Source organism: Salvelinus fontinalis, chromosome 34, assembly GCF_029448725.1.
Source record: "Salvelinus fontinalis isolate EN_2023a chromosome 34, ASM2944872v1, whole genome shotgun sequence".
Taxonomy (NCBI): Eukaryota; Metazoa; Chordata; class Actinopteri; order Salmoniformes; family Salmonidae; genus Salvelinus; species Salvelinus fontinalis.
Window position 1 is genome coordinate 27,125,207 of NC_074698.1, and position 64,126 is coordinate 27,189,332.

Sequence of the window (64,126 nt, forward strand, 5' to 3'; positions counted from 1 at the left end):
GGTTCTGATAGTAAAGTGATCATTAGCTCACCATTTAGAGGGTTCTGACAATGAAGTGATCATTAGCTCACCATTTAGAGGGTTCTGATAGTGAAGTGATCATTAGCTCACCATTTAGAGGGTTCTGATAGTGAAGTGATCATTAGCTCACCATTTAGAGGGTTCTGATAGTGAAGTGATCATTAGCTCACCATTTAGAGGGTTCTGATAGTGAAGTGATCATTAGCTCACCATTTAGAGGGTTCTGATACTGCTGAGCCAGTAGGATGGCTACAGAAACTTAGGTCACTCACACGTGTGAAAACTTACAGGCACACACACACCATCTTCCCCAGAGGGCACTCTCCTCTTACTGGAGTCTGGGCCAACAACCTACAGTAATGCTCATTGGGATCAATTAACCCCCCCCCACACACACAGACACACACAAACAAACACATATTACCTAATAATGCTGTAACCCACTGAAATAATACCTTACTATACCCTATACTGCACATTACTGTACCAAGCCCCTGCTTTACTGTAAATGGTACCGCTGGTATACAGTACAACAAATAGAAACTGTGTCTATGATCTATCCCACTGAAAGTAGCAGAATTGTATAAAAGGGATAGTTCAGCGATTTGACGTATTTACATATTTGCTCCCTTACCTTGAAAGCAGTCTATGGACAAGGAGTGACTGAAATCTACACTTTGGTTTGAAGTTAAATCGCTGAACTATCCCTTTAATTGCTGAAGTAAGTTTATAATCAACCAGAAAGACTAGGGATGGATATATCTTAATCTGTAAAGGCCACATAAATCAAGCCCTGATATCATCTAGACCAGACAAATGGCAGGTCAAAGCAGAATATCCACACAGACCATGCAGTAAAGTATCTCGTTACTGAGAAGACATGGTCGTTGGTTGGCCTGGGGAGGTAGGAGGCTATGAGCTGAGAAAGAATCTATAATGAATTAGCATTGATTTGAGCTAGAATAGCTGCATTGAGCTAGCAGGCATTATTCTAAGAATAGGCATCTTGACTGCATTGCTACAGTCAGGACCCTGGGAGAAGAGAGACTAGAACACTGAATAAGAAATGAAACGTATGTAGAAAGATGATCAGACGAATGGACTCAGAGTCACAACCACCCCATACATCCACTTCTCAGGTCATTCAATTTAGCTTCATGTCAGCTCACCATCTTAATAAGCTCAGTAATGGTTACATATAGACTTGGGTTAGATAGATATATTTTCCTCTTTATTTATCTAATCCACGTATTGAGCCCCACGACTTTGTTACAGAGACTCTCCGTCAAGCTTCTAAACAGGAAACCCCTGCTCTCTGTATATCAGGTTGGTTATCTATCCATCCAGTCACTGGAACATGTTAGCCAGTGTCTGCTGAAGAGACTCTGTGTCTCTCCAGTGTCTGCTGAAGAGACTCTGTGTCTCTCCAGTGTCTGCTGAAGAGACTCTGAGACTCTCTAAACTGTGGGGTTGTGGGTTTGGTGGTACAGCAGTCATGCACCAGCAAAGACCTAATCAAGCCTATTTATCTCTTGTGGTTCAACAACTCTTTACACTGTAGTCTACATATTTAACAACTTTACACTGTAGTCTACATATTTAACAACTCTTTACACTGTAGTCTACATATTTAACAACTCTTTACACTGTAGTCTACATATTTAACAACTCTTTACACTGTAGTCTACATATTTAACAACTCTTTACACTGTAGTCTACATATTTAACAACTCTTTACACTGTGGTCTACATATTCAACAACTCTTTACACTGTAGTCTACATATTCAACAACTTTACACTGTAGTCTACATATTCAACAACTTTACACTGTAGTCTACATATTCAACAACTTTACACTGTAGTCTACATATTCAACAACTTTACACTGTAGTCTACATATTCAACAACTTTACACTGTAGTCTACATATTCAACAACTTTACACTGTAGTCTACATATTCAACAACTTTACACTGTGGTCTACATATTTAACAACTCTTTACACTGTAGTCTACATATTCAACAACTCTTTACACTGTGGTCTACATATTCAACAACTCTTTACACTGTGGTCTACATATTTAACAACTCTTTACACTGTGGTCTACATATTTAACAACTCTTTACACTGTGGTCTACATATTTAACAACTCTTTACACTGTAGTCTACATATTCAACAACTTTACACTGTGGTCTACATATTTAACAACTCTTTACACTGTAGTCTACATATTTAACAACTCTTTACACTGTGGTCTACATATTCAACAACTCTTTACACTGTGGTCTACATATTCAACAACTCTTTACACTGTGGTCTACATATTTGGTGATGCAGTACTGTCTCTCAGAGCTGCTATATCTTCAGAGCTAATACATAGCAACAGTGTTACTATTGCAGTATACTACGCATACTTTAAGCTTGGTAACAGAAATGAAGATATGGAGGAAAGGAATGCAAAACAGACTGACCACATTAGCCAGTAACATACTGCTGCAGTTTGACAAGTGTAGGAAATAACTGCTGATGCTCTTATCACTATGCTAACCTGTAACACAAATAGGCTCGCCACATACACAGGTAAATATAAACAGACATGCACTGGTGTACACACACACACAAACATAGGCTACTCACACACATACACAAGTATCCCCCCCCCCTCCCCCCCTCCACACACACACTCACGTGTAGGCCAATCACACGCATACACACAAATATATATTAAATATAAACACATACACGAGTGTGCTCAAATACACACACAAAAACACACACTTGTAGGCTACTCACACAAAACACATACACCCCCCTTCACGCAAGCACACACACACACAGTGACCTCCCATTGACTCAGGTCTGCAAACTACATTACAATCTCTGATTTACTGTATCACAGACATGATGAGTATTCCAGCAGTCTTTCACCAGACCATAGGCACAGTGGGGGAGGTGTAATACAGCTTTACCACTCTGGTGAAATAGAAAGACCCTAATTCATTCACTGGAAACAACCGTGGAACACTTTAAAAGTCTTCGCTCGGTATTATGTGAACATTTCTACAGTAAAACTAATCAAGCCTGAATGAATACTGGTATACTCATCTATGGGCCGATTGTTTTAACAATCATTTCATACCATGAATTACATTGAGACCCAATCACATATGTCTCTTAGGTACTTAATTCCTAAATTAAACTCATTTAAGCTGAATTCTTGGTGATTTAACAGTCTTTTTATACTCAAAAATAAAATGAATCACTCGCAGGCCGGTTTTGGCCCGCGGGCCGCCTGTTGCCGACCCCGACAGCAATGAACTTCTGGTGTGTTGAGTGTTAAACCCAGAACAGAATGACTAGCTTTATAACTACAGTACCAGAATGACTAGCTTTATAACTACAGTACCAGAATGACTAGCTTTATAACTACAGTACCAGAATGACTAGCTTTATAAACTACAGTACCAGAATGATTAGCTTTATAACTACAGTACCAGAATGACTAGCTTTATAAACTACAGTACCAGAATGACTAGCTTTATAAACTACAGTACCAGAATGACTAGCTTTATAAACTACAGTACCAGAATGACTAGCTTTATAACTACAGTACCAGAATGACTAGCTTTATAACTACAGTACCAGAATGACTAGCTTTATAAACTACAGTACCAGAATGACTAGCTTTATAAACTACAGTACCAGAATGACTAGCTTTATAAACTACAGTACCAGAATGACTAGCTTTATAAACTACAGTACCAGAATGACTAGCTTTATAAACTACAGTACCAGAATGACTAGCTTTATAAACTACAGTACCAGAATGACTAGCTTTATAAACTACAGTACCAGAATGACTAGCTTTATAAACTACAGTACCAGAATGACTAGCTTTATAAACTACAGTACCAGAATGACTAGCTTTATAAACTACAGTACCAGAATGACTAGCTTTATAAACTACAGTACCAGAATGACTAGCTTTATAAACTACAGTACCAAAATGACTAGCTTTATAACTACAGTACCAGAATGACTAGCTTTATAACTACAGTACCAAAATGACTAGCTTTATAACTACAGTACCAGAATGACTAGCTATATAAACTACAGTACCAGAATGACGAGCTATATAAACTACAGTACCAGAACAGAATGACTAGCTATATAAACTACAGTACCAGAATATATAGCTAGTCAAACTACAGTACCAGAACAGAATGACTAGCTATATAAACTACAGTACCAGAACAGAATGTCTAGCTATATAAACTACAGTACCAGAACAGAATGACTAGCTATATAAACTACAGTACCAGAACAGAATGTCTAGCTATATAAACTACAGTACCAGAACAGAATGACGAGCTATATAAACTACAGTACCAGAATGACGAGCTATATAAACTACAGTACCAGAATGACGAGCTATATAAACTACAGTACCAGAACAGAATGACTAGCTATATAAACTACAGTACCAGAAAAGAATGACTAGCTATATAAACTACAGTACCAGAACAGAATGACTAGCTATATAAACTACAGTACCAGAACAGAATGACTAGCTATATAAACTACAGTACCAGAACAGAATGTCTAGCCTCTCTTGTAAGGCTTATTGCACTACTATGAAGACACAGGGTTGGAAGTGAGTCTACAGTATAAATCATTATACAACCGGTGGGTCTAATCCGGGATGCTGATTGGATAAAACCGCATTCCGGCAGGTGTCTATTCCACAAATTACCATCGAATAAACTATGACGTTGAAATGCTCATTTACTCTGTTCCATCGTCAGCCCAGCCAGGCACTTTATGAACTTGATTTCCATTATAAAAAGCATCTAGATATTATCTCACATTTCTTTTAGACTAGCATTTAGTTTTCAACAGCGGAGATTTGTATCAACCTTGCTGTCTCTCTCTCCGACATTTGCAACATTATTTCAATTTTGAAATTTGATCTCCAGCTGTCCCATAGTAATGAACGTGTCGGAAGTCGGGACGAGACAGACAGGCAGACAGCTTTCCTCAGCCAGTCGAAATTATGAATCAGCTGGCATAATTTCTATGGCTATATACAAAGAAATGTCAAAAGGATACAGGTGAACAGACTAAATGTACCTAGTTTGCGATTGTGTTAGCTAGGTTGTTGGCTAGCTGCTCTGAACATCAGTGTCCTGATGAGAGAGCACATTTTCTCTGCCAGGCGAAATCGTGTATCAAATCAAATTTCATCTGTCACATGCGCCGAATACAACAGGTGTTGACCTTACCGTGAAATGCTTACTTACAAGCACTTAACCAACAATGCAGTTCAAGAAATAGAGTTAAGAAAATATTTACTAAATAAACTAAAGTAAAAAATGTAATTAAAAGTTACACAAAAAAAATAACAATACCAAGGATATATAAAGAGGGTACCGGTACAGAGTCAACGTGTGGGGGTACAGGTTAGTCAAGGTAATTTTAATTTATTCCAGAGGATGTACTACTGGAGGATATAGTGTGCAGTACTTATGCTCCATAGACTATCCTAATGGGATAATACTGTTGCTCAGTGGACATCAGCAGAGACTGAGGGACAACAGTGGTGTTAACTCAGTGGACATCAGCAGAGACTGAGGGACAACAGTGGTGATAACTCAGTGGACATCAGCAGAGACTGAGGGACAACAGTGGTGTTAACTCAGTGGACATCAGCAGAGACTGAGGGACAACAGTGGTGATAACTCAGTGGACATCAGCAGAGACTGAGGGACAACAGTGGTGTTAGCTCAGTGGACATCAGCAGAGACTGAGGGACAACAGTGGTGTTAACTCAGTGGACATCAGCAGAGACTGAGGGACAACAGTGGTGTTAACTCAGTGGACATCAGCAGAGACTGAGGGACAACAGTGGTGTTAACTCAGTGGACATCAGCAGAGACTGAGGGACAACAGTGGTGATAACTCAGTGGACATCAGCAGAGACTGAGGGACAACAGTGGTGTTAGCTCAGTGGACATCAGCAGAGACTGAGGGACAACAGTGGTGTTAACTCAGTGGACATCAGCAGAGACTGAGGGACAACAGTGGTGTTAACTCAGTGGACATCAGCAGAGACTGAGGGACAACAGTGGTGTTAACTCAGTGGACATCAGCAGAGACTGAGGGACAACAGTGGTGTTAACTCAGTGGACATCAGCAGAGACTGAGGGACAACAGTGGTGTTAGCTCAGTGGACATCAGCAGAGACTGAGGGACAACAGTGGTGTTAGCTCAGTGGACATCAGCAGAGACTGAGGGACAACAGTGGTGTTAGCTCAGTGGACATCAGCAGAGACTGAGGGACAACAGTGGTGTTAGTCTCTGCTGATGTCCACTGAGCTGAGGGACAACAGTGGTGTTAGCTCAGTGGACATCAGCAGAGACTTAGGGACAACAGTGGTGTTGAGAGCCTGAGGGCAACCCCTGTAGGGTCAGAGGGACAACAGTGGTGTTGAGCGCCTGAGGGCAACCCCTGTAGGGTCAGAGGGACAACAGTGGTGTTGAGCGCCTGAGGGCAACCCCTGTAGGGTCAGAGGGACAACAGTGGTGTTGAGCGCCTGAGGGCAACCCCTGTAGGGTCAGAGGGACAACAGTGGTGTTGAGCGCCTGAGGGCAACCGCTGTAGGGTCAGAGGGACAACAGTGGTGTTGAGCGCCTGAGGGCAACCCCTGTAGGGTCAGAGGGACAACAGTGGTGTTGAGCGCCTGAGGGCAACCCCTGTAGGGTCAGAGGGAGAGGGGGCACAGTGAGGAAGCAGTGTGGGATGGGGGCTGCACAGTGCCTGGTTGGATGGATGGGGATTCCCCCTTTACATGGGAGTTGGCTATAAACATATAACAGTCAGTGTTTTTCCATCATAGCACACTAGCTATATTCAAATCAAATACATTTTTATTGGTCACATACACATGGTTAGCAGATGTTAATGAGTGTAGAAAAATGCTTGTGCTTCTAGTTCTGACAGTGCAGTAATATCTAACAATTCCACAACAACTACCTAATACATACAAATCTAAGTAAAGGAATGGACTAAGAATATACGTATAAATATATGGATGAGCAATGGCAGAGCGGCATAGGCAAGATGCAATATATGGTATAAAATACAGTATATACATTTGAGATGAGTAATGCAAGATACGTAAACATTATTAAAGTGGCATTATTAAAGTGACTAGTGATCAATTTATTAAAGTGGCCAATGATTTCAAGTCTGTATGTAGGCAGTTAGTGATGGCTGTTTAACAATCTGTTTTCAGTCTCTCGGTCCCAGCTTTGATGAACCTGTACTGACCCCGCCTTCTGGATGGTAGCGGGGTGAACAGGCAGTGGGTCGGGTGGTTGTTGTCCTTGATGATCTTTTTGGCCTTCCTGTGACATCGGGTGGTGTAGGTGTCCTGGAGGGAAGGTAGTTTGCCCCCGGTGATGCATTGTGCAGACCGCACCACCCTCTGGAGAGCCTTACGGTTGTGGGCTGTGCAGTTGCCGTACCAGGCGGTGATACAGCCGGACAGGATGCTCTCAATTGTGCATCTGTAAAAGTTTGTGAGGGTTTGGGTGACAAGCCACATTTCTTTAGCCTCCTGAGGTTGAAGAGGCGCTGTTGCGGCTAATCAAGCCCACTACTGTTGTGTTGTCTGCAAACTTGATGATTGAGTTGTAGGTGTGCATGGCCACGCAGTCATTGGTGAACAGCGAGTACAGGAGGGGGCTGAGCACGCACCCTTGTGGGGCCCCAGTGCTGAGGATCAGCGAAGTGGAGATGTTGTTTCCTACCTTCCCCATCTGGGGGCGGCCCGTCAGGAAGTCCAGAACCCAATTGCACAGAGCGGGGTTGTCCACAATACACTAATTACATCATGGTTAGACCACCATTTGGTTAGACCACTAGTTAGACCACCATTTGGTTAGACCACTAGTTAGACCACCATTTGGTTAGACCACTAGTTAGACCACCATTTGGTTAGACCACTAGTTAGACCACCATTTGGTTAGACCACTAGTTAGACCACCATTTGGTTAGACCACTAGTTAGACCACCATTTGGTTAGACCACTAGTTAGACCACCATTTTGACTTTCTTCCCACAGCACGTGTAGGCCTAACAAATCAATCCTTGTAGGACGCATGTAGCCTACCATTAAGAAGTTAACATTTGTCAGGCAAACTATTCAGACATCATATCCACATCAGGTTGTGACTATAAGCTTTTTGATTACACGTTCATGTATTCATTATAAAAGTTATTCATTGTAAAAGTTCTTATGTTAGGCATATCTTTCTTATATTATCACATTTAATTGGTATCAACCCATTCTTGAGCACTCATATGTGGCCCAACACTTCTGACACAGCCCACTGAGATGAGATACAACTCACAGAGGCTGGCTATGGTCAGGAGAACGATTTGTGATAGGGAGATATGTATCATAACATGGTTAGTGACAGTTTGGTCATGCCATCACAATTACAACTGCCAACCTGTCTCAGCGGCTACACTGTAACTAAAAAGTTACAATGTAACTACAATGTAGCCTAACTACAATGTAACACTACCGACAAAATAAATAACAGCAATGAATGCAACCCTGCAAAAGAAAATGCAGCCTGAGTCACTAAATAATAGTAGGCTACACTTTTATTCATCCAAAATACTTTGCCTACCTTCCAACTGTTTGGTTGGCGAGCTGTTTCATGCGATTAAACTGTTTCTTCATGTTTGCGTCCTTGCTCCACCGTATCCAACAAGTTTCAAAAAGTTGCAAGGCCCCCTCTTTGATCCTTTTAGAAATCAAGTCCAAAAGTTGATCTAGGTCGCTGCCATTGTATTTCTGAAAATGTTACGTTGACTCTGCTGCTCGACGCTGAATAGGTGTTGTTGGAGCGTTCTAATAAGAATCGATTGTCATTCCCAGCAATGTTTTTTCCTCTTACAAAGCTAATAGGCAATTACAGGACACAGCCCCGTTCAGTTTTCGCTCTTTCCATTTTCACTTTGTGGGCTACTCCTATAACCCAAACGCTGTGCTGAACAGTGGTGTGTAAAAGGAGGAAGTGCAATTCACTTCCCTACTGTAGGCTAGCCGACATGGCCCGCTAGTGAGTGACATGTGATACCTTGGTAAAACAACCCTGTCGAAGTGACACACTTATAATGGGCAATTATGAGTACGAAAAAAAACGGCCAAAACAGTGTGTAAAGCGACTGGTTTGAGATGCATTAATGGCTTTCTAACTGTCACGCGGTTTACTATAGGTTTAAAAGGGCTTATCCGCCTATGTGATTCAACAGCAGCACATAATAGGCGTACAATACCTTAGCTACAGTAGGGGTCAGTGAAACTATTTCTCTATAGACATTTTTGCTTTTTGAAATTGGTAATGCCATTATGTCCACCCAGGGATGTGCTCAACATGATGAAAACAATGTTGTTTCTAATCAGTGACTAGGCAGTCAGGCTTACAAAATCATACTCAAGTCATTAAATAAAGAGCACTAAGGCCATACAATATGTTATTACAATGTTCTTATAATGATTTTAAAATGTTATGTTACAACAAATGTATTATTACAGTGCAGTGATATAAATGCCACATGATGACTGAACTTTAATTACTGTTAATAGTATGTATGTATAAGTCTAACAGATCCCTTGATGTGAACTTCATGAGGTGTTTCATATGGCCATGGATGGAATCAATGGAAATTGCCACCAGTCATTCATCAATTGTATGGATTGAGGTAGGTATGGTGAGCTGGTACTAGATCTATGCTTGGGGGGTCATACCTGGAGCCTTCAATGTCTGCTGTCATTTCCAGTGTTCTGCTGCTCCCTTGTGGCTATTTGTATGACATGCATAACATGCCCTCACAGAATGAGAGTGTTGAATGTGCATGTCTTCATTGACTTTGACAAGAAACATAGCACGCCCATATGCATACATTTGTATTTTAAAAGCATTGCAATATACAGAAAATGATATGAATCATGTATTTCCACCTTGTGGGGGACTTAGCCCCTTAGGACACTGTCACTAGCCAGCCACCACCAGGTACTCAACCCTGCACCTTAGAGCTGCCCTATACTCGTAGAGTCATTGAACACTGGTCACTTTAATAATGTTTACATACTCTTTTGCCCTTTATATATATATATATATATATATATATATATATATATATATATATATATATATATATATATATATATATATATACATATATATATATATTCTGTATTCTAGTCAAGGCTCATCCTATATAACTACTGCTGCACACACCTTTTCTATTCATATACTGTCCATACTGTCTAGTCACACCAACTATTTGTATATATATATATATTCTGTATTCTAGTCAAGGCTCATCCTATATAACTACTGCTGCACACACCTTTTCTATTCATATACTGTCCATACTGTCTAGTCACACCAACTATTTGTATTCCGGACTCTCATTGCTCGCTCTGATATTTCTAAATATCTTGTTTTCCTCCTTCTTTTTCCTTTTTAGATTATATTAGTTATTTTTTTATACTTTTAAAAAGTATTATTATTATATATTTTATTGTTAGTTATTACTGCACTGCTGGAGCTAGGAACAGAAGAATTTCGCTGCACCCACGATAACATCTGCAAATCTGTGTATGCGACCAATACATTTTGATTTGATTTAATGATTTATATTTTTAAATAAGCTGTCAATCAACAGAACCTGACCTCTCAACAAAACAACATCTGGAAGGGCATAACAAATCAAATCAAATCAAAGTTTATTTGTCACATGCGCCGAATACAACATATGTAGACCTTACTGTGAAATGCTTACTTACAAGCCCTTTACCAACAGTGGTCATTTGATTCATTGTTCAGCAGTCTTATGGCTTGGGGCTAGGAGCTGTTAAGGAGCCTTTTGGTCCTAGACTTGGCGCTCTGGTACCGCTTGCTGTGCGGTAGCAGAAAAAACTGTCTATGACTTGGTGTCTATGAGTCTCTGACAATCTTTTGGGCTTTCCTCTGACACCACCTAGTATATAGGTCCTGGATGGCAAGAAGCTTGGCCCCAGTGATGTACTGGGCCGTACGCACTACTTTCTGTAGTGCCTTACTGTCAGATGCCGAGCATTTGCCATACCAGGCGTTGATGCAACCGGTCAGGATGCTCTTGATGGTGCAGCTGTAGAACTTTTTGAGGATCTGGGGACCCATGCCAAATCTTTTCAGTCTCCTGAGGAGGAAAATATGTTGTTGTGCCCTCTTAACGACTGTCTTGGTGTGTTTAGACCATGATAGTTCATTGGTAATGTGGACACCAAGGAACTTGAAACTCTCGACCCGCTCCACTACGGCCCCGTCGATGTTAATGGGGGCCTGTTCGGCCAGCCTTTTCCTGTAGTCCACGATCAGAGACTTTGTCTTGCTCACATTGAGGGAGAGGTTTTTGTCCTGGCACCACACTACCAGATCTCTGACTTCCTCCCTATAGGCTGTCTCATCGTTGTCGGTGATCAGGCCTACCACTGTTGTGTCGTCAGCAAACTTAATGATGGTGTTGGAGTCGTGTTTGGCCACACTGTTGTGGGTGAACAGGGAGTACAGGAGGGGACTAAGTACACAGCCCTGAGTGGCCCCAGTGTTGAGGATCAGCGTGGCAGATGTGTTGTTGCCTACCCTTACCACCTGGGGGCAGCCCTTCATGAAGTCCAGGATCCAGTTGCAGAGGGAGGTGTTTAGTCTCAGGGTCCTTACCTTGTGGTAACAGCCATCATTCTATTGATATACCAAAAACTCTTTAACTCTTACATTTGTATTACATGATCTATTAAATACTTTAATTGTCTTATTAAATTGACTTCAACTCTGTTAGTTGTCGGTAATCTGCCACTGTGGCCGTGGTCACTGAGTTCAGGTCCATTTTGACGTTCAAGGTATTTCTTATAACTGACCCTATGTGGTCCTCCCCCCACTCCTCTCTTCATGATGTGGAGTGGGGGTGTGGTGTATCTCATCCACAACCTAATCTAGTAAAACAACCTACAGATTGAAACGGCCAGCACGGATAATCCACTGACAGTCCATCATCTATTTCATTTGCATTCCCTTTCAAGATTGTTTGAACAAAATTAGGTGTGTAATTGTCTGGTTTAGTCTGACACATGATTGCTGTTTTTGCCTCAGCTCTATAATTAGATGGTCATTTGATGTGTAAGTCTAGGCCTACTTGGCTGATGAAATAAATTTAGAAAACAGAAACAGTAGTTTAGGTTGATGCATAAAAAACAATGAACAGTTCAGTCAATGAAGAGGGTGGTTCGCACATAAGACAAACTGGTAAATATGATGTGGTACTTGGCTCTAATAAAGAGGGTATAGCCTACTAAAAGGTCTAGTCTAAGACTACAGAACAGAGCGCCACCCTTTGGTGGTGGTGAAGGACAGGCACAGTTGGCTTCTTGGTCTTCTAGGCAACCGTCGGTCTACTTCAGATTGACGAAAAATACCTAGAAATGTCCAGAGAAATACAAAACATCACTCTTCTTTACTGTTTGGATATGGATTTTCATTAGCTTAATTACGTGATAACGCCATAATAACAGCTAGACTATTCATTTCCAATGGAGCCCAAAGTGCCAGTTAACTATCAACGTTCCCCTGTCAGACAGGCTCGTGGTGTTTCTGAACAGGGGTCCTGTCCAAGTGGTGGGGCTCTTCAGCCTTATAGTAGTCGATAAGTACTGTTACTAAACAAGAGGCACACTCCAAAGGTGTAGCTCGGGTAAAGCTATAACAACCACATTTTTATCAGCCAACTTACCTGTCAACTTTATTAAAGACTAACTGTCAGATAAATCAATGAAACCGGTCATTTAAGTATGAATCAGAAAATTCAACTCTGGTTCAAAAAGTGAAGAGTTTGAAGGTATTTACTTATTTGTAATGGAATGTCTTCCTTCAATGGGATAGTTTATTTTAAAAGGGATAGTTCAGCGATGTTACATAATGATATTTGTTTACATACCTTGAAAGTAGTCGAGAGACAAAAAAAATGCTAAATGCTATGGCGAAAATGCTAATTAGCAGTAATACGTAGCATTCTAAAAAGTATGTTTTATTCTCGACGACTTCTATTCCGTTGCTACTACTGTTATGTAATTGGCAATTAGTTTTAGTTGCAGACATTGTCTTACATCAGATGGCATCACTCCCACGCAACGATTGGCCCTCAACCCATCAGTGCAGGCAGAATCGACGCACTATCTGACGTAAGACACTGAGTTTCAGGTGGAAATGTTACATATTGGCTCAATGTTAAATGGTCTAATCGTTCGACATTCATATTAACCTCGTTATTTATTTGTCTTCTGATACTTGTATGTATTTCTGTCTTGGTGGGGGAGTAGTTTATTGAGTGTGATTATGAAATATGTCATCTTAGGCACAAATATTTCACTACCTTGGAGGGTGAATTTCAAGTTTCTACATATAGTGCTAAATGGAGGAGATGGGGAATTGATCCCAAAATTCTGAGGTTGGTAATTATTTGGACTGGCTCGCTGTCCATACACTGCTTTCAAGAAAAGGAAAGAAATATATAAATATATAAAATTGCTGAACTACCCCTTTAAGTTTGACTGCTATGTTAGAATATCTTGAATGAATACATTTGTTTTTTGAGTTGTTAAAATGGATCTTTGAAGACGTGCCCACAGTTTCATAGAAATTTGGTTGAAAAACGTGACTTTTAAATGATTTTTTATTTTTTATTATAGCTGTTTCCATACTTACAGTCTTATTGAAGGACAAAATGTACTTCAGGAATGAAAAGACTCCTCAGACTCAAGTCACATTCTTGATGTGTGGTGGAAAACATTCATCCTATCACTTGAAATTCACCCTTCTAGGAAGTGAAATATTTGTGCCTAAGATTCCATGTTTCGTCATTACATTCAATACACTAAAACTCCCCCACCAAGACGGAAAGACAAACAAGTAGCAGGAAAGATCAACAAGTTATGAGGTTAATATCAATGTCAAATGATTAGACCATTTAACATTGAGCCAACACTAAATCCATTGTTTTGGTCCTTGCTGTTTCCCAGAAAATTATGTTTCTCACCTGACCTTTATTTTATTAAGGCATAATATTATAATTTATGTTATGTGGTGGTATAATTTAGAGGTTTATATTTTCTGACCTTGTATTCAAAAGTAGGATGAACATTATTTGATGGCATATGAATAGGGTCAGGAGTTTTTCCTAATCCGGTGACATGACCAGGAAAACCTCCAGATTCTATTTATACGTAAGGTGGTCAGGAAAACTCATAGCTCTATATGAAACCTATAACCTAAAAGTACAGTGTCTTGCGAAAGTATTCACCCCCCTTGGCATTGTTCCTATTTTGTTGCCTTACAACCTGTAATTAAAATAGACTTGGGTGGGGGGGGGGGGGGGGGGGGGTTGTATCATTTGATTTACACAACAACTACCACTTTGAAGATGCATAATATTTTTTCTTGTGAAACAAACAAGAAATAAGACAAAAAAAAACAGAAAACTTGAGCGTGCATAACTATTTACCCCCCAAAGTCAATACTTTGTAGAGTCACCATTTGCAGCAATTACAGCTGCAAGTATCTTGGGGTATGTCTCTATAAGCTTGGCACATCTAGCCACTGGGATTTTTGCCGATTCTTCAAGGTAGAACTGCTCCAGCTCCTTCAAGTTAGATGGGTTCCACTGGTGTACAGCAATCTTTAAGTCATACCACAGATTCTCAATTGGATTGAGGTCTGGGCTTTGACTAGGCCATTCCAAGACATTTAAAAGTTTCTCTGTAAACCACAGTGGTTTACAGAGAAACTTTTAAATGTCTTGGAAACCACTCGAGTGTTGCTTTAGCAGTATGCTTAGGGTCATTGTCCTGCTGGAAGGTGAACCTCCATCCCAGTCTCAAATCTCTGGAAGACTGAAACAGGTTTTCCTCAAGAATTTCCCTGTATTTAGCGTCATCCATCATTCCTTCAATTCAGACCAGTTTCCCAGTCTCTGCCAATGAAAAACATCCCCACAGCATGATGCTGACACCACCATGCTTCACTGTGGGGATAGTGTTCTTTGGGTGATGAGAGGTGTTGGGTTTGTGCCAGACAGCATTTTCCTTGATGGCCAAAAAGCTCAATTTTAGTCTCATCTGACTGGAGTACCTCCTTCCATATGTTTGGGGAGTCTCCCACATGCCTTTTGGCGAACACCAAATGTGTTTACTTATTTTTTTCTTTAAGGAATGGCTTTTTCTGGCCAGTCTTCCATAAATCCCAGCTCTGTAGAGTGTACTGCATAAAGTGGTCCTACGGACAGATACTTCAACCTCTGCTGTGGAGCTTTGCAGCTCCTTCAGGGTTATCTTTGGTCTCTTTGTTGCCTCTCTGATTAATGCCCTCCTTGCCTGGTCTGTGAGTTTTGGTGGGCGACCCTCTCTTGGCAGGTTTGTTGTGGTGCCATATTTTCTTTCTTTTTTCTTTATTATGGATTTAAAGGTGCTCCGTGGGATGTTCAAAGTTTCTGATATTTTTTTATAACCCAACCCTGTTCTGTACTTCTCCACAACTCTGTCCCTGACCTGTTTGGAGAGCTCCTTGGTCTTCATGGTGCCACTTGCTTGGTGGTGCCCCTTGCTTAGTATGTTGCAGACTCTGGGTCCTTTCATAACAGGTGTAAATATACTGAGATCATGTGACAGATCATGTGACACTTAGATTGCACACAGGTGGACTTTATTTAATTAATTATGTGACTTCTGAAGTTAATTGGTTGCACCAGATCTTATTTAGGGGCTTCATAGCAAAGGAGGTGAATACATATGCATGCACCACATTTCAGTTTGTTGTTTTTTTAGAATTTTTTGAAACAAGTAATTTTTTTCATTTCACTTCACCAATTTGGACTATTTTGTGTATGTCCATTACATGGAATCCAAATAAAAATCCATTTAAATTACAGGTTGTAATGCAACAAAATACGAAAAACGCCAAGGGGGATGAATGCTTTTGCAAGGCACTGTATATGTAAAAGATTGTTATCGTAATATGTTATTCTGATTATTATGTAGATATATTTCAGTCACATTACATATACAACACAGGAGGTTGGTGATACCTTAATTGGGGAGGACGGGCTCGTGGTAATGGATGGAGCGGAATAAGTGGAATAGTATGAAACACATCTAACACATGGTTTCCATGTGTTTGATGCCATTCCATTTGCTCCGTTCCAACCATTATTATGAGCTGTCCTCCCCTCAGCAGCCTCCACTGATATACAAGTGGATTGATGGTAATTCAGTAGTTATGTAGAATGACAACTTATATAGACAGTCATATAATGAGGCCGCTTGTCTATCCATATGTCCTATAACACACTCATCATTTTGGTATTTTATTAGGATCCCCATTAGCTGTTGCGATAGCAGCAGCTACTCTTCCTGGGGTCCACACAAAACATGAAACATGACATAATACAAAACATTAATAGACAAGAACAGCACAAGGACAGAACTACATACATTTAAGATGTGACACATAGCCTCTATGCTGCACTTCTATTGTATTTTAGGCAATAGCTCTATCTGCAGAAGCGTGGTTTCTGTCCCTGTATTCTAACTGCATAATGTATATTGAAATGTAAGCTATTCATTTCACAACTAGTATTCATAATACTATTCATAATAACAGTCATGGGGAAATAATTTTGATTGATTTATTGCATTTCTTTTTCCATACAAAGTGCTGACAAGTATGTTTGAAGTTAAACCAAAAGTCATGATGGAGTATTACATTTAACGGTAATCACTTAAGCGAACAATATCTGAACATTTCTTGCATTTTGTCTCATCGTTTGATGATCTGGTATCATTTCTCTGCCTAGCTATCTGGACCATTCCAAGAAAATAACTTATCAACTCCCCCCTCCACTATCTTCACCCCACCTCCGCCCCTCACCTCCACTTTCCTTGTCTTCGGCCCTCCACCTCCTCCTCCCATTCCTCCAGCTCCCTCCTCCTCATCCACCTCACCCCTCCTCCTCCCATTCCTCCACCTCCCTCCTCCTCATCCACCTCACCCCTCCTCCTCCCATTCCTCCACCTCCCTCCTCCTCATCCACCTCACCCCTCCTCCTCCCATTCCTCCAGCTCCCTCCTCCTCATCCACCTCACCCCTCCTCCTCCCATTCCTCCACCTCCCTCCTCCTCATCCACCTCACCCCTCCTCCTCCCTTCTTATTCCTTATCAGCACTCTTGCGTAACCTCTAGACTTAAGAGCACTAACAACCCATGGGCTGTTTCCAGTCTCACACAGTCTAACCCAACACCATGGCTCTCTATGAGTCTAAGACCGAGCTCTGGGACCTGGACATCAATGTGATCCAGCCAGAGGAGAAAGGTCCAGATCCAGCCACAGATGGAAACAGCGGTACCAAGCCGTTCAGGGACGCGTTCCAACGTTATATCCAGCCCTGTCTGGCAGAGCTGCTGGGTTCATCTCTGTTTATCTTTGTGGGGTGTCTGTCTGTGATCGAGAACACGGAGGGCACCGGGAGGCTGCAGCCGGCCCTGGCACACGGCCTGGCCCTGGGCATCGTCATCGCTGTGCTGGGGGAGATCAGGTAAGGCTGGGGAGCCCCTCTAGGGGTGGGTGGTGAGAGGCTGGAAGGTGATAACCTGGTCCTAGATCTGTTTGTGCTGTATAGCCAACTTTTCAGGCCATGACATGGTATAGGTTTTGGGACTAGCTGGGAAGTTGATGCTCAGGTTTTCAAATGTTAGCAGAGCAACAGAAGAGTCTGTTCCTTGGCTTTCAACATGCAGTATGTTGATGTGTAACAGATTGCAAAAAAGCATTGCAAAAACGAAGAATTGTAATTGATCTGTTAATCAGCATTGACTTGAAGTTTTATGACTGTGCTTTCAAAGTAGCCTACACTAGATCATTAAAATGCACAACAGAATTTTAAAATCACACTTGTACCATTTTGATGAGGCAATCTACATCAGCATTTTTTCTTATTATGGTTTTATTGTTGCTACATGCCTCTATATTTAAAATAGTTTGTTTTGTTTTCTAAAGGATGTGCCTCATATAAAAAACTATTGTGAACTGTTTAAAATAAAATAACTTAATTCAAATGTATTAGGGTAATTCAATTCTTCCATGTCTCTCTCTGCAGTGGGGGGCACTTCAACCCAGCAGTGTCTGTGTCTGTGTTTCTGATCGGGGGTCTCAACATCATACTGCTGGTCCCCTACATACTGGCTCAGCTGTGTGGAGGGATGATAGGAGCAGGACTAGCCAAGGTGGGTACTCTGTAGCCTACTAAAATGTGGGTTGCACTGTTTCTACTAGTACTAACTTGGTATTTAATAAGATTTTAATTATAATTGTTCTTATTTATTGACATTGAAAACATGTACATTTATTTAACTTAATTATTTGGTAACAATATGTACTTTCTAGTACGAACATTCAAGAATTCAATATACAGTATTTAGTAACTACCTGGCTGTCACGTTCCTGACCTATTTATGTTAGTTTTTGTGTGTTAGTTGGTCAGGACGTGAGGTTGGGTGGGCATTCTATGTTATCTGTTTCTATGTTGGTTTCGGTTTGCCTGGTATGGCTCTTGATTAGAGGCAGGTGGTTTGCGTTTGCCTCTAATTAAGAGTCATATTTAGGTAGGGCATTCTCACTGTTTGTTTGTGGGTGATTGTCTCCTGTGTCAGTATGTTTGTTCGTACCACACTGGACTGTAGCGTTTGTTGTTTTCGTTTCGATGTCGTCTGTTTCCTGTACGTAAGTTTATGTTTAGTTATATAAGTTTATGTTCAGGTTTCGTCAACGTCGTTTTGTTATTTTGTATTTTGTTAAAGTGTTTCGTGTTTATTGTTTGTCATCTTTTAAAATAAAAGAAGATGGCTTATTTTCCAACTGCTGCATTTTGGTCCGTCAATCCGCCACACGATTTTTACAGAATCACCCACCAACACGCTAAGACCAAGCGGCAAGGGAAAACGAAACGGAGTAAGGGACAGGAGAGAAAGGAGCAATGGACATGGGACGAGGTTTTGGATGGAAAGGGTTGCTACACTTGGGAGGAGATCCTAGCTGGTAGAGATCGCCTCCCATGGGAACAGCTGGAGGCACTGAGGAGAGCGGAGGCTACCGGAGAGAGGAACCGGAGCTATGAGGGAACGCGTCTGGCACGGAAGCCAAAAAAGCCCGTGAGTAATTCCCAAAAATTTCTTGGGGGGGGGCTAGGAGATAGTGGGCCAAGGGCAGGTAGGAGACCTGCGCCCACTTCCCAGGCTTACCGTGGAGAGCGGGAGTACGGGCAGGCGCCGTGTTACGCAGTAGAGCGCACGGTGTCTCCTGTACGAGTGCATAGCCCAGTGCGGGTTATTCCACCTCCCCGCACTGGGAGGGCTAGATTGGGCATTGAGCCAGGTGTCATGAGGCCGGCTCAACGAGTCTGGTCTCCAGTGCGTCTCCTCGGGCCGGCATACATGGCACCTGCCTTACGCATGGTTTCCCCGGTTCGCCTACATAGCCCGGTGCGGGTTATTCCACCTCCCCGCACTGGTCGGGCAATCGGGAGTATTCAACCAGGTAAGGTTGGGCAGGTTCAATGCTCAAGAGTGCCAGTACGCCTCCACGGTCCGGTATTTCCGGCACCACCTCCCCGCCCCAGCCTAGTACCTACAGTGTATACACTACGCACTAGGCTACCAGTGCGTATCCTGAGCCCTGTTCCTCCTCCACGCACTCTCCCTGTAGTGCGTGTATCTAGCCCGGTGCCTCCAGTTCCGGCCCCACGCACTAAGCTACCAGTGCGTCTCCAGAGCCCTGTACACACTGTATATTCTCCCCCTACTAATCCTGATGTGCTTGTCCTCAGCCCGGCGTCACCAGTGCCGGTACCACGCATCAGGGATAGAGTAGGCTTTGAGAATACAGTGTGCCCTGTCCCTGCTCCCCGCACTAGTAGGAAGGTGCTTGTCATTAGCACGGTGCCTCCAGTTCCGGCACCACGCACCAGGTCTACAGTGCGCCATATCCGGCCAGAGCCATCCGTCTCCCCAGCGCCATCTGAGCCATCCGTCTCCCCAGCGCCATCTGAGCCATCCGTCTCCCCAGCGCCATCTGAGCCATCCGTCTCCCCAGCGCCATCTGAGCCATCCGTCTCCCCAGCGCCATCTGAGCCATCCGTCTCCCCAGCGCCATCTGAGCCATCCGTCTCCCCAGCGCCGTCTGAGCCATCCGTCTGCCAGGAGCCTGCAAAGCCGCCCGTCTGCCATGAGCCTGCAAAGCCGCCCGTCTGCCATGAGCCTGCAAAGCCGCCCGTCTGCCAGACAGGAGCCGCTAGAGCCGTCAGCCAGACAGGAGCCGCTAGAGCCGTCAGCCAGACAGGAGCCGCTAGAGCCGTCAGCCAGACAGGAGCCGCTAGAGCCGTCAGCCAGACAGGATCCGCCAGAGCCGTCAGCCAGACAGGATCCGCCAGAGCCGCCAACCAGACAGGATCTGCCAGAGCCGCCAACCAGACAGGATCTGCCAGAGCCGCCAACCAGACAGGATCTGCCAGAGCCGCCAACCAGACAGGATCTGCCAGAGCCGCCAACCAGACAGGATCTGCCAGAGCCGCCAGCGAGCCATGAGCAGCCAGAGCCGTCAGAGCGCCATGAGCAGCCAGAGCCGTCAGAGCGCCATGAGCGTCGAGAGCCGTCAGAGCGCCATGAGCGTCGAGAGCCGTCAGAGCGCCATGAGCGTCGAGAGCCGTCAGAGCGCCATGAGCGTCGAGAGCCGTCAGAGCGCCATGAGCGTCGAGAGCCGTCAGCCTGCCATGAGCGTCGAGAGCCGTCAGCCTGCCATGAGCGTCGAGAGCCGTCAGCCTGCCATGAGCGTCGAGAGCCGTCAGCCTGCCATGAGCGTCGAGAGCCGTCAGCCTGCCATGAGCGTCGAGAGCCGTCAGCCAGCCATGAGCATCGAGAGTCGTCAGTCAGCCATGAGCTGCCCTTCAGCCTGAAAAGGCTAGATACCCAGAACTGCCCATCAGTCCAGAGCTGTCTCTCTGTCCGGAGCTGCCTTTCAGTTGGGAGTTGCCCCTCTATCCTGATCTCCCTCTCTATCTTTATCTACCTCTATAGTCTTATCTATCCCTCTGTCTTGGTTTATCTCTCTGTCCCGGTATTGTCATTATTAGATATGTTATTAGGATGATTTTGTGGGGGAAGTAAGAGGGTGGACATTCTTGAAGGGAGGGGGCTAGGATGGATTATGGTGGGGTGGGAACCGCGCCCGGAGCCTGAGCCACCACCGTGGTTAGATGCCCACCCAGACCCTCCCCTAGACTTTGTGCTGGTGCGTCCGGAGTTCGCACCTTGTGGGGGGGGTACTGTCACGTTCCTGACCTATTTATGTTAGTTTTTGTGTGTTAGTTGGTCAGGACGTGAGGTTGGGTGGGCATTCTATGTTATCTGTTTCTATGTTGGTTTCGGTTTGCCTGGTATGGCTCTTGATTAGAGGCAGGTGGTTTGCGTTTGCCTCTAATTAAGAGTCATATTTAGGTAGGGCATTCTCACTGTTTGTTTGTGGGTGATTGTCTCCTGTGTCAGTATGTTTGTTCGTACCACACTGGACTGTAGCGTTTGTTTGTTTCGTTTTCGTTTCGATGTCGTCTGTTTCCTGTACGTAAGTTTATGTTCAGGTTTCGTCAACGTCGTTTTGTTATTTTGTAGTTTGGAAAGTGTTTGTTTCGTTTCGTGTTTGCCATCATCGTTGTTATAATAAAGATGGCTTATTTCCCTGAGCCTGCGTTTTGGTCTGAAGATCCTTCTCTCCTCACCTCGTCCGAGGATGAGGAGAGCGTCACCCGTTACACTGGCACCAAATGGGTAGGCCTACTGTCATAAAGACTATGTAAACGTCAGGAAAATATCAACTAGATATTTCACACTTTCAGAGGTTTGATCGTCCCATAATACACAACACTTGTACATTCCACACTTACCCTAACAGTATGATCATCCTCATCCTATCAACACTTCAGATATGGATCATGACAATAATCTCTTCCTACACCTACCCTGCTCTTCTCTTGGCTGCTATCAGGACAGTAAAACGATAAAGCAATTGACGTCCGTGAGGGTTGAGTGACCAGGCAGTCACCCACTCTACTCTATTGGCAGTCATTTACATGTACAGTATCCTTAGAGCTGAACAAGATGAGTTGAGTCTGCGTTTCACCACCTTGTAAAGTCAAGAGCTCATTGGCCATCACCCTGCAGGCACATTTGGTTCCTTGGAGGTTGTGGGAACATACGTTTTTGGTTTCCCATTGGTTCTGGGAATGAAGCCATATGTTTCCTGACTGGTAAAAATGTATGTTTTTTAAATGTTCTGAGAACAGAAGTTTTTTTAAACTGCTTTGTTGGTTAAGGGCTTGTATGTAAGCATTTCACTGTAAGAACTACACCTGTTGTATTCGGCGCATGTGACAAATCCAATTTGATTTGATTTGTTCTGGGAATGTTAATTTTTAGGTTTCAGGGAGGTACTGAGGATGTTTTACTATGGTTCCCTGAAAGTTTTCAGACGCCTCACAAGTCCTCAACTGGCAGCTTCATTAAATAGTACCCGCAAAACACCATTTTCAACATCAGCAGTGAAGAGGCGACTCCGGGATGCTGGCCTTCTAGGCAGAGTTCCTCTGTCCAGTGTCTGCGTTCTTTTGCTCATCTTAATATTTTATTTTTATTAGCCAGTCTGAGATATGGCTTTTTCTTTGCATCTCTGCCTAGAAGACCAGCATCCCGGAGTCGCCTCTTCACTGTAGACGTTGAGACTGGTGTTTTGCGGGTACTATTTAATGAAGCTGCCAGTTGAGGACTTGTGAGGAATCTGTTTCTCAAACTAGACACTCTAATGTACTTGTCCTCTTGCTCAGTTGTGCACCGGGGCCTCCCACTCCTCTTTCTTTTCAGGGTATAGCCAGTTTGTGCTGCTCTGTGGAGGGAGGTACACAGCGTTGTACGAGATCTTCAGTTTCTTGGCAATTTCTCACATGGAATAGCCTTCATTTCTCAGAACAAGAATAGACTGACGAGTTTCAGAAGAAAGTTCTTTGTTTCTATCCATTTTGATCCTGTAATAGAACCCACAAATGCTTACGCTTCAGATACTCAACTAGTCTAAAGAAGGCCAGTTGAATTGCTTCTTTAATCAGAGCAACAGTTTTCAGCTGTGCTAACATAATTGCAAAAGGTTTTTCTAATGATCAATTAGCCTTTTAAAATCATAAACTTGGATAAGCTAACACAACGTGCCATTGGAACACAGGAGTGATGGTTGCTGATAATGGGCCTCTGCATGCCTACGTACTGTAGATATTCCATAAAAAATCTGCCGTTTCCAGCTACAATAGTCATTTACAACATGAACAATGTCTACAATGTATTTCTGATCAATTTGATGTTATTTTAATGGACAGAAAATGTACTTTTCTTTATTTTTTGACCCAAAACTTTTGAACGGTAGTGTATATGTTCAGTACTAGTCAAAAGTTTGGACACACCTACTCATTCCAGGGTTTTTCTTTATTTGTACTATTTTCTACACTGTAGAATAATAGTGAAGACATCAACACTATGAAATAATACATATGGAATAATGTAGGAACCAAAAAAAGTGTTAAACAAATCTAAATATATTTTACATTTTATATTTTTCAAAGTAGCCACCCTTTGCCTTGATGACAGCTTTGAAAACTCTAGGGATTCTCTCAACCAGCTTCATGAGGTAGTCACCTGGAATGCATTTCAATTAACAGGTGTGCCTTGTTTAAAGTTAATTTGTGGAATTTCTTTCCTTCTTAATGCGTTTGAGCCAATCAGTTGTGTTATGACATGATAGGATTGGTACACAGAAGATAGCCCTATTTGGTAAAATACCAAGTTCATATTATGGCAAGACCAGCTCAAATAAGCAAAGAGAAACGACAGTCCATCATTACTTTAAGACATGAAGGTCAGTCAATCCAAAACATTTCAAGAACTTTGACAGTTTCTTCAAGTGCAGTCGCAAAAACCATCAGGCGCTATGATGAAACTGGCTCTCATGTGGACCGCACAGGAAAGGAAGACCCAGAGTTACCTCTGCTGCAAAGGATAAGTTCATCAGAGTTACCTGCCTCAGAAGTTGCAGCCCAAATAAATGCTTCACAGGGTTCAAGTAACACATCTCAACATCAACGGTTCAGAGGAGACTGAGTGAATCAGGCCTTCATGGTCAAATTGCTGCAAAGAAACCACTACTAAAGGACACTTATAAGAAGAAGAGACTTGCTTGGGCCAAGAAACACGAGCAATGGACATTAGACCGGTGGAAATCTGTCCTTTGGTCTGATGAGTCAAAATTTTTGATTTTTGGTTCCAACCGCTGTGTTCTTGTGAGACGCAGAGTAGGTGAACGGATGACCTCTGCATGTGTGGTACCCACTGTGAAGCATGGAGGAGGTGTGATGGTGTGGGGCCGCGTTGCTGGTGGTTTGCGCTTAGTGGGACTATCATTTGTTTTTCAACAGGACAATGATCCAACACACCTCCAGGCTGTGTAAGGGCTATTTGACCAAAAAGGAGAGTGAAGGAGTGCTGCATCAGATGACCTGGCCTCCACAATCACCCGACCTCAACCCAATTGAGATGGTTTGGGATGAGTTGGACCGCTGAGTGAAGGAAAAGCAGCCAGCAAGTGCTCAGCGTATGTGGCAACTCCTTCAAGACTGGTGGAAAAGCATTCCAGGTGAAGCTGGTTGAGAGAATGCCAAGAGTGGGCAAAGCTGTCAGCAAGGCAAAGGGTGGCTACTTTGAAGAATCTAAAATATAAAATGTATTTTGATTTGTTTAACACTTTTTTGGTTACTACGTGATTCCATATGTTATTTCATCGTTTGATTGTCTTCACTAGTATTCTACAACGTAGAAAATAGTAAAAATAAAGACAAACCCTTGAATGAGTAGGTGTGTCCAAACTTTTGGCTAGTACTGTATATTATTTTATCACACTTGAAAAGACAAACTGAACAGATGTAGAATATGACCAGTGGAAAGTAGCAGTCGATAAGCAAATATTAAATAATGTTCTTCTGTATCTGGACCTATACTTTTCTCCCTACATATCCTATATTCATATCAGTAATATCTCCTTCTCCAGGTGATTTCCCCATCCATGAACTATGCCAAAGTTTCAGGGGCAGCATTCAACACAGTGCAGGCAGACACCCAGATAGTACCAGCCACGGTGGCAGAGGTGATCATGACTCTGTTCCTGACGATGGTGGTGTGTATGGGGGCCGTGAATGGACGCACCCGCAGCCTGTTGGCCCCTCTCTGCATCGGGCTGACCGTGACCGCAGACATCCTGGCTGGGTGAGGACCCATGGGGTAGAAGGTGTGGTGTAAGAGTGGTGGGTGGGGTGGTCGTGGAGTGGATTGATGTAAGGTGTGTGGGTAAGGGATGGGAGGAAGACTGTACTGTATATTCTGCAGAACAACTTTCAGATACAAACAAATCAAATGTTATTAGTCACATGCGCCGAAAACAACAGGAAAATAACAGACCTTACAGTGAAATGCTTACTTACGAGCCCCTAACCAACAATGCAGTTAAACAAAATACAGATAAGAATAAGAGATAAAAGTAACAAGTAATTAAAGAGGAGCAGTAAAATAACAATAGTGAGACTATATACAGGGGGGTAGCGATACAGAGTTAATGTGCCGGGGCACCGGTTATTTGAGGTAGAATGTACATGTAGGTAGAGTTATTAAAGTGACTATGCATAGATGACAAAAGAGAATAGCAGTGGTGTAAAGAGGGGGGGGGGGGCACTGAAAATAGTCTGGGTAGCCATTTAACTAGATGTTCAGGAGTCTTATGGCATTGGGGTAAAAGCTGTTTAGAAGCCTCTTGGAACAAGACTTGGCGCTCCGGTACCGCTTGCCGTGCGGTAGCAGAGAGAACAGTCTATGACTAGGGTGGCTGGAGTCTTTGACAATTGTTAGGGCCTTCCTCTGACACCGCTTGGTATAGAGGTCCTGGATGGCAGGAAGCTTGGCCTGATGTACTGGGACGTTCGCTCTACCCTCTGTAGTGCCTTGCGGTCGGAGGCCGAGCATTTGCCATACCAGGCAGTGATGCAACAAGTCAGGATGCTCTCGATGGTGCAGCTGTAGAACCTTTTGAGGATCTGAGGACCCATGACAATGCTTTTCAGTCTCCTAAGGGGGAATAGGTTTTGTTGTGCCCTCTTCACGACTGTCTTGGTGTGCTTGGACCATGTTAGTTTGTTGGTGAAGTGGACACCAAGGAACTTGAAGCTCTCAACCTGCTCCACTGCAGCCCCGTCAATGCGAGTGTTCGGTCCTCTTTTTCCTGTAGTCCACAATCATCTCCTTTGTCTTGATGTTTGATGTAATGGCCTACCTTTGTACAGTATAGTTACCTACTACTGAGATAAATACCTGTACACTACCAATAAAACACAATGTACACCACAATACACTCCTTACTGTGTACCGTAAGACACCACATGCTCTATCATTCATTCATGCATCGCTTTTATATCACATCCTCTACAGGGGAGCAGTGTCTGGGGCATGTATGAACCCAGCTCGTGCCTTTGGCCCGGCCGTGGTGGCCAACTACTGGAGCTACCACTGGATCTACTGGGTGGGACCCATGTCTGGAGCCCTGCTAACCGCCAGCTTCATACGGTACTGTACGGCTCTGATCTTCTGGGGCCTGGATACCTGGCTGTTTACATCATTGTCCTGTTTGGATTGAAACAGAAACCGACTGGAGCCCAAGCTACTATTGAAACTCTTTGGTTGGGAAAGCAGCCTTAATCTTTGTCCTTGAAATGACCATTAATACTAGAATAATGACCCAACTGGAGCTCCATAGATTAGAATGGAATATATTTACTATTGAATGGAAGTTGCCAACACTAGCTGCAAGTGTGGGATTAGAAGCCTTGTCTGCCCATAAATTCTTGCAAATCAGCAAGAGAATCTAGCACCACCATATCGGGGGATATGTTGTCTTGTGCGAGTAAACCCTTTATCGTAACATGGCTGTTAGACAGGGCTGTTAGACATGGCTGTTAGACAGGGCTGTTAGACAGGGCTGTTAGACAGGGCTGTTAGACAGGGCTGTTAGTCAGGGCTGTTAGTCAGGGCTGTTAGTCAGGGCTGTTAGACAGGGCTGTTTGACAGGGCTGTTAGACAGGGCTGTTAGTCAGGGCTGTTAGACAGGGCTGTTAGACAGGGCTGTTAGACAGGGCTGTTAGACAGGGCTGTTAGACAGGGCTGTTAGTCAGGGCTGTTAGACAGGGCTGTTAGACAGGGCTGTTAGACAGGGCTGTTAGACAGGGCTGTTAGACAGGGCTGTTAGTCAGGGCTGTTAGTCAGGGCTGTTAGACAGGGCTGTTTGTCCTCAACTTGATAAACATGAACTGTCCCTCTAAAATCAATGGCTAGCTATGTGATGGAAAGTTACTCTTACAATGGGTGCTTTTATACAATTCTTAAGTCTGGGAGAGTCATTAACCTAGTTTTAACAATGTGTGGATTTAACACCTTTTTATCTTGGTTTTCCTTGTTAAAGTCTTGTGTTGTCTAAGACATATTTTGTGGAATTATTTACATTTATGTTTAAAAAAAACGAAAGAAACAATGTGTGGAAGCAACAACTTGTTGAGTGATGTTACATTCAACAATTCTGTACTATTTTGATGGTGTGTTTTTCCTATTTTCAGATTACTGCTTGGGGATGAGAAAACCAGAGTTCTCTTGATGTGATACAGATGTAGGTTTCCAGTTCAAGTCCATAAAAATGTACATTTCCAAAATCCACATATTCTAACAGTATTTTTGTGATACTATTTCCATGTCTCTTAGTTTAAAATAATCTTACCAATGTAACTTTATTCTATACCGTTATATATAGATTATCTATTGTCCATAAATGTAATCTATTTTATTCAATGCCATTTGTATAAACGAATTTTTGTGCATTAAATATTATATTGCATATTTCTTTCTATGATTGATCCCTTTTGACATAGTAGAAGTGACTTCTGGCCCATAGTCTGTGTTTTATACCGCCACCTTTTGGTTATGTGGTGAACTACAGCCTTGCATTGGTCTGACTCTCACTGTACTGTGATACAACCTTCCATATGCGTCATGCCTTTTCACTGATTATCTGCACACAGACATCCAAAAACTAGCCACAGTAGATAACATTGAATTTGACACTGTAATTGCTATCTTGACTGAAAGTCTAGCAGCATCTGTCATGATATGAGTGTCTCAGCCATAGAAATATAATTACTAGAAAGGACATAGCCCCTCAGACAACCGGTCCTCCCATTATGTCCTCATTGACTTGAACGTGGACCTCTCTTCTAGTAATTATATTTCTATGGCAGACACTCATTTGAGACAGCAGTATGTGAACGTTCAAAAAATGTTGCAGTGAAGATTCAAGAAATTAAGTATAAACGTGTACAGCAGAGGCGTTGTCGTCATGTCCATTTATTGATTTGTACGTTGGAAATATAGAAGATACTGTTTCTTTCATACGCAATTAATACAAATTAATTATTAAATGAATTCATTAATTCCATTAGTGCCCCCTCAAGAATAAGTACATACATGATGCCTGTAAGCACAGTAACAGTCTGATTTTGCCACATTCTACACATTTACAATGTCAATTTATCACCTGTTATTTGCTGATGGATGTGTCTACCATTTAGGACAAATAATAAGATATTATGCTAAAGTGTAAAAAGCCAGTTTCATGTTTCACTGGATTGTGTTTTACTCCCTTCAGAGAATAACAGGAGCAGACTTTGCACAGGTGCAGAGACTTCGTCAAACTGTCTAGTTTTAATGCTTAATCTTATCTATCTGGGACTGGCTAACATCAATGATCTATGCATGATTAATACAAGCAGGTTAACCAAGAGGAAACTGTTTTGCTTGACCTGTAAATCTAGAACATTATGTCTGGTAGTAGGCTGCTGTATTAACAAACTAACAAAACATTTAGTTTATTTAAATAGTAAAAACATATCATAATCATATTGACATATGCTCTATGCTGAAAATGTTGTTTTCAAATCAGTGCCAACAAAATATCTGTCTGCTGGACGATTACTATACTGTGAACTGGTTGTCTGTTGTACTGTGTTCACTAGAGTAAACTGACTTGGATTAATCATAACATGGATATCAGTGTCAAAGAGTCCATCGTTGGTCAATGGAGCAATTCAATTTTATGCTCTCTCTCTCGCTCTCTTTCTCTCTCCACTCTCTATCTCGCCCTATCGTTCTTTGAACTTACCAAAGTTCAAGTGACTAGCAACGCAAACATTTAGATATTTGGACACACACCTGCGGACATTATCGCTAGTGCTGCACTGTATCTCTAGATACAAAGACTCCTCTCTCTCATCTATTTCCTCTCCAAACTCCTCCATTCTCTCTCTCTCTCTCTCTCTCTCTCTCTCTCTCTCTCTCTCTCTCTCTCTCTCTCTCTCTCTCTCTCTCTCTCTCTCTCTCTCTCTCTCTCTCTCTCTCTCTCTCTCTCTCTCTCTCTCCTCTATTCTTGCTCTCTCTCCTCTATTCTCATTCTATCTCTCCAAACTCCTTTCCACTATGACAGAAGGGACAATGGAACTGGGTGACATTGGTACATCCCTGATGGCATCAGACTCTAAGAAAGCCCCGGTCAAGCCTCCCAACAAGTTTGAGCGCCTGGTCCAGCCATGTCTGGCTGAGCTGGTGGGGACCATGTTCTTTGTGTTCATCGGCTGTGTGTCGGTCATAGAGAATGTGGAGGCAGCAGGGAGGCTGCAGCCAGCCCTGGTCCATGGTCTGGCTGTAGCAGTCATGGTGGCTTGCATGGCAGAGATCAGGTCTGTGTGTTTATATACAGTGTATTGATACCCTGTCTCACTGTACTCACTGTACTGTGTTGTTTTGGATAAAAGTGTCTGCAAAGTGTCTCATATTACATCATTACAGTGTTGTACTTTGGTCTCCTTTTGAGATTAACGTTAATCATTTGTTTTCAATGGAGCATTTATATTTTGCATGAACAGTATGTTGTGTGCTTTAATATGAGTGGAATAAATGCATTTGAGTGCAATGCATGCCCATTATTCCATTATATTTGCAATGTTCTATGTTGCTACAATGTTCTATATTGCTACAACGTTCTATATTGCTACAATTTTGGGGTCAAAATACTGAACACACACGGAGTGGAAACCCATAAGTCCCGTATTCTTTTTGTGGTGATTATGTGTTTCTTCATCATGTGCAGAGTTCAAAAACAGTCTTTCACAGATGAAGGTAATAGACCTAAGGTTGTAAAACCATTCTCATTCCAGTGAGTGCCATTCAACTTAGAAACAGTGGCCATTGTGGTGTAATGATTTCACAGATGCACCTGACACATACATATCCCAAGTTTATAAAGCAACTGTGACCCCATTCATATTGTTATACCTAATAATTGAGTGAACATATTAACAATGTCTAATCAATATCTAAAGCCAATCTCCTTGAACTGATACAAAGGTCAAAGTGTGAAGGTGAGTAATGTTAAACTGTGAAATATACTGTGTAAAACCCAACCCTCCTGGGCTATCTGACCATCCTTCTGCTATTTCTCTCTGACCTCCACAGCGGCTCCCATTTTAACCCACCGTTTACCATTGCTATCTACCTGTGTGGAGGCATGAAGCTGAATATGGTGGGGCCCTACCTCATCAGTCAGCTCATAGGGGGTGTGCTAGGTGCTTCTATGTCAAAGGTGAGGGTTAATGTCACGTTCGTTATACGAATCGGACCAAGGCGCAGCGTGGTATGCGTACATTCTTTATTATAATAAGAATGAACACTGAACAAACGAACCAAAATAAGAAAACGACACGTGAAGCTATACAAAATGAGTGCTGACAGGCAACTACACATAGACAAGAACCCACGAACACCAAAGGGAAAATGGCTACCGAAATATGATCCCCAATCAGAGACAACGATAAACAGCTGCCTCTGATTGGGAACTATATCAGGCCACCATAGACATACAAATCACCTAGACCTACAAAACCCCTAGACATACAAAAAAACCTAGACAATACAAAAACTAACGTACCCACCCTAGTCGCACCCTGACCTAACCAAAATATAAAGAAAACAGAGATATCTCAGGTCAGGGCGTGACAGTAAAACCTGATATCAGTGGTCATTCAATGCACATCTATGACTAACAGTATCTGTGGAGGGAGAATTGTGTCATGCACCTTGAAATTATTTTAAATGCAGAAAAAAAATATCAATTGAATTGAGTCAAATCAAAACTCATGCAAAAAAACTATAAAATGAATGTTCACAACTACATAGATTAGATATGCAGACAACAGACATGACCCCAGTTTAGCTCGTCAGACAATGCATTGGGGTTTGTAGTAGCATAATGACATCACTGCCAGTAAAAGTAAATAAACCTGAATCCATTGTTCCTCAGCTGATGACCACAACAGAGAACTACTCCAAGGCCCAGGGGGCAGCGTTTGCCCTGCTGCAATCACAAGATCAGCTGTGGGGGGCTCTGTTTGGGGAGATAGCCATGACCTGCCTGGTCACCATGGTGGTGCTGCTGGGGGCGGTCAACGCCAAGAGTAGCAGTCCCATGGTGCCCTTCATGGTGGGCTGTACTGTCATCATCAACATCCTGGCTGGGTGAGATACTGAGAGGGTCAAGAGTGGAATTTTTCACTTGTACTGTAACTTGGCCCAAAGTGTTTCCTGGCTACTTGACCTGGTCAGTTCTTGCTATAGGGTTATTAGGGCCTAGAGGTTTTCCTGGCTATTTGACCTGGTCAGTTCTCGCTATAGGGTTATTAGGGCCTAGGGGTTTTCCTGGCTACTTGACCTGGTCAGTTCTTGCTATAGGGTTATTAGGGCCTAGAGGTTTTCCTGGCTATTTGACCTGGTCAGTTCTTGCTATAGGGTTATTAGGGCCTAGGGGTTTTCCTGGCTACTTGACCTGGTCAGTTCCTGCTATAGGGTTATTAGGGCCTAGAGGTTTTCCTGGGCCTGGTACAAGTTATTCCCAAAAAAGGATTTGTTCTCTTAATAATTAGCCTGGATAGAGAAGGTTTGGAAAAAGTTTATTTGAAGGTTTGTTTATTAACTATTTAGAAACCACTATTATATAATTTGTTACCTATTAAATAGAGTTTGTTATAAATTATTTACATGGATATAACATGCATTATTATACACTGTTTAAACAAATGATATGCTGATTTATAAAATGTTAATTAATAATGAACAAAGAAATAATGGAAGATAAACAAATGTTCAAGTAGAGTTGTTATCAATGATTACATCCACAACTGAAGATATGGAACAGCCACTGCTAAAATGTGCTTTATTGTGACATAAAGATTAGCATCTTAGATAGGTAGTGCAGATAACACGCTCATTACATTGCAATTATGACCTTCTGGGCATTTTTAAGGAAGGTATTTACTGTTCCCACACTACACCATGATCATGGCAAAACATGAAATACTTGTTATCTCAACATTTAGTTTCATAGCATCATGGGTAGAGATACAGCACATGGTTGTTTTGATGGACATGGTTCTGCTGCATACCTGGAGACAATCATGTTTTCTACTATCATGGTTCTGAAACTCTTTGTCGTTATTATTTCTTCAGTGGAGATGTGTCTGGAACCTGTCTGAACCCGGCCAGAGCCCTGGGTCCTGCTATAGTGGCCAACTACTGGACCTACCACTGGGTTTACTGGGTAGGACCTATCACTGGTGGACTGGTGGCTGCTGCACTGGTTAGGTGAGGATAGACTACACACAGAGATCCTACTAAATGACTTCTAATATGTCATTCTATGAGGCTACGTCCCAGACAGAATAGTCTGGTTCAGTAGCTATACTGTAAGAATGTGTTCGAGATTGTGCAGGATGATGCATGGAGAAACTGAAGTACTCGCACACCATTTCACTGTATGTGTTTTCTCATGTTCCTCAATGTGTAGTCTTTTTATTACTGATGTGAAAGCGAGCATACTGAATGGAGATCTATAATGCCACAATAAAGCATCATCTTCAGAACCTCTTATGCTATCTGTTTTTTTCAGACTACTGCTTGGAGACCGGAAGACACGTATTCTCATGAAGTAATACCATATATCGAGTTGACAGGTCTGAGATTACCATTGTTGTTACATACAGTACCAGTCAAAAGTTTGGACACACCTACTCATTCAAGGATTTGTCTTTATTTTTACTATTTTCTACATTGTAGAATAATAGTGAAGACATCTAAACTATGAAATAACACATATGGAATCATGTAGTAACCAAAAAAGTGTTAAACATATCAAAATATTTTTGATATTTTAGAATCTTCAAAGTAGCCACCCTTTGCCCACTCTTGGCATTCTCTCAACCAGCTTCACCTGGAATGCTTTTCCCACATATGCTGAGAACTTGTTGGCTGTTTTTCCTTCACTCTGCGGTCCAACTCTTCCCAAACCATCTCAATTGGGTTGAGGTCGGGTGATTGTGGATGCCAGGTCATCTGATGCAGCACTCCATCACTCTCCTTCTTGGTCAAATAGCCCTTACACAGCCTGGAGGTGTGTTGGGTCATTGTCCTGTTGAAAAACAAATGATAGTCCCACTAAGCGCAAACCAGATGGGATGGTGAATCGCTGCAGAATGCTGTGGTAGCCATGCTGGTTAAGTGTGCCTTGAAATCTAAATAAATCATTGACAGTCTAAATAAATCATTGACAGTGTCACCAGCAAAGCACCCCCACACTATCACACCTCCTCCATGATTTATGGTGGGAGCCACACATGCAGAGATCATTCATTCACCTACTCTGTGTCTCACAAAGACATGGCGGTTGGAACCATAAATCTCAAATTTGGACTCATCAGACCAAAGGACAGATTACCACTGGTCTAATGTCCATTGCTCGTGTTTCTTGGCCCAAGAAAGTTTCTTCTTATTATTGGTGTCCTTTAGTAGTGGTTTCTTTGCAGCAATTTGACCATGAAGGCCTGATTCACACTGTCTCCTCTGAACAGTTGATGTTGAGATGTGTCTGTTACTTGAACTCTGTGAAGCATTTATTTGGGCTGCAATCTGAGGTGCAGTTAATTCTAATGAATTTATCCTCTGCAGCAGAGGTAACTCTGGGTCTTCCTTTCCTGTGGTGGTCCTCATGAGAGCCAGTCTCATCTTAGCGCTTGATGTTTTTTTCATCCTGCACTTGAAGAAACTTTCACAGTTCTTGAAAATTTCCGGATTGACTGACCTTCATGTCTTAAAGTAATGACAGACAGTCGTTTCTCTTTGCTTATTTGAGCTGTTCTTGCCATAATATGGACTTGGTGTTTTACCAAATAGGGCTATCTTCTGTATACCACCCTTACCTTGTCACAACACAACAACTGATTGGCTCAAACGCATTAAGAAGAAAATAAATTCCACAAATGAATGTTTAACAAGGCACACCTGTTAATTGAAATGCATTCCAGGTGACTACCTCATGAAACTGGTTGAGAGAATGCCAAGAGTGTGCAAAACTGTCATCAAGGCAAATGGTGGCTACTTTGAAAAATCTCAAATATAAAATATATTTTGATTTGTTTAACACTTTTTTGGTTACTACATGATTCCGTATGTGTTATTTCATAGTTTTGATGTCTTCACTATTATTCTACAATGTAGAAAATAGTACAAATAAAGAGAAATCCTTAAATGAGTAGGTGTGTCTAAACGTTTTACTGGTACTGTATATTATCACCATTATTGTTATATTATCACCATTGTTGTTGTTATTATCATCATTATTGCTATATTATCACCATTGTTGTTGAATATATTATCACCATAATTGTTATATTATCACCATTGTTGTTGTTATATTATCACCTTTACTGTTATATTATCACCATTGTTGTTGAATATATTATCACCATTACTGTTATATTTTCACATTTTTTGTTTTCCCAGTATATTTTGGGGACACTATTTTCCTGTGACTATTTGGGATTAAAAGCTTTTTATAAACAAAGTGACAAGCTATTGTCAACCATGTATTTTTAACATACACTTAGTGTACAAAATATTTAAAAGACACCTGCTATTTCCATGACATAGACTGACCAGGTGAATCCAGGTGAAAGCTATGATCCCTTATTGATGTCACTTGTTAAATCCACTTCAGTCAGAGTAGATGAAGAGGAGTACAGATTAAAGAAGGATTTTAAAGCATTGAGACAATTGAGACAAAGGTGCCTTTGAACAGGTTATGGTAGTAGGTGCCAGGCGAACCAGTTTGTGTCAAGAACTGCAATGCTGCTGAGTTTTTCATGCTCAACAGTTTCCCGTGTGTATCAAGAATGGTCCACCACCCAAAGGACATCCGGCCAACTTGACTCAACTGTGGGAACCATTGGAGTCAACATGGGCCAGTATCCTTGTGGAACGCTTTCGACACCTTGTAGAGTCCATGCCCCGACAAATTGAGGCAGTTCTGAGGGCAAAGGGGGGTACAACTCAATATTAGAAAGGTGTTCTTAATGTTTTGTACACTCAGTGTATATCAGTCAAGTTATTATCAGCACAGAACAGCTTGTGTCGAGGACTGACTATTGCAAACACCCAGGAATAGTGGAAATGTGGTTATCACTGTCAGATACTGAGACTCAATTTCAGTATTCCCTTAAAGAAGACCAACAAAAGAATGCCCAAATGCAGAACATTTTGTAGAAAAGAATGTGGAAAAGCCAACTGAATTTCCAACCAGGTGTTTTGTGTATGGAGGGCTTCACCACTTTGTAAAACTTTGGCCCAACTCTCCATCTCATTACCTTATGAATCAGCGGGGATATAAAAAATAAAAAATAAACTTTCCCCATAAGTCAATTACCAAAACACTCAGTTCAAACGCGAACAACAGACGGCAAAATAATGAAGGACCTTTTCAAAACCACAGGGTCCATCTCTGGCATGAGCGTTGTGCTCCCATGCTCCTGGTCCTATAGCCTGTAAAGGAGACCCAGTTAAAGGCTGGCCTGGAGGGTCTCATGCTGTTTCCACATTGTACCCCGGGCCTCCCCACAGCAGTGGCCCACATGGGAAAGCTGGCCAGGCGGCGGGGTAAACCAATTACCCCCCAGATGGAGGGGACTCCTGCCGGCACACCATCCGAGGGGCTCACGGCCTCCCGCTTCCAGGCGCTCCTGGAAAACCCCGGGACGTCGTTCCCTCAGAGTCCGGCTGGAGAATTCCCAAAGATGGGAATTGTGTGACCTCAAAGCCCCGGAGAGTAGACAATATTCAGCTCGGAAATTTGATATGGTACGCCCCTCAGGAGGACAATGGTGACTTGGTGAGGGAGATCTGGGTTTGAAAATATACTTTTTTGGAGACTTTAGGAGATATGAGTTAGAGTTGAGAGGGGTTCATATTTTTTTCACACCACAGTTTTGCATTTAATAGTATTTAAAATGTTGGTTAAAACGCTATGCCATTTAGGGTTTTTCAAGGGTGCTTTTCTAAGACAAATGTCCTGCCTGAGTTGGCGAACAGCAAACAGTGGATTTTAGCAGGTTAATCTTATAGGTTTAACCTTAACCTCATCAAGTGGGAGGAGAAGAAAGAGGAAAGTGAGAGAAAGCAAAAAATAGTGAAGAGAGGAAGCCTAGTGGATTATAGTATCAGGAGTTATTATGATCAAAACCTCACGAAGAAACTAAGTTTGACAATAACTGGACGAACCGGAAGGATAAGAGAAGAGAGACAGAAAGAAATAGAAGAGAGATGGAAAGAGAAGATAGATATAAAGAAAGAGGAGAGATAGAAAGAGAACAGAGATAGAAAGAGAGAGATAGAAAGAGAACAGAGATAGAAAGAGAAGCGAAAGAGAACAGCAATAGAAAGAGGAGAGAGATATTAAGAGGAGATAGAAAGAGAACAGCGACAGAAAGAGAAGAGAAAGAGAACAGCGAAAGAAAGAGGAGGTAGAAAGAGAAGATAGAAAGAGAACAGCGATAGAAAGAGAAGCGAAAGAGAACAGATAGAAAGAGGAGAGAGATAGAAAGAGAAGCGAAAGAGAACAGCAATAGAAAGAGGAGAGAGATATTAAGAGGAGATAGAAAGAGAACAGCGACAGAAAGAGAAGAGAAAGAGAACAGCGAAAGAAAGAGGAGGTAGAAAGAGAAGATAGAAAGAGAACAGCGATAGAAAGAGAAGCGAAAGAGAACAGATAGAAAGAGGAGAGAGATAGAAAGAGAAGATAGAAAGAGAACAGTGATAGAAAGAGGAGAGAAAGAGAACTGTCATAGCTGTCGCTCTCCTCATCCTCGGAAGAGGTGAGGAGAGAAGGATCTTCTGACCAAAATGCGGAGTCTGGGAAATATGCCATCTTTATTTTACTTTTGACAACGATGCAGATGGCAACACGAAAACTAAACAAAACACTTTCAAACTACAAAATAACAAAAACGACGTAAAACGGAACCTGAACATAAACTTACATGGACAAACGTAAACTCACGAACAGGAACGGACATCGAAACATACGAACAGCCAAACAGCTCCAAAAGTGAATACATCGACAACACGAAAACATCACAGGAGACAATCACCCACAAACACACAGTGATAATGCCCTACCTAAATATGACTCTTGATTAGAGGAAAATGCAAACCACCTGCCTCTAATCAAGAGCCATACCAGGCAAACCGAAACCAACATAGAAACAGGTAACATAGACTGCCCACCCAAAACACATGCCCTGACCAAAAACACATAAAAACTAACATAAATAGGTCAGGACTGTTACAGTACCCCCCCCCCAAGGTGCGAACGCCGGGCGCACCAGCACAAAGTCCAGGGGAGGGTCCGGGTGGGCAGTTGACCACGGTGGTGGTTCCGGTTCCGGACGCTGTCCCCATACCACCATAGTCACTCCCCTCTTCTGTCTACCCCTACCACTGACCACCCAAACATTACCTTCCCCTAAATAATCAGCTAGCACCGGAACAAGGGGCAGCACCGGGACAAGGGGCAGCACCGGGACAAGGGGCAGCACCGGGACAAGGGGCAGCACCGGGACAAGGGGCAGCACCGGGACAAGGGGCAGCACCGGGACAAGGGGCAGCACCGGGACAAGGGGCAGCACCGGGACAAGGGGCAGCACCGGGACAAGGGGCAGCACCGGGACAAGGGGCAGCACCGGGACAAGGGGCAGCACCGGGACAAGGGGCAGCACCGGGACAAGGGGCAGCACCGGGACAAGGGGCAGCACCGGGACAAGGGGCAGCACCGGGACAAGGGGCAGCACCGGGACAAGGGGCAGCACCGGGACAAGGGGCAGCACCGGGACAAGGGGCAGCACCGGGACAAGGGGCAGCACCGGGACAAGGGGCAGCACCGGGACAAGGGGCAGCACCGGGACAAGGGGCAGCACCGGGACAAGGGGCAACACCGGGACAAGGGGCAACACCGGGACAAGGGGCAGATCCCGGCTGAAGGACTCTGGCAGGTCCTGTTTGGACGGCTCTGGCAGGTCCATGCTGGCTGACGGCTCTCGACGCTCATGGCAGACTGACGGCTCTCTACGCTCATGGCAGGCTGACGGCTCTCGACGCTCATGGCAGGCTGACGGCTCTCGACGCTCATGGCAGGCTGACGGCTCTCGACGCTCATGGCAGGCTGACGGCTCTCGACGCTCATGGCAGGCTGACGGCTCTCGACGCTCATGGCAGGCTGACGGCTCTCGACGCTCATGGCAGGCTGACGGCTCACGACGCTCATGGCGCTCTGACGGCTCTGGCTGCTCATGGCTCTCTGACGGCTCTGGCTGCTCATGGCTCACTGACGGCTCTGGCTGCTCATGGCTCACTGACGGCTCTGGCTGCTCATGGCTCACTGACGGCTCTGGCTGCTCATGGCTCACTGACGGCTCTGGCAGATCCTGTCTGGTTAGCGGCTCTGGCAGATCCTGTCTGGTTGGCGGCTCTGGCAGATCCTGTCTGGTTGGCGGCTCTGGCAGATCCTGTCTGGTTGGCGGCTCTGGCAGATCCTGTCTGGCTGACGGCTCTGGCGGCTCCTGTCTGGCTGACGGCTCTAGCGGCTCCTGTCTGGCTGACGGCTCTAGCGGCTCCTGTCTGGCTGATGGCTCTAGCGGCTCCTGTCTGGCTGACGGCTCTGTAGGCTCATGGCAGACGGGCGGCTTTGCAGGCTCCTGGCAGACGGGCGGCTCAGATGGCGCTGGGGAGACGGATGGCTCAGATGGCGCTGGGGAGACAGATGGCTCAGATGGCGCTGGGGAGACAGATGGCTCAGATGGCGCTGGGGAGACGGATGGCTCAGATGGCGCTGGGGAGACGGATGGCTCAGATGGCGCTGGGGAGACGGATGGCTCTGGCCGGATATGGCGCACTGTAGACCTGGTGCGTGGTGCCGGAACTGGAGGCACCGTGCTAATGATAAGCACCTTCCTACTAGTGCGGGGAGCAGAGACAGGGCACACTGAACTCTCAAAGCGTACTCTATACCTGGTGCGTGGTACCGGCACTGGTGGCACCTGGCTGAGGGCACGCACCTCAGGACTAGTACGGGGAGAAGTGACAGTGTGTACAGGACTTGGGAGACGCACAGGTGGCTTAGTGCGTGGGGCCGGAACTGGAGGCACCGAACTGGATACACGCACTATAGGGAGAGTGCGTGGAGGAGGAACAGGGCTCTGGAAATGCACTGGTAGCCTAGTGCGTAATATAGGCACTGTAGGTACTAGGCTGGGGCGGGGAGGTGGCGCCGGAAATACCAGACCGTGCAGGCGTACTGGCTCTCTTGAGCATTGAGCCTGCCCAACCTTACCTGGTTGAATGCTCCCGGTCGCCCTGCCAGTGCGGCGAGGTGGAATAGCCCGCACTGGGCTATGCAGGCGAACCGGGGAAACCATGCGTAAGGCAGGTGCCATGTATGCCGGCCCGAGGAGACGCACTGGAGACCAGACGCGTTGAGCCGGCCTCATGACACCTGGCTCAATGCCCAATCTAGCCCTACCAGTGCGGGGAGGTGGAATAACCCGCACTGGGCTATGCACACGTACAGGAGACACCGTGCGCTCTACTGCGTAACACGGTGTCTGCCCGTACTCCCGCTCTCCACGGTTAGCCTGGGAAGTGGGCGCAGGTCTCCTACCTGCCCTTGGCCCACAACCCCTTAGCCCCCCCCCAAGAAATTTTTGGGAGTTACTCACGGGCTTTTCGGGCTTCCGTGCAAGACGTGTCCCCTCATAATTCCGGTTACGAGCTTGAATCTCCGGCTTCCATCCACATCTCCTAGCTGCCTCCTTATACCAGCGCTCCTGGGCTGTGGCTGCCTCACTCTTCTCACGAGAGCAGCGATTTCCTCCAGTTTGCGCCCAGGGTCCTCTACCAGACAGGATCTCCTCCCAAGTCCAAAAGTCCTTGTTGCTCCGTCGAGCATTTTTCCCATACCGCTTGGTCTCTGTATTTTGGTGGGTGATTCTGTCAAAGCTGTCGCTCTCCTCATCCTCGGAAGAGGTGAGGAGAGAAGGATCTTCTGACCAAAATGCGGAGTCTGGGAAATATGCCATCTTTACTTTACTTTTGACAACGATGCAGATGGCAACACGAAAACTAAACAAAACACTTTCAAACTACAAAATAACAAAAACGACGTAAAACGGAACCTGAACATAAACTTACATGGACAAACGTAAACTCACGAACAGGAACGGACATCGAAACATACGAACAGCCAAACAGCTCCAAAAGTGAATACATCGACAACACGAAAACATCACAGGAGACAATCACCCACAAACACACAGTGATAATGCCCTACCTAAATATGACTCTTGATTAGAGGAAAATGCAAACCACCTGCCTCTAATCAAGAGCCATACCAGGCAAACCGAAACCAACATAGAAACAGGTAACATAGACTGCCCACCCAAAACACATGCCCTGACCAAAAACACATAAAAACTAACATAAATAGGTCAGGACTGTTACAAGAACAGTGATAGAAAGAGGAGATAGAAAGAGAACAGAGATATTAAGAGGCGATAGAAAGAGAACAGAGATAGAAAGAGAAGAGAAAGAGAACAGTGATAGAAAGAGAAAAGAGATAGAAAGAGGAGAGAGATAGAAAGAGAAGAGAAAGAGAACAGAGATAGAAAGAGAAAAGAGATAGAAAGAGGAGAGAGATAGAAAGAAAACAGAGATAGAAAGAGAAGAGAGATAGAAAGAGGAGAGAGATAGAAAGAAAAAAGAGATAGAAAGAGAAGAGAATGAGAACAGAGATAGAAAGAGAAGAGAAAGAGAAAGAGAACAGCGATAGAAAGAGAAAAGAGATAGAAAGAGGAGAGAGATAGAAAGAAAACAGAGATAGAAAGAGGAGATAGAAAGAGAACAGAGATATTAAGAGGAGATAGAAAGAGAAGAGAAAGAGAACAGAGATAGGATGAAAGAAAGAAAAAAAGAAAGAAAGAAAGAAAGAACGAAAGAAAGAAAGAGAAAGGGTTAAAAGATAGAGGAGATAGAGTTGATCTTGGTGGATAAAGTGACCGGTCTAATGGCTTGAAATTGCCCCCTTGAAATCATGAGGCCCAGTGGTTCCTGGCTAACAGCGTCTGTGACAATGATCATTATGTCTGTCAGGGCCTTGTCACCGTGGGCCCATTGTGGGGGCCCCATTCAGCCCACAGTCATTTACACTTTCATTGGCAGCTATTTAGTCCCAATAAAACGTTCAACACAGCAATTTGTGAATCCTGCTCAGCCAAGTAGACGTGTGGAATAGGCATAAAAAGGAGTCGCTTTAAAAGTCAATGAATTGTTCCATCTTTTTGGCGGAGGGGCAAGGGGAGGGAACTTAGATTTTTGGGGCCCGAAAAGACCCCCTCCCACCTCTGCTCACTCTGCTTCCCAGGCTGTGATCGGGGAGCAACAGCCCCAAAAGCATAGACTGATTCAGCCTACTCATTTTCTGTCCCCATCTTAGCCATTTGTATATCATTTTACGCTGAGTTATTCCATTAACATTAGCACTGCATATAATTAGGCCGGTATAGGATGCAGTGGAAAAGGGCCAAAGTAGAAACTTGTTGGACAGTTGGCTCTAAACTCCCATTCCCCTATAAAACAGAGATTATGCACTGTGTTGCATATGGATGGGGGTATAACATCCCATTTAAGCCTATTCCATACCAGATATATCAAAAGACACAAAAGCCTTGTGCTTTTAGATGCTGGTCTTTAGGAGGGGCTCATGTCTCTGGACTTCACTGTTCATGTCTCTGTTGTGAAACACTCTATAGACCACAGCTAGATGGACTGGATAGACTAAATACAAATCTATATTAAGAATTTGCATTCAGACGCAGGTTGTAATACTTTTAAAATTCAGATTTTAAATGGATCGTTTTCTATCACTAGGGTTATTTGAGGCCATATTAATAAGCTCCTTGAACATTGGCCATTAACTATCTATTAAGTATTTATTAACTCTTATCTAAAAAATTCCACCTTCAACACTGCTGAGATTGCTAAGAGAAAGAGCCCAAACTATGTACCTCTGCAGTCTAATAAAGACTCCCACATTCATCACCTCAGCTTTCTATCTGTCTGTCTGGTCCACAGTTTGCTGAGCTAGCAAGACTGGCAATACTAATGTGATACAATATGTTATAGTGCCTAGAGTTTTGTCTCCAGCCTCTTCTGAGACGTGAGTCTAAATCCCACTGCTTCCATCTAAAGCACAGGTCTGTTGAATGTGGCTGATGAAGGACAGAGGGTCTGAGACATATAATCAATCTTAAAGCTGAAGAAAAATGGTCTTCTTCATTCACTATCCCAGCAGCTCTGTAAAACCCCACTCTGTCTGCGTCACTCAGTCCACTGACTACCCACAATAGAGCAGGAGGGACTGCCACGCCCAGGCTAACACTGAGGGGAGGCCTGGTGGTTGGGGGGCAGAGGTGAGGGGGTTTGGGGTTGACATCCCCTCATCTTTCAAACTCTCCCTCTAATGCTTACGGTTGTCTAACGCTTAATGCCAAAAGCTCAATGAGTGAAATGAAAAATGCATCTGTACCACATGTTTAACAGTATTGTTTTAATAGACAATAGATACATTAGTGCAATAGATGTTTTTGTCATTTAAATGCGTTGCAGAAAATTGTAATGCAAATATTCATGATCATTATTTCCTACAGGAGGAGCTATTTTCAACAAATATTTTCTCATAACGCTCAAGAACCACAATAAAGAATGTTATGAAGAACAAAATAAATCTCTTGTTCAAAAGTTTAAGTAATTGCTTGAAAGTGCATTTCAAGTCAGTCAAAAAAGTACACAAGAAATCCCCACAAACATTGCTTATATATTTGGCAATAAATGGTAATCAAACTGAGGGTTTGCACCTTCACTGCAGCATCATCCATACCCTGTAATAAAACCAGAATGATACAATCAATATGTAAATAATCAAATCCTTGTGAATTTACACAACATTTAATTTACATTACAATAACATATTTCAAAACGTATTGTACAAAGGAATAAACAAGACCACATAAAACCTCTAACAACAATCAGACATTAAATTCATATGATTTCCTGCCACAGTAGTTCAGAGGACACCTCACGCCGAGACCCTGAAGTGAGCAGCAGTTGGTGTGGGGAGAGACAAAGCGTGAAGCAGCAGTCTAACCATTTTTAGTCTCTGGGAGCTGTGGGCGTTGAGAAGAGAGACAAAGGGCCAGGCTCTCTAAGCCTTTCCCTGCTGGGGCCGGCAGGGGCCCCTCTAGTGCTGCCTGGATGGGTCCCCTGTGGGCCCCTGCCCTGGGCCTTGTACTCCTTGTGCTCTACAAGTGCTCCAACAGATTTGTCCCTGCTGGTGTTGTGAGCGGTATAGAATCAGGAGGAGTAGAAGGGACAACATCTCTCAAACCGCTGTGGTCGTGAGGAACTCATCTCGCTCGCTTGCTGCCATGGCGACATCATCTCTACCATGCCAACTGGGGTAGAAAGAAGAGACTCAATGTGTTCCATTTAAGAAAATAAACCCTACCTACAGGTCAAAGGGCTCATGGATCACCACTAGGAAATGGGACACACCCTCAGTCCAGCGGGAACTCACAGGGGTTCTGGCGAGCCGCCCAAGCTGATTGGTAGAGGGACATGAAGTCTTTATAGCGGGGGGCACAACCCAGCCAGGCCTCCCCAAAGTGTTCTGTCCCTGTGAATAGGAACTCTCCGCCCCCAGGCTTTACGTGACACTGTAACAGTGTGTGGATGTGACCGTGCCATGAGGAACTGGAACCGGGAACCCCTATGGTGCCAGTGTGGCGCTCAAACACCCCGCTACGCTGCCGGTACACCCTCCCCTCTGAGACCTCCACCAACGATGTCTGCCGCTCAGCATTGTGGGATACGCTCCTGATGGAGCCGCGAACCACTGGAGGGGCAGAGGAGGGGACTAACATTAGAGACTGTTTTCAGTCATCCCAATCATTTATGTTTATGTTTTATTGTAATGAAAACCAATTAATATGAACAGAAAGATGAGAAATGTATCAATTAAACAGCCACCAATACAGTATGATTCAGCTGATCTAAATTGTTGTGTGCATTTCAATAACGTGTTTTTTTAAAGCGGCCAAGAGGGAAATTAAAAAGTTAACAGGATCTTGCTGTGTGAGTATGAGTGGAAAAAGGATTAAAATCTTCCCTCCAAAAACTCCACTCTTAGTCTCCACATCCCCCACTCACTCTCACTCCTCTCTTTCTCCACATCCCCCATTCACTCTCACTCCTCTCTGTCTCCACATCCCCCACACTCTCTCACTCCTCTCTGTCTCCACATCCCCCACTCACTCTCCCTCCTCTTTGTCTCCACATCCCCCACTCACTCTCACTCCTCTCTGTCTCCACATCCCCCACTCACTCTCACTCCTCTCTGTCTCCACATCCCCCACTCACTCTCCCTCTTCTGTCTCCACATACCCCACTCTCTCCCTCCTCTCTGTCTCCACATCCCCCTCTCACTCTCCCTCTTCTCTGTCTCCACATACCCCACTCTCTCCCTCCTCTTTGTCTCCACATCCCCCACTCACTCTCCCTCCTCTCTGTCTCCACATCCCCCTCTCACTCTCCCTCTTCTCTGTCTCCACATTCCCCACTCTCAGTCTCCACATCCCCCACTCACTCTCACTCCTCAGTCTCCACATCCCCCACACACTCTCACTCCTCAGTCTCCACATCCCCCACTCACTCGCACTCCTCATTCTCCACATTCCCCACTCACTCGCACTCCTTCCTCAGTCTCCACATCCCCCACTCACTCTCACTCCTCAGTCTCCACATCCCCCACTCACTCTCACTCCTCAGTCTCCACATCCCCCACACACTCTCACTCCTCAGTCTCCACATCCCCCACACTCTCTCACTCCTCTCTGTCTCCACATCCCCCACACACTCTCACTCCTCAGTCTCCACATCCCCCACTCACTCTCACTCCTCAGTCTCCACATCCCCCACTCACTCTCACCCCTCAGTCTCCACATCCCCCACTCACTCTCACTCCTCAGTCTCCACATCCCCCACTCACTCTCCCTCCTCAGTCTCCACATCCCCCACTCACTCTCCCTCCTCAGTCTCCACATCCCCCACTCACTCTCCCTCCTCAGTCTCCACATCCCCCTCTCACTCCTCAGTCTCCACATCCCCCACTCACTCTCACCCCTCAGTCTCCACATCCCCCACTCACTCTCCCTCTTCTCGGCCTCCACATCCCCCACTCACTCTCCCTCCCTCTTCTCAGCCTCCACATCGCCCACTCACACTCCCTCTTCTCAGCCTCCACATCGCCCACTCACACTCCCTCTTCTCAGCCTCCACATCGCCCACTCACTCTCCCTCTTCTCAGCCTCCACATCGCCCACTCACTCTCCCTCTTCTCAGCCTCCACATCGCCCACTCACTCTCCCTCTTCTCAGCCTCCACATCGCCCACTCACTCTCCCTCCTCTCAGCCTCCACATCGCCCACTCACTCTCCCTCTTCTCAGCCTCCACATCCCCCACTCACTCTCCCTCTTCTCAGCCTCCACATCGCCCACTCACTCTCCCTCCTCTCAGCCTCCACATCCCCCACTCACACCTCTGTCTCCACATCCCCCACTCACTCCACAGAAATCCCTCCATTCCCTCCTTTCACTCTCTGTGGCTATTTACACTTTCATTAGCCAGCTATTTTCTCTCATCAAAAAGTCGATGATGGCGATTTGTGAGATCAGGGCACGGGAGTCAGCCTATAAATAAGGTGGACTCAATGGTACTATTGCTTCTGCTCTGTTGCAGCCTTAAGCCAATGGGTCTCCCATTGTGCAGCCTCAGCCCTCACATCTGTCAAGCCCCTCTGCCCAGCTACAGAAGCTGTTCACTCGGAACAGATCAGGCCCACTACCCCCCCCCAACACATCCACATCCACACAGACACAAAATCTCCTTTCCAACACCCACTCACTCACTCCACCCCAGGCCTTTGTAGCATAAATTAGTGGTGATACCCAGCTGATGAGGGGACAGATTGGCTACATGGATCTATAGAGAACTAAGGAGATAAAACACAACGAGTCAAAAGCTATAGCTGTTCACCGTTTTTATAAATGTTTGATATAGTATCTAGATTTGTAAATAAGAACAATAATGAATTATTTATGTTCTATTGATACATACCAAAGTCACTGCTGCAGATGGCCAGGAGGAGCTCTGTGTCATTGCAGGGACGGCAGCTAGCTGTGGGAGGAGAGAGAGAAGTTTAGAGAAAGAGTGTGTGTCTATGCAGAGGAAAGGGACACACATCACCCTGTGAAGCACCAATGCACATCCTTTCAATTCACTTGTCTTCTCACAACTCTCTCTCTAATCATTCTCTCTCTCTCGCTCCACAATCTCTCTCTCTCTCGGCCGACTCCATACTCTGCATCACCACCCATTTCTCTCTTTCTCTCATATTAACCATCATCATCTACACTTTTTATAGTGATCATCTTACTGGACACTATCAACCTACTGTGAGGGTCCACTTTCAACACTTCAAACCCCACCCAACACCCTACTGTGAGGGTCCACTTTCAACACTTCAGACCACAACTAACACCCTACTGTGAGGGTCCACTTTCAACACTTCAGACCACACCCAACACCCTACTGTGAGGGTCCACTTTCAACACTTCAGACCACACCCAACACCCTACTGTGATGGCTGGGCTTGAGACAACTGATTGATGGATGAGGATTACAGACAGCTTGCCACTCCATTGACACACACATACCAGCAGCTCCATCTGTCCATCCATCCATCCCTCATCAGTTCATCCAGACAACAAGCCAAGGGGTCAGATGGAGGAATGTCTGGCATGTGTCTCTACTCCATTCACATCTCCTCCACCATACTAGCACTACCCACACAAATCAAAAGCATTGATGAGTCTCGACCTCCATGTTTGACTTCTATTGTTTAGCGGTCTAATTGAATGACCCCAGACTGGTGACCCCAATCACTGGTATTCTCCACTGAACTCCTCCACTCCGTCAATATTGGGAGAGAAGGACTCAGACAGACAGACATCACATCATCAGGACAGGAGAATGACATCACCCCATTGAGACAGGCCCACACACACACACACAGATGTGAGGCATCTGTAGAATCCAACAAGTATCTGCTGTCTCCATTGAGATACCCGGGGGCCAATGGCCCTCCGCCACCCTGGTCCCTGCTCCCTGGCTTTGTCCCTCCGGTGGAAATGAGACCACCAGACAAAACAACAGACCGGTCAGCAGCTGCTTCCTAGACCAGGCAAGATTGGATTTGGTCTTTAATTGGATAATTGACTGATTTCTTTGGGCCTCAGTCTCCCCAGCACACCCCTCCACCCAAACAGTGAATGAGCCCACCTCTTGTGCCATGTGCTGTGATGCTAGGAGTTTATTGTCTTCTATGATTAAGTTAGAATGTATCAGTGTTTTATTATTGATGCACTTGCTTGGAAATGGTTAAATGAATCAAGAAGATGGGTCTAAAGTAAAAAACACTTCAAAACAACTGAAGGCATGATGATTTGCATTAAGGATACTTGTTGACACTTTCATTCTTCACTGCAATGTTCTTTTTTGACACCAATACAACTGACAAAACATACATCATTTCTTTTATATCAATAAATTATTAGGTCTATTTACAATTGGGATTGCAACTCCAACAAAAGTGTCAAATTAACATCTTATCACCATAGTATACAAATAGAGAATTCGTATTATCTCCAAATGTCAGCGGTGCAAAGTTCTTAAATTCGAATAATTTAACGTAGCCTACTACTTAGGTCGTTTTTTGTGGTATCTGTACTGTACTTTAAATTTTTGACTACTTTTACTTTTACTTCAATACATTCCTAAATAAAATAATGTACTTTTTACTCCTTACATTTCCCTGACACCCAAAAGTATACGTTACATTTTGAATGGTTAGCAGGACAGTAAAATGGTCCAATACACGCACTTATCAAGAGAACATCCCTGTTCATCCCTACTGCCTCTGATCTGGCAGACTAACTAAACACAAATGCTTCGTTTGTAAATGATGTCTGCGTGTTAGTGTGCTCTATCGATAAATAAGCTTGTGCCGTCTGGTTTGCTTAAAACATAAGCAATGTTTTATTATTTAAACTTTTACTTTACTTTTTACGCTTAAGTATAGTTTTGCAATTACATTTACTTTTGATATTTAAGTAAATTTAAATCCAAATACTTTTAGACTTTTACTCAAGTAGTATTTTACTAGGTGACTTCCTCTTTTACTATAGTAATTTTATATTAAGGAATCTTTACTTTTACTCAAATCTGACAATTGGGTAATTTTTCCACCACTGTCAAATACTCACCCTGCAACACACTTTGGCCGAGGTTGGGCGCAGTGGTCCGATTGCCCAGCAACTCATATCTGAAGCCTACTGCGCGTTGGATGATATCCCTCTGCGGGTTTGCCAGGAGGAAGATGGCTGGCTTCTGAGGTCCGTCCGACCGGAAACAGAACACCTGCTCCGGCCGCCCTCCATCCGTCATCAACAGGTCCAGTTCCCCAGCCCGCTCGATGTAGACGCTGGCGCCGTTGAAGCTGCGGAACGGTTTGATACAGACCGTTGTGTGGCGCGCAGAGGACAGGTTGGGTTCCAGGACGACCCGAAGCGCCTGGCCCGGGTAGACCCACTCCACCGAACCCTCCGTGCAACGCAGCCGCACCTGCTGCACAGTCCGCGAGTTAGCCTCAGCCTCACGCGCCAAACCACTGCAATCCAAGAAGGAGAAGGGTTCAAATGGGCACACTCACTCAGAAAACAATGCAGGTCAGAAAATAATATACGACGAGAAGAGAGATTAGCCTATAATCACAGAGAATATGTATATTACCCCCCTCAATCCAAGTGTTAAAACATTTATTGTTTTGGCAAAACCCATTTTGATAGGATAACTGCAAGTAGTGCTATTGCATATTATTGCTTGTTGTTGCAATAATATGCAACAATATGAATACACAATTACCTGAAAACCATTAGGATATTGGTATAAACAGATAATAATCATAAATATTTAGACAACAATGTTTTTAGAACGGCTAAACGCAATCCCAAAGTCAAATACCACTTTGGAATTCTGGCTACTAAAAAAAAGCATAATCCCTCACCTTCCAGTCCAGTTGCATAGGTCTGCCGCGCAGGGAGACAAACAGCACAGGAACAGTACATACATGAAAATCAGACTTAGAGTTGGCGACATTGCAACCACCAAATATAGGAATAAAAATAGAATCCAAAATCAACTTGGTGAGAAGACATCACCAATGTTCCGCTCCAATCCTTCTGCTAGCTCACTGAGATGCTCTCTTAGCAACATCTGTGGACGCCTGTGACTGACGCTGCGGCTGCATTGTATGAGTAGTAATGTCCACCCTAGCCCCCTGACAGCGTTGGTAGAAAATGGATGTCCTCGCTATGTGTCTCTGTGTGTATGTGTGAGGATGATGATGGTTGATACAACCGGGAATGGATTTCGTCATCATTACCGTTGGACCACAATGGAAATAAGCTGTTAAGTTTAACTGTGTTATCCTTGATGATTTTCTTAAATTGTATGTGGAGGCGTCACTAGCTGGAGCGCCCTTATGTATGTCTTGTACAACTTGTCAAATAAATTCAATCAATCGCGTAATTACCAAGCCCAAAGATTTGTAAATCGAAACCGTTTCAAAAGCGGTAATTTGCATTTGTCGTTACATAATTTAATGATAGAAGTTGTGTAAGATGGATAAAACAACATGTAGGCTATTTGTGGTAAATTGTAGGTATAGGCAATCAATCAATCGGAATAGCCTGTGGGTCCAATAATCCAAAAAGCTTGACCAAAACGTAATTACATTTTTTTTATCGCATTAGTTAGGCCTGCGTTCCCACACGACTGAGTACTTAATACGCGTTCAATCTCTTTTAGCTTTTGTTTTAGGTCAGTTCAGTGAAAAGACGATCCGCAGTACTGGCTCCAGCCATCTGTCACCTCCAAGTGCACTGCGCGACTCACAGCTTTTCCACACCTGGATAATTGGAGCCTTCATGAAACTTTGGGAAATAAATGCCGACAAATGCCAATTACTTCTTATTTAGAAGCCTTTTATTTATGCAGGCTAGTATTGATACGTATTTTCCGAACACTTTATATTTGCACATTCAACCCCTAAACATTGGCCTATATAAGTAAATAACTCATAAAATAAATTAACAAAATAATACGATGTTTTTTGTATATATATAGATAATTGAAATCGCATTTTGTAATGATAGGCTTGGTTCTATAAAACGAATGGTAGGGCTAACGGCCACAGATAGTATAGTTTGGGTGGTGATTGGGGGTGAAGGAGGTGGGGAGGGCGAATAACGGTAATGATGACGAAATCCATTCCCGGTTGTATCCAACTAGGAACAGGCCCAGGCCAAGAACTGAAAAAGGCACAACGTATTTTTGATACTTGGGCTCTATCTAGTGGCCGTGTACATGTAATGCACATCTGGAAAATGCAGGGTATGCGCGTCTCGGTTTAACGTTAATGAGGGTTAAAACCTGTGAACAAAATAACAATCCTTCTGCGCCCAAGCAACAAAAGGTGCAAGTCAAGTCCATGGCGACATCTTGCGGGGTTATCCAGCAACCACATGTGTATAATACTGTTGGTTGTTCACAGGACTTGGTTGCCCCCCTCCGGTGGTGCGAGATCAAAGGCTTATGCATTTTGATGGGAATGTGGTTTGGTAAATTGCACTCATATGGAGAATTTAGGCAGATGTTTTCTCAGCTGCGGGGAAAGTCCACTGCTAGGGTATGGGCTTACGAAAGGATATGTCCTTTCCTCAACCAGGTGGAAATTTAACAGACATAGGCCTACTGTGTAGTAATAACATAGTCTATAGGCTAGATTTTAAAAACTGCTAAGAGTTAAAATAGGGCACCTTTTATTCATTTTAAACACTAATAATGTATGTATTTCTTAACCTACACTATTTTAATTTAGTCTATAAAAAGTATTCCGAACTATACCCAGGAATAACTATTATTTTCAATCCTATATCAGAATTCAGCTGTAAGGGAAGGCCTTGTAACTGTCAATGGCAGTTGAGAGGCTCGCGCTGTTGTCACAGCCAGGTTCATTTTCACACGCGCTCTCAGGTTGGTCTGTTTGTGTCACGTGTTCGGAGGCCAGAGCCCAGTTCCCTGGGGAGAGCAACATGAATGGACACTTTGTTAATCTAAAAAAAAAAGAGAGAGAATAACCCTCTAGTCCGAGTGGCATTCAGCTCCCAGACTGACTGAATTCTACAGAAGGCTAGTGGTTCAGTGTCCCATAGGGGCAGACTAGTCATCTGGCATTTCGGGCAAATGCCAGAAGGGCTGATCCATTTTTGCCTGCATAACTTGTTTTTTTTCTTCGCAAAAGTATCATTATCTGGCTAATAATGGGGGCCTCAAGCAATAAAACGGGCTCGTTTGGGGTCCCCAATTAAAATGATGGGCCAGAGTGTTAGAAATGCCAGAGATTATTTAAGGTCACAGTCAGCCTCTAGCTCAGCTCCAGCACTCTAATATTTCTGTCTCCCTGCAGGCATGTCATTTACATTTTGTTACATCATCTCTCCATAAGACGCATTATGGTAATTGACCAAAGTAATATTTTTCTTTAATGTGAACCCCTTAAAAAAGTTACAAAATCATGCAAAATGTAAATGTAACCTAGTAGCGATATTATAACTCCTATTGAATAATACATATTAAAATCGTGAATAATAAAATAAAAAGCTCATAGGTTTATTGGCAACATAGTCTGTGACACTCCACCCAGTCTTGAGGGTTACTGCCGTACCTGCAAGGGCAAGCACCCCATCCCATATCAAGGCACGACCACATCTTATGAAAATAGTCAAATATGCTACACAGACGTCCCATCGTCACACACATCCAGCAGCATCCGCGTTTCATCTGCACCTTTTGAACGATCATGGCCCTCCTGCCCAGGACCAACCCATGGCTGGCTAAAACGGTCCCCGACGGCAACCACCTGTAATGAGACTCCTGCGGCCTCTGGTCCCTGCATTGTAATATAGCCTACCCCACTGCCGTGCGTCTGGCACCGTCTATACATTGCTTGTCGCAAAAGACATAGGCCTAAAACAATTAGGAGACATAACGTTGCACATACACATGGGTTGGCCTATAGTCCCGGGCGTGCGAGAGAAATTGATTGCAGTACATAAATGGTGTGTGGCCTACTGTATTAATATTGAACCTTTATTTAACTAGGCAAGTCATATAGAGAATGAACCCAGCAGATTGTCTTTTAGCTCCGTTTATTAAAGGAGGCGTGGGTCATCAGGGTGTGTGATGAGTCATATTTCGTATTTTCCAAAAGATAGAAACGTCAACTGTTAGGCTGACATGAATGTAAAACCTGTATTATATTAGGCTATAGATAACGAAGCAAATCTACAATGCAGAAGCCATGAGATATTGGCATTTTTAAAAGTAGGAATACTTCTAAGATGCAGTTGGACATGATATTTTGTATTTTTTTTAATGAGCGTTCGACTAATTTAATTCAAAGGTTGTGGTCCAATTCAAGATCAAAAAGATGAAGCCACATGTGTGCCATTTCTTTCGGTAGTCTGTCAATAGACCTAAGAATAATAAGTAAAGTGATCAAATATAGAACACATACATGCACGTCCTTGTCTGCTAATCAAGACCCCATGCGAATATCCCTCTAGATTGTGAACAAATAATTAGAAAGGACAAAATTGGTCTAACGAGCAACAATTGATCATCAAAACTCATGACCTCGCACCATGACCAATGCTTCAGAGCTAAACGGTAATGAATTGTTATCTACCCTAACTGAAGTAAACCTACCATTTAGATACTGTCAAAAAGTTCAACTCTGACTAATCCTGTCCTTAAACCCCAAATTTTATTGACACCACTAGTTGTTTGCCTGAAGAAACCCACAACCTCAGTTAATCATTGTCCCATTTAATTATCTTGTTCGAAGGTTTCTTCAAGCAAACAATTCGTTTTGTCAAGAAAATCCATTGACGGGTTATTTTGAATATTGCGCAAAACAATTCCCAAATGGCTACTTGAATAAACCAACAAAATACCTTTTACAAATGATTACCTCAAACCCCAAAACAAATTAACTCAGCATCGGAAACTGATTTGTTTTGCTCGTGCATTTTTCTAAAGCAGTTCAGTGGAAGTCATAACTAAAATATCGCTAGTCCCAGTCCCAGCTGTGCTGAACTGATTTGACACACATCAGGGAGTCCAGGGAACAATTCAACCGCTGAGCTCCAACTACACTGGCTGCTGCACCGGAGCACAGAGTTGTGTATTAGGGTAATCGTTAACTATAGGTCAAGGTCGTCCATTGAACCTTATCTGACATACATTTTCCCACGAATATTCTCGATTTATTGCATAGAATATGCTATGGAAGGTAATTTCCAAATATTTTTTAAACATTAGGCCTACTTTACACTAGAGTAGGACTACATGCATGTCTATCCTTGCAATTATGTTAATACAAAATGTGAAGAAAAAATAATATATTTTTTAAATGTGTCCAGAAAATGGTATGAAACGTTAGGGAAAGTCCTTAATGCTATATTAAATAACAACTATTACATACCTCCATAGCCTACCACATTTAAACCAGGCTGAATTGATAGCCCCATTAGAAGGTGAGGAAATGTAAGACTCTTAATGTATTTAAAAGTTTAAATTAAAATACGAAATAGTTATCCAAAAAATTATATTCAAATAAACTATATAGACATGTTTAATTTGGTCATTATTACATTAAATACTTTGACATAATACATATTAAACATACAACTCTGGATATAGTTAGGCCTATAAAAAATGTATCTCAAATGATCATGATTAAGCTATTACCAACTTCTTACACATTGCTGTTGCATTGTTAGTCATGTTATGTGAAGCAGATATTGACTTTATTTCATCTTTTATCTTTGAAAAAACCTCTGTCTGTGCTGCTCTCTTTGATGGTGACTGTCAAAAAGTTTGTTGTCACATCTGTTACCACCACCTTCTCAACATTATCCAGACGTGGCTTCCAAGACCCTGCTGACTGCTCTCCAGAACTCCTCGATGCAGGCAATTTGGCACCAACAATGGGGCTAGACTGGTGCATGGATGAAGAAGAGTCACTGGCTCTGTAGAAATGCTTCAGTTTGGTGTGGGGGACAGACATGCCCCCAGGGCATTCTAAAGTCCTGCGGCTCTGGTGATCGAGTCTAGCCTTATGGACGAGTCTACCATCATGGCTATGGGTGCCAGGATGGGACACAGTCCCCACCCGTCTTTGAGCGTTGTTTGATTTTGGCACAATGCTGGTTCCCTCTTGAAACCTGCGTGTCAACTGGATGACACTTCTCTCAGATGTTTCGCCTTCATGATGACAATGTCTGGACATTTTAGACAGACCGTATGGGACGTGCTGCTCCTCTAACCGACTCCTCTTCTCGGGTTCCTCTGTTGGACAGCTGTCTGGCTCCATGTTGAGTCCTAAACGGAACTTGGGTTTAGGTCCCCTTTTTTTAGGGATGTTGACAAATTCCTCAGCCATGAATGAGGGCAGAGGCGCCGGTCGCAACCTTCTCTCTGGCAGTCTGACCCTCACACTCTCTCCTCGGTTGACGGTGCTAGGGGGAAAGATTGTGGGCACGACAGCCCGTAGTCCCTCTCGAGCTCTCGGTGTAATCATAGGCGTCGGAACAGGGTATGAAACACGAATCCCCCTTGGCATTTCTCTTCTGCATTCATAAGTCTTTGCTGTGGCTTTCTCCTTTGCCTGTATAAAGGTGGTCAAGTTAGATAAGTATGGGGTTTCATAAACATGTACTTGGAAGGCTAAATCCTGTTATTTATAAGCTGTATTATTGCAGATATCTTCCAACAATGAAATAGGCCTATAGCCTATTTGACATTGTTCATCCACATGCCATTTCCATACACCAAAATTGTTATTACAATGATGCAAATTTTGTTGGTAATGACAATGGTTGAACATTGAATGTTCAAACAATGTTTGAACATTCACTCTTTTGCATACATTTATTTCCCACTGTAACTTGGAAACCTGTGTTACTTTTTTCAACTTGGAGCTTGAACAATAGCATCAAAACGGAAATTAAAGCAGGGGTAAAAAAATAAAAAATAAAATAAAGAGCAAGATAACAGACAATGTTGCACTTTCATCTATTTATTAGCTGAATATCAGACATTTTGTAGTCTGACATTCTATCAGACCACAAGACTCATGATTCAATTGTCGGAAAACATAGGTGATGAGTAAGAAAAGCAATATGACTGAAATATGGACTAACTAACTCATGACCGTCACTGTTTAATTCCCCCACCTTCAGCAGAAATGTCTCGGGCTTCGGTCCCCTCTTCTTAGGCCCAAATAAGTCCCTTTCACGCTCCCTGTGAAATAAATACATACCATTTTCGTATGAAACGTAACTCGCTCGAAATAATTTAGTCTTATTTGAGTTATGTTAAATGTATGTCGTCTGTTGGGGATAGCCCAAGATGACATATTCGCACTGCCAGAAGAGGCCTGCTGTGCTGTCAAAACCTTACCTCTCTTCGAACGCAGCGAAGAGGCGCGCATCTAGAATGTTTTCCTCCGGTTCCCAGGTGCTATATCTATCCAAAAGAACGATACGGTAGCGTAAGAAGAGTGTCACATTTGTGGCGAACGCGTTCACCAAATGAAACAATGTCGGCTGAGAATCTCGTTGCTTTCATTCTGGCATTGCCTAGCGGACAGCGACGTATGTGGAGGTAGCAATCTGCTAATGTTAGCAACACTCTTGTCGTGTGCTTGTGTGTTAAAATAGCCTAAGCACAGTACGCGAATGTTACCAAAACCATGCCCTTTACGCAATCAACAAGCCTCGGTTACATGGCCTAAACATGTCATGAGCACACGTTGGTGCACATAAAAACAAGCATTCGAGAGATAAAACGACAGGCTGGAAGCTCTGCTGTCAGCTTCCAAACCAGAGTGTAGCCTACTCACCTTTTAGACCAGCCCTTCCATTTCACAAGGTATTCCATTCGACCCTGCAATATAACAACAAATATGGAGAGAATTAGGCCTACTTATTGTCGATAGAATGCCATTACGATGGTGCACAAACACACGATTAGCATACATTATTGTTAGAAACGCGGAGGTGTAACGAAAATAAACTGCATACTCTTCTTATGCGTTGTTTGTTGATGGACTCCGCAGCGAAGACACGCTCTCCAACAGCCGATAGCTCCATGTTTACTTCAACCTCGTTTATAAGCTATATATTTTTGTTCTTTCTACTGCCCTCGCTGTTTAATTCCACACATCCCATAATACGCTCAGTGAGGAAGACGTCATCACGTTTTATATGGGTTGCCAAGCACCACAGTCGGAGGGACCGTATCTTGTAGAGCGCATTGGCTCAGCTGTTGCTACGTGCTCTGGGTTGCTAAGTGAAGGGGAGGAGTTAATTCCTCTTGAGTCTAAGGAAATGACGCTGATTTGGTGGTTGTCAGGTTTGTGCGCAGGAATGTCTTTGGCATAAGCGAATAAATAACCGTCTGACTATGGCACACAAAAGTATTATCCATTTCAAAATAATTTGTTAATTTATATTCATTGTATAGTCTACCCAACCTCTTACCTTGCATTGTGACTATTTCCTTGAACAGATATTTAAATAGCCAGTCATCGGCATTTAGAAATATAAAAAAGAGCATTCATTTATTTGATATGAAAATATCAAAGTGAGAATCAATAAGAACATGACCTTGAGGCTCGATTGTATTTCCACCGAATCTAACTGATAAGCTAGTTGCCAGGAATCCCATGCACCAACCTAAATACAAATGCATAGGATAACTATGTGTAGCCTAGAGATGGGAAGGTATGTTATTTTATAATCTTGCGCTATTGTTCATTAATGTCCAACTACGTGAGGCTAAACTCTACAAAGGTCAATTCAAATTGACCTTTCAAGTTGTATCATTTTCATGAAGATATTGTTTGTTTTTTATAGGTAATTTACTTTATTGTGGGGTACTGAATCACTGGTCTCTTTGGTCGTCCGATAGTTTTTTAAAAACTAATTCGGTTGAAGAGTTATGAATTTATGAAAACAATTAAAAGTCAAATTAAGAAGAGTTGAATGTTAAGTTTTACTGTCTGAAGATGAATAGGTAAACACAACTGAAAACGATCAAATATTTCAAACACAACTTAGCCATAGAAATGTGAACATATGATAACATAGCCATAACAAGAATAGACAGGTCTTTGGAAAAAAGAATGACGTGATAATGACATATAACTATATAACATAGTCTAGCACAAGGTAATAACAATAATCATGTTTATACTTACTAATAATAATCATAACAATATTAATACATTGCTAAATAACCAAATTACTTAAAATAAATTATGTTGGTTTGTTAAAAATGTATACCAGGTTTTGTATTTACTATAACGAATGTTATTGTTTGTTATTATTATTATTATCAAGACGCTTTGGTTGCTTTAATTGCCTCATGAACGTATATATTTTTTAAGTTAAGCTTACTTACACAAGTTTTTAGGCTTTGTGTTTTTCAGAAAGATTTTGTTTTTATGAGGAATTTTTATACAAGAGAAAAGAATAATATGATTTACGCCTCCTATAATAAAGAGATAACTGAGATCTGAAACATATCCTACAGAAACCTACATTCATTTGAAACCTATAGTATTTGACAAAATGTGGCTATCAGTCCTCGTTAGGTAACTTATTAAACAAATTAATACAAATATAAACCCCTTGAGTTCTGTCCCTTGATCCATGCAAACTACAGCCTTTCTTTGGTGAAAAATAAAGAAAGGGTAATGAAGGCAGAGCTATGAATTACGTAAAGATCAAACTGCGAAAACCCGCGTTTGTTATCTTCTGAATGTATTTAAGAGTAGGCCTAAGTCATTAGAGTACAGTGTTATTCAAGTCCACATCAAAGGTTAAACTTGTTCAGAAAATGAAATTGGGAAAATTCAAGTAGTCGACTATAGCCTGCAATTTTTTTGTACACAACTAAACACGTTGTACAAGTAAGAGAAGAATCTATAGAAAAAGTGCAGAGTTACCAAAGGTAATCATACGAGTTATGAAAATATAATGAGACAAAGAGATATGTATGAATTTGATTTAGATAGAGAGAAAGAGGGTGAGGGAGAAGGAGAGAGAGAACGCGAGAGAGACTTACATATCATACTAAACATTACATTGTAGGTATTTTACAATTTTGTATGATAACGAAATTATGGAACGTTTCTGTCAACAATGTGAATTGATATATGACTAAATTACTCAGGCGTTTCCACAATATCAATAGAAACAGGGAAATCCTGCTATTACACAATTGCAGTGTATTGCTGAATAGCATACAAAGCATGGCGAGTGTGCACAATGTGTGATAATATAGTGTTTATAACGCCTTAGCGGTTCATCAAACCGACAATATGCTTCGGATTTGGAAAGAAAACGCTCGTGCGTTTGGTGGAATGGCTCTAGAGCCTATGCGAAGGGGAGAGCAGAATGTACATCGGATTTGTTCCCTATTTGACCTTCAGATGTCAGATTATTTCGCCCTACTCTGTTACCCAACAACACATGTTCAACATAACACGTAGATATGGCCACTGTAGCCTTATTACAGACGAGGAGACAAAGGATGGCGGACAAAAGATGCATGGGTTGCATTGGAAATCATATGCCACCATTTTGATACGCTCAAAAAATGATACCGACATTTCAGCAATGTGGGTATTAAAACGACAACATATTAAGGGAACGCGCTAAACCTAGAAGATGTAACGCCTAACTGCAGGACTCCATATTTGGTGGTCTCGATGATTGGTCTCAGCTTTACTGCAGTGCAGCAATGGCGACAGCCATACATGGATAGACAGTGCGAGTTGGTAAAATATTATTGGCTCGCTCGTTTCTGGGCAACAGCGGTTACTCAGCTCACTACTCGCAAACGCTGATCGCTGTCCTACTTTCATGGAGGACATTATCTGTTGTGCAAAACGCGTAGCCCGAGTAAGAGGAAAACCACAGACACACATAAAATACATGTATGTTTTCAGCTCGAGAAGAAGAACCACAGCCTCGAAGCAAACTGAACTTACTCTGCCCCTCTCTCTCTCTCGTGTTTATTCAACAACGATGCCGCAAATACGTCTTGGCGGATTGTATTAGTGTTTGGCCATGATTTAACACTAAATAAATGTAATCTTCACAAATTACATTTAATTGACTTATTTGTGAATCCTTTATAATTAGAGTGGCATATAGGCGTATGCTACTGGTCCCCATCAGAACTGTTGTAAAAAAATCTCATAAAAAATACACAAAACAGTCATTCGAATTGATTGGTGTTATTAGTTGTTGTTTGCCCTAGGCTACGTGGCAAATACGCCTTGCAGTAGGCTACGTCTGCAAATGTAAGATGATACAGCAATGGCTGGCTGCACTGGAAGGTTGTGGTGTGGTGATAAAGGGGGAATGTGAAACATCGCACTTGTTCTATTTATATGCTCCAACGTGTACAACGAGGTTTCTGTTTGACTACAGAAAGCTGAGTCATCTCAGAGTCATGCGTGTCAGTCATATCTCAGGTTCATGCAATCTCTTATGCGATCTTGAGGTTGGCTATTTCTATAATGTCCTTCACTTGTAAAGATAGTCCTGTGTGTGTTTGCTTGTTCCAGTTCTGTGGCCCGTCTTGTAGCCTAATTATATCTTCTTCAAATTGACCGCCAAGTGGCCTCACCTTATATGACTGTGTGTATGTGGCAAAAATGGCCTACCTTGAATCATAAAGGGTTATTCGCCTCTCCCAGTTACAGAACATTTTCACCAAAAGGGTTCTTAAAGTATTCATTGAGGGTTAATTTGTTAGGTGAAAGAGGTCTACCTGGAACCAAAAAGGATTCTGCCTGGAACTACTTTAGGTTATCCTTTAGACAGCAGAAGAACAATTTATGGGCCAATTTTTATAAGAGTATGTCCAACTCCAGATATATTTAAACCTCTTTTCCGATATGTATTATGTGCACCTTTGGCAATTTGCTATCCACACCTAACACCTTGATTGAAAATAGACTTGTTGATGAATGTCGATGAATCATTTCTGTTGGTTACTATCCAAGTGCATTTGTCCAACACTAAGGTTGTTCGTTCCCCTTACTAGTGAGTCTGGCTTTCGTTTAGATCAAATACAATTTCTCGAAATGTGCCTAAGTTTACGTTGCATTTGCCTATGTTACACTGTGTAATAAACTAAAATGGCGTGCTTCTTCGGTCAGTAAGCAAATTCAGAATGGGATTCTGTATTGAAACTGACATGAAACGCCCATTGCACTACTCAAATCTGTAGTTTATTAGGCTACACCTCCAACTCTCCGCGCGTTATGCCGAGCGACCATTTCATACACCGCAAAGCCCCTGCGAACATTCGATCCGCTGCTTGAAGCGGGTATAGACGAGAGAAAATGGCTGTCTCCTTTTCAGCAAGTTACAAACGCTGTGTATGAATAATGGAACCTTTGACTATAGGGCCAAGATATTATCCTAAAAAATGAAGACTTATAAACGTAGATGCCATATAGCTATCCTCTAACCCTTGCATCTACAACGGATTCCAGTGCAAATCAAATGGAGACTGATACAAGCTGGCTATGTGCCCAATTGTTTAATGATAAACATTAGTTAAGTTACTTCAGCTGTAAACATCTAAAACATTTAACGCTGAAAACGGAAAACAAACACATAGGCTACTTGAGGGACAGTTGGAAAGTAGATGCTTCAACAAACGAAATGTAGCCTTCATTCACCTCGATAAAGTCCTCATTCCTGAAATGCATGATGAAACACGCAAACCAATTAATTTAAACTTTTCTATATGGTTCACCAAACGAAGAACCGTCATTCTAGATAAAATAGACACATTCTCTATGGCTCTTAGCCTAATGATATCCGATTAAGAACCATTGACATTTTTTGAATGATATAGGCTATATTAACACGATTACAATACAGTTATACACTTTAACATACAAATTAAAATGTCTAAAATATGTGTCCATGAACATGGACAGCTGCATACTGTCCACACGGACAGCTTTGAATTCTTCAAGTTGTGATTAAGCCCAAAGTGAGATTTCAAACTTGCAACAAATGCATAGGGAAAGGGATGTCAGTGAGCCTGTATATGACACCGATATAGTCTACCTGATCAGACTCAAATCTATGGCGAAACGATTTTCCATTCTCTGGACAATTTCAACATTTATTAGCACGATATAGCCCAGAGAGCAATTCAGATGTACCGCGCTGCGATTCTAGAAATGTGCAGGACTTGTCAAAAGCTCCGCTTGGTTTTGTGTATGAGAGCTATCTGCAAAAATATGAAACAACATTTGATAGGCTACAGACAAGTTGAATGTGTAATTGGACTTTTGTGCATGGATCAAATAAAGGGAATTAAATTTAGAAGCGAACGCATTCCAAAAGAGAATTGCTGAAATGATTTTATTTGTCCCTGCTTTTTAGATTAATAGAACCAGCTATTTCCGAAAAAGGCTTTCAAATAAGGACATCACCGGCCACTCCCCATGTGCGTGCATCGCCAATTTACATTTAATACAGAAGCAACATTTACTGCCTTGCTCAAGGGCACACCGATTTTGTCACCTAGTTGGCTCTAGGATTAGAACCAACAACCTTCCAATTACTGGCCCAACACTCTTAACCGCTAGGCTACCAGCCGATTAAAACTTTTCTCAAAATGTGTTCAGTTGGCCCATCAATCTTGACATATCTATCTGTTCCAAGGTTGAATGACACACTCCCAGTGCCAAAAAAGATTATTTGATAAGCAACTCCCATTGAAAGACCTCGGCATGTTTTCCAGTCCAGTCCAAGGTCTTTCACAATGTAATGGTTACACTGGTTTTAGATTAGGTCTATAGACAAGGTCATGGCCCATATTATGTGATATATTATATTAAGTCTAAACAAGCCATACAACATGTTCTGATGTTCATGTAACGTTTATGTATAGGCATAATCCCTCCCAATATAGGTAGGTCTACTTTCCCTGTTACACTTGACTGGTCTGGGGCCGAATCATTGAGAAGCGCGACCGCCTGTAAACTCGAAGTTCCAGGAAGCAATACATTGACACAGTTTGAGCCTAAATTCCAGGTATGTGCGCTTTTTTGCAACTGCATTCGCGCCATCATTTGGGTTGTCAATAAATTGGGCTTTGGGAGTTACTGTAGGCTACCATGCACATCTGAACAGAGTTAAGCATACATCTCAAATGGTCTTTAGATATTTGAATTAGGAAACCCTAGATACAGTTCACAAATCTATAACTCCCACAGCACGTCTCCCACCAAAAGACAAGGCAACCTGACACATCTCACCGCCTATATATAGGCCGATTTATGAATGGATCGACTGCATGATCATTAGACGAGCCTACTGGATAGGCCAAGGTTATGCGTGTGTGGGAAAAAGAACAACCGAAGACGAGGCCTACCACCCCATGACAAAACTTACCTGAAGGACAAATCTTGCATGTAGTCAGGCCAAGACACATTGCTGAAACGGCACGTGAGTTTGTCAAAGCCTCCGTTGTGTTCTTACAAAAATGGAGTGAGTGTGGGAATACGTCAATTGTAGCCTACATCAAACAGCCTAAAAATGTGCAGCTGTGCGACTTATTCAAAGTTAATGTAAAAGACTTGAGACTTGGTTGATAGAAGTGAAAGCCTAATAGAGGTATTCCTTCCCATTCCACAAAGCCTTTCACATTGTGATACAAGAGGTATCACAATGTGATATTGCATAAGACCCTCACCGCCCCGCTACGTAGTGGTTCTGATTACATTCCTGCCAAGGGTCACGCTGTCTTGCTCCAACAGAAAAATAACGCATCAGTAAAGTAGTAATAACACAAGTGCCCAGTACAGTTATTTAACCGTTATTTAAGACAGAAGGCCCTTTGTTCTGGATTGTATATGTGCTTAAGCAACTTCCTATGTGGTTCCATTCAGAGGTCACATTATTACCAACATTAATGTTTTTTAAAGGAAAGTTAGCCTTTT

General features: G+C 43.0%; 4 protein-coding genes across 9 annotated transcripts in view; 2 read left to right on the forward strand and 2 right to left on the reverse strand.

Moving 5' to 3' along the window:
- Positions 1 to 9,149, reverse strand: part of LOC129833640 (rho GTPase-activating protein 17-like) — a 66,786-nt gene extending 57,637 nt beyond the window's left edge. For 3 of the 4 annotated variants that reach the window (XM_055898343.1, XM_055898344.1, XM_055898345.1), the window contains exon 1: positions 8,724 to 9,149. In XM_055898343.1, the coding sequence (XP_055754318.1) occupies positions 8,724 to 8,776 (53 nt within the window). In that variant the 5' untranslated portion in view covers positions 8,777 to 9,149. The remainder of the gene's footprint in view (positions 1 to 8,723) is intronic. The other variant, XM_055898346.1, reaches the window with a different exon arrangement.
- An 8,283-nt stretch (positions 9,150 to 17,432) lies between these two features.
- LOC129832763 (aquaporin-8-like) lies at positions 17,433 to 27,968 on the forward strand. The gene is made up of 5 exons (XM_055896762.1): positions 17,433 to 17,725; positions 18,287 to 18,413; positions 25,321 to 25,535; positions 26,748 to 26,882; positions 27,926 to 27,968. Exons 1-5 carry the CDS (start codon positions 17,433 to 17,435, stop codon positions 27,966 to 27,968), a joined length of 813 nt encoding a protein of 270 aa, XP_055752737.1.
- A 1,597-nt stretch (positions 27,969 to 29,565) lies between these two features.
- Positions 29,566 to 34,290, forward strand: LOC129833642 (aquaporin-8-like). The gene is made up of 5 exons (XM_055898348.1): positions 29,566 to 30,094; positions 30,870 to 30,996; positions 31,714 to 31,928; positions 32,916 to 33,050; positions 33,355 to 34,290. The coding sequence occupies exons 1-5, from the start codon at positions 29,835 to 29,837 to the stop codon at positions 33,395 to 33,397; spliced, it is 780 nt and encodes a 259-aa protein (XP_055754323.1). The 5' UTR covers positions 29,566 to 29,834; the 3' UTR covers positions 33,398 to 34,290.
- A 9,084-nt stretch (positions 34,291 to 43,374) lies between these two features.
- LOC129833645 (meteorin-like protein) lies at positions 43,375 to 57,410 on the reverse strand. 3 transcript variants are annotated; one of them, XM_055898352.1, is made up of 5 exons: positions 57,165 to 57,410; positions 56,984 to 57,027; positions 49,221 to 49,624; positions 47,014 to 47,073; positions 43,375 to 44,733 (listed from the first exon to the last, which is right to left on the reverse strand). In XM_055898352.1, exons 1-5 carry the CDS (start codon positions 57,231 to 57,233, stop codon positions 44,396 to 44,398), a joined length of 915 nt encoding a protein of 304 aa, XP_055754327.1. In that variant the 5' UTR covers positions 57,234 to 57,410; the 3' UTR covers positions 43,375 to 44,395. The 3 variants fall into 3 exon arrangements, with proteins under 3 accessions (XP_055754327.1, XP_055754328.1, XP_055754326.1); XM_055898351.1 differs by lacking the exons at positions 43,375 to 44,733; positions 47,014 to 47,073; positions 49,221 to 49,624 and adding exons at positions 54,695 to 55,747; positions 56,316 to 56,382; positions 56,542 to 56,607 and having other exon boundaries at positions 57,165 to 57,405; XM_055898353.1 differs by lacking the exons at positions 56,984 to 57,027; positions 57,165 to 57,410 and adding an exon at positions 50,021 to 54,890.
- Positions 57,411 to 64,126: the final 6,716 nt, after the last annotated feature.

Excerpts from the sequence above, each read along its gene's own strand:
- LOC129833642 (XM_055898348.1), top strand. The coding sequence starts at position 29,835 with ATGACAGAAGGGACAATGGAACTGGGTGACATTGGTACATCCCTGATG. Across the intron at positions 30,095-30,869 it reads GCTTGCATGGCAGAGATCAG|CGGCTCCCATTTTAACCCAC; the intron begins GTCTGTGTGTTT and ends TGACCTCCACAG. Across the intron at positions 30,997-31,713 it reads TAGGTGCTTCTATGTCAAAG|CTGATGACCACAACAGAGAA; the intron begins GTGAGGGTTAAT and ends ATTGTTCCTCAG.
- LOC129832763 (XM_055896762.1), top strand. The coding sequence starts at position 17,433 with ATGGCTCTCTATGAGTCTAAGACCGAGCTCTGGGACCTGGACATCAAT. Across the intron at positions 17,726-18,286 it reads GCTGTGCTGGGGGAGATCAG|TGGGGGGCACTTCAACCCAG; the intron begins GTAAGGCTGGGG and ends CTCTCTCTGCAG. Across the intron at positions 25,536-26,747 it reads ACCGCAGACATCCTGGCTGG|GGGAGCAGTGTCTGGGGCAT; the intron begins GTGAGGACCCAT and ends CATCCTCTACAG.
- LOC129833645 (XM_055898351.1), bottom strand. The coding sequence starts at position 57,233 with ATGGAGCTATCGGCTGTTGGAGAGCGTGTCTTCGCTGCGGAGTCCATC. Across the intron at positions 56,608-56,983 it reads TGGAAGGGCTGGTCTAAAAG|ATATAGCACCTGGGAACCGG; the intron begins GTGAGTAGGCTA and ends TCTTTTGGATAG. Across the intron at positions 56,383-56,541 it reads TTCGCTGCGTTCGAAGAGAG|GGAGCGTGAAAGGGACTTAT; the intron begins GTAAGGTTTTGA and ends TTTATTTCACAG.